The sequence below is a fragment of the Equus caballus genome, chromosome 18, assembly GCF_041296265.1.
Source record: "Equus caballus isolate H_3958 breed thoroughbred chromosome 18, TB-T2T, whole genome shotgun sequence".
In the NCBI taxonomy this organism is placed as follows: Eukaryota; Metazoa; Chordata; class Mammalia; order Perissodactyla; family Equidae; genus Equus; species Equus caballus.
The window spans coordinates 76,337,094-76,393,596 of NC_091701.1; the positions used below are offsets into that span (position 1 = coordinate 76,337,094).

Here is a 56,503-nt window from a genome sequence, read left to right on the forward strand (position 1 = left end):
CAGAACTGCCTACGCTTTTGGGGTTGATTCCGCGGTGACGGCGTCTCTAGTGCTGCTGGGAGGGGCCAGACATGGCCCTCCAGGCCACACCAGCCCGAGAAGGAGTTCCTGGGGTGGAGGAGAGCTGCTTTCCGGCCCTGGCCATCCGAGAGGGACTGACCTGGGCAGGTGACCGGCGTCACTTGCGTGCCCAGGGCAGTCAGTGGGGGTCAGCCTGAGGGGCAGCAGCATCCCGGGAGACTTGGCGGAAATACAGGGGCGTCGGTGTTGTTGGAGAACAAGAAATGGCGAGTTGGATTCGGAGATGGGAAGAGGACTGGGTCACACAGGGGAGGGAAACGAATAAGGACGACACTGCTCTTTAAGCAGTGCTCCTACATCCTGTGTCCCACTGTTCTTTCGATGCCTGCCTGTTTTGAAGAGGTCAGTTAAGTATTCGGGCTTCTTTTAGTACAGACATGAAAACACAAATTTTGAGAAGTGTAGAATCAATTCCTTTCTCTCTAGGAGGCAACATACTGTCCTGAAGTCGAATGGCCTGGATTCGAATCTTGACGGTGGGCAAGTTACCATACCTCAGTTTCCTCAAAAGTAAAATGAAGAAATAACAGTAGCTCCCCGATGGAGCCGCAGTGCTGACTTGCGAGGTACCCTGTGTAGAACACTGAGCGCGGTGCTCCGTCCCTGCGAACGGCCGCCTCTGTTTCGATTAGGACGCTAGGAGGCAGGCGCCCAGGGTGGACTCAAGGACCTCAGCCACACTGGGCGCAGCACTCGGCAGGCTGGGCAGGCCGTGTGCACGTGGGGCTGCACGGCCCCGGCCCCTCCTGCCTGGCTGGGAGGCGTCGTCATGAACCGGAATCAAGTGGAAAAGCGGGAGCTGCTGATGAGGTCACGTGGTTGCTAAAGGGAGGCAGGTGTGTGCGCTCTGTTTGTTCACGGACCCGGAAAGGGACGGTATGGGATGCAGCCACGCGACACACAGGTCACTTTGGTTTTGTTTTTGGGGAGGGGTAGGATAGGTTAGGTAGGAAAGAGGGAGGAAATACAGGAGTTTGGTGAATCAGTCAGTTGTTCACATTTAGCTATTTGCTTTGGAAGCATGATAAATTCTCCTACTTCAGGGCTGCTGAGAGGTCAAATTAAATGACAGATGGGGAAATGCTTTTTAAAAAGTTAACGGTACGTATACAAAAGGTATTTGTGTGATTTATTTCTATCATATAATTTGATTAGTTGTATCTTATAATTTGATCTGGCACAGATTAGGTTATAAATTTACCTAAGAGGCCTAACAAGCAGGAAATGGAAAAGTCACCGGTTAGGAAAACAGACGAGAATCCCGTACCATCTCTGTGAAGCGGTCGGCGCAGGCCATTCGAACCCGTTCTGGCGTTGCTGGGCTCCGCACCGTGAAGTCCCCGGCGATGTCTCTTTCTCTGCGTGCTGTGGCCACAGCATCAGCGATGGCGAAGAACACAGATGACCCCAGAAACATCCCAGACTCACCCAGGCCCTGCAAGAAAGTACATTTATTTCAGAAGCTTCTACACTAGACTACAAGCCACTAGAGGTCAGGAGCCAGGTCTAGATTTGGCCCAATGTGCAACCCCTGAGCTAAAGAGCCACGTCAGAATCCTGGCCCTTCCTCTCCGCTTCTCTGGGTGAGATGGTCTCTCGGAGCCCCTGTCCTTTGTCAGTGAAATTCAGGCAACGACAGCTCCCTCACAGGGTGCTGTGAAGTTCAGGAAGCGTGAAAGGACCCAGCACAGCACCTGGTCCCTGGCAGGTCCCTGTTACTATCACGCAGCACACTCCACAGGGTGCCTGCACACCCAGGATTTCCCTGAGGGTCTGCCTGTGAGCGGCTGGTCACAAGGACTCAGGGTCCTGCCGGCCCCATTACACTTGGGGGGCCTGAAAGCTGCCCTCTGCCCTTCCTTTTGCCTTTTCCTCTTTGAGTGGCTTCTGGCCCAGGGAGAATCCAAAGGTCTTGCTGACCCGTGCCCGCCCCCACCCCCCCGGCCCCCATCACCATGCGCCCAGAGGAGGTTCCTGAGCTGAAAGTGGGATCCAGTTTGGAAATGATAAAACTCTGGCAGATATATGAGGACTCATGTTTTAAATCTCAATTTGCCACCCCTAGTAAGAAGTCTCCCAAATATTTTAAAGGAAATGTTAATGATACATCTCAGACCTAACGGACGCTTCTGCTGTGAGGGTGGTTTTCATGTGGCCCGATCCGGCACTGCAGATCAAGGCTGACCTTTAACCTGCAAGGCCACTACTTCAGCAATTACTGGCGGTTGGCGTCTCTGCCTCCTGACACCATCGACATGTTTGTTGGGCCACATAATTCTTCCTCGTGGGGCTGTCTTGTGCATTGGAGGCTGCTTAGCAGCGTCCCTGGCCTCTGCCCATAGTAATAACATCTCCCCCGAGTTGTGACAACCAGATACGTCTCCGGATGTTGCCACATGTCCCCTGGGGGGCAAAACTGCTGCCCCCTCCAGTTGAGAACCACTGCTCTAGGTCGATTTCTGGGTGTGGCTGAGGACCCTGAGCCCCTGAGAGGTGAGTGATTTGCTAAGAGGACAGGGAGTTGGTGGCCTAGGGCAGGACCCCAGGTCGAGAGAGGCCTCGGCCCAGGACCGTTCCCACACTGCCACTGCTTCTCAGATTCCAGTGGCATCACGCCTTCAACCCCATTTAATAGTCTATTCTGGGGGCTGGCCCTGGGGCCGAGGGGTTAAGTTCACGTACTCCGCTTCAGTGGCCCGGGGTTTCGCTGGTTCAGGTCCTGGGCGCGGACACGGCACCGCTCATCAGGCCATGCTGAGGTGGCGTCCCACATACCACAACCAGAAGGACCCGCAGCTAAAATATACAACTATGTACTGGGGGGATTTGCAGAGAAGAAGAAGAAGAAAAAAAAGAATATTGGAAGATTGGCAACAGATGTTAGCTCAGGGGCAAATCTTTAAAAAACAGTTTAGTCTTAAGGTTCTTAAGTGAAAATGTTATTCTACCAAATCAAAGCTTTTTCCTGAATTTTAGAGTTTTCAGTGAAAGAGGATATTAATAAATAGAATTATTGGCCCAGGATTACCACTGGGCAGATCACTGATCTTCTCAGAACCTCTCTCTTCTCCAGGTGACTCGTCTCCAGATTCTAAGCATTTCTAGTGATTTGGGCCTCATGACGGCCGACATCTATCTTCTCCTTCGTTCTCTGCTTTTGTTTCCCAGGCTGCCTCATCCGTCACATTGCCCAGGGGTAGGTTTGGGGCTTACCTTGGATGAATAGACGGTTAGTGGGGTTTGTGATGACGGCAACAAGGAGACATTGAACTCCTCCGGGATGTCAGTGATGGTGGGAATTTTGTAATCGTCTGGGCCTCGGGAATACAGGACTCCTTCTGGGAAATATTTCAGCTCTTCGGTGGTATAAAGGCCCATTCCCTGGGTAAATGAGCCTTCAATCTGAAGGGGGAAAATGTCAAGCTGTGACGTTGTACACGTTTTAGAGGCCTTTACCTCGCCTGCAGTGACTTTCAAGAAGTGGCCTTCATCTGAGTGGGCTGGCACCTACCTGCCCAATATCAATGGCTGGAGTTAGGCTGCAGCATGCATCCATGACGATGTCTGTTCTGATTTTCTGCCAAAATTAAAATTATCTCAGTATAAAAATTTGAATTAAAAACATTATTTTAAGGTTTACTCAAATGATCTCTAGTTCTTGCAGAACTTCTGCTGGCTTTAACACTGAACTGAACCTCATCAACATCAGATGTGCTAAGACACCTGTGAAGCTCTTTAAATGTAGTGCCAGGACTGTCGATGACCCCAGGAGATCTTTGCATTCATGGTCTTGACTCCTTTTAAGTGACTCCGAAGTCCACGGCATGTTGGTGTTTGAGTGTCACTCAGTAAAGAATTGAGCAGGTTGTTCATCTGACTCTCAGCTGGATTTGTCGCTCTACCGTAGCCCAGGAGCTCACGGAGGCTCACGAGGATTTGATGGAGACGGTCTCACTCAGCATCACGTCTCACTGAGGAAATCAGGCAGCCATCGCGGCTCGCGTGAATCTGGGGACTTGCAAGATCTTGGATTGTATCAAGGGCAGACGCTGAGACCACCTTTGACTTTGCTAATCTGCTTCCTTCCCTGAGAATCATCACACTGATCTGGCCCTCCCGTTTCAGCGCTGGGCATGTGCACGCAGGTTGTCAAGGAGCCACAGAAAGCCCTAAGTGCCTGTGGTCTATCTCAGGAATGTCTCTGGGCTTTCCTGCTGCCCCCATGCCGGTGTTCGTTCTGACAACATCATCATTCTCTGCTTAGGCTCCATCCCTGGGTTCCTACTTTCTCTCTAGCCCTTTGCACGGGGAGTTGTCTTTTGACTCAAAGGCTGGCCTCTCAGGCAACCTCCTCTGGGCACTGGCACCAGCCGGCATCGATTCTCAACCTGGGCGGGGCAGGAGATGGGACACACCTCAGAGCGGGCCCTCAATTTCCTGGAAACCCGGGATGTTTTGCATATGACGGGGGCTGGACAACGGGAGGAGAAGGCCGGGCACTAACTGAACTGTTAGATGTTTCAGCTCAGTGATCACAAACAGCCAGCAAGAAGGCCTGCCATTTAGAGTCTCTGATTTCTCTTTAGTTAAAAGAAGTTTTGCCTCTTTAAGGAATGAACTATTTCAAGAGACCAAAGTGACACTGAAAGGACTGAACCTTAACCTGTAATGAGGAAGGCACAGGGAAGACCGCATTGTAACGTCTCTGGCAACACAAATTCTGGAAAATCCCCAAGAGGGTCATTTCTTCAGGGATTTATGCCAAGACCCCAGGTGGAATTGCCAGAAAAAATAAGTATGTCCCAAATACTGCATGAAGCATATTTGTACCAGAAAAAATTTGTTATCTATCTGGTATTCAAATTTAACTAGGAGTCAAGTGTTTTTATTTGCTAAATCTGACAATACGGCCTTTAGGATGGGGGATCAGAAAACTAGCTGATTTCTAAAAACAGCTTCCCCCCTATTGTGGGGCCTCGAAGGGGTTACAGGTGCCAAGACACTGACACCTGGGCTTTTCGGGGGGCCTGAGGCAGGCTGGTCACCTGCCACCATGTCTCCCTTGTTTGCCACAGTGTGTTGTGCAAGAATTACCGTTATCTCTGTGTACCATGATGTGAAAAACATTCCGAAACAGTTTTAAGATAATCATATGATCCTAATTTCATGAGTTTACTTCTTCACAATGATCTAGATGAAAATGGAGACATGATATTTCTGTGTCCTAAGGATGAACTTGAGTGGAACTCGAGGGCAACCGCTGTCCAGTCATCCCTTCATTTACCGCAACTTTTATCTTAGTCACATAATATTTAAGCAGTGGACAAATTAACCAACAATGGGGCAGTGAAAGACATTTTGATAAAATTTACAAGTCAGTGTTTGCAAAGTTCTTTCTATTTCACATGACTCGACCATGTCTATTTTGGGTTCAAGATGATGTTGGAGTAATTTGTGTGTTCAATTAGAGATGTCATCAGTCCATTCTACAAATTTCCTAACAATTCACCGTACTTTGGATTATATTATATTCTACTTAAGGTTTCTGTAATCTCTGTTTCCAGACGGGACCTGGGGATATTCATGAGCTTATCCTTTATGGTGGAAATTAACTTTTAGTTAAATGTGGCCTGCTGCCTCCAATAAGTGGTCTCTTGGAAGCTCAATTAAATAGCAAACACAAGAATTATTTTCACACCTGCCTCTCAACTCCCAGTCTATTTTCTTAAGACCAGTAGTACCCCTGGGACAGCTGACTTTGGAGAAACATTATCACATTGCCATGTGCTTTCAACATGTTTACTCAAGACAATTTACTAAAGTACCTATTCCTTCAAATTAGATAACTTGACCTTCCTTTAGGAATAGAACCCTTTTATTGGGAAAACCTTTGGAAAGTGGTTTTGTTTTCTGAAATGTAATAAAAACAATGCATTTTAGGCTGTCACGAGCAATTCCTTCTTGACTACTTCTTTGTAAGTGGAAATTCAGGATAAAGCTGGATCTCTGAACGTTCTGTGGAATTGAAAGAATCTTTTCTTACTAGACAAGCGCTACATAATGAAGTTGGGCTACTAACGTACAATGCAAGTCTGCTGTTGATGCTTGAACTCGCCAAGAGGAAGTTAGATCCCACTCACCTTGTGAGCTCCCGTCAGGCAGTCCACTTCCACCTCAGAGCTGGCTGCTCCGTAGACGTAGTAGGGAAACGGGTCTCCCTCCCCCTTCTCCCAGTCCATGAAGGCCTCGTAGCCCCTGGGGGCAGAAAGAAAGCCCTTTATGGGAGGGGCGTGCAAACAATGCTGATTCTCTTCAAAAGTTACCAAAGGTTTATGACAGCATTTCATTTGCTGGATGATCATTCCAACCGCCTTTTAAGCTCCTTTAAACGGCTGGCTGTATTCACAATCCAGCTATTACGGCTGCACTGTCATTTCCCTCCGTTTTAAAGAGGATGCTCTTTGTGCTGTAGTTACCACGCCGAAAAGAGAGAAGCCAACGACTGTCTCGGTCCAGACCTCACAGGGTATCTGTATCTTGATGGTTCAGGGTTTGAGTGTTCGTTCTGCACGCTGAAAAGCTCAACTGATTTTTAGCAGGGCTCCCAGAGGGACCCCTAGATTACGCTAACCAAACTCACAGGGGACCGGTGGTCATTCACAGCTGGTAAAAAAGGGCCAGAAATTCAATGCGTTGACTTATAAGGGAAGACGGAGCCAGCTAGAGGGCTGATTTGCTCTTCTCCTGTGAAACTAAACTCAGGAATTTACGACTTACCATGTACGGGGCACTGGGCTGGGCCCTTACGTCCCTCTTTCTTCACGAGGATTTGCTTTACCCTTGTGTGTGTGTGTGCGCGCGCGTGTGCACATGTGTGTGGCTCGGCGGTTTGTTTCATTAAATTGTAAAACTAATGTCATACACTTCCTGAATTTGACAACCAGCGCTCCTCTCTGTGCCTCATTCAATTAATGAGCATTGACCGAGGGCCTCCCACCGATAGACCCTGCACAAATGAAGAGCGGTGACCACCATCCCGGCCATCTCCTCCTGCCCAGCAAGCAGCTTCAAAAGGGAGAGGTTTTACGGCAAAGGGAGGGAGGTTGGCAAAATGGAATTGCAAACTATTTCTAATGGTATCTTTTTACTACTTACAACAAAGAATATTATTATTCCACAATAAAGAATAGTAAATAATGATTAGATATTGTAAGTCATGTTTTATAATTTTTTTTTACCCGATGGGGTATTTTTACTATTTAATATTTCTTTGGACGTAGCTCATAGAGCTATATGAAGTCATAGAATTTGGGGCCTGGAAGAGAACTCAGCGATCACATAATAACAACTTATTCTATAAATGAGGGAACTGAGGCCTGGAGTAACTGGGTCACCTCGTGCTTTCTCAGCTAAGTTATGACATTATTGCAATTTTTACCTGAAGTATCCAGTGGCTGAAAGATTGATTCTTTGTTCAAAAGCAGCTTCTATCTGCAGAATGGGCATATTTAGTTAAAATAAAATAAATGTACCATCTGATAGGTGAAAATGAAAATATTCTATGTATCAAAGTTGACATCTGGGGACTGGGCCTGTGTCTGAGTGGTTAAAGTTCCACGCACTCCACTTTGGTGGCCCAGGATTGTGGGTTTGGGTCCTGGGTGCAGACCTATCCACTCATCAGCCATGCTATGGAGGCATCTCACATACAAAGTAGAGGAAGATTAGCACAGATGTTAGCTCAGAGCCAATCTTCCTCACCAAAAAAAAAAAAAAAAAGATATCTGATCATTGTTGTTGGTGCTTTGTTACCAATAATAGAACTCATCATAATGTTTTTTCCTCAGCTAGTGCACTCTAACAGTTTCCTTCTGATTGAGCTCAGAAGTCTGAATTCAAGAAATAAAATAGAATCCTGCTGCTCATCCATGATGTAGTGGCTTCATTCACAAGGGATTTGGGGCTTCATTTCTCCATGTTAGAACGCTAGTCAGCGCGTGTGTAAGTGTGAGAGAGTTGTTCTAATGAATAAGACACAGGATATCGTAAAGGTGGAGAGATGGGTCATGTCCCTTGAGACATCTTCAATAGCAGTCAGGCCTGTTTTAGTTTCCCCCTTCCTACTCAAGACATCACCATCTTTTTGTGGCCTAGGAAGGCTCGACTTTTCCCCTCCTTCCTTATTTAAGCGGGGCGGGTCAGGGTGTTCTTCATCACTTCCTTGCTCCCCTCAGTGACGGGTTCCCTGTGTGCCCTCTCCGTACACACCTGGTGGCCATCGTCCAGCAGCATCTCAACCTCTGGCGACCCCGCCCTTTGAAGGAAGTCTGCTCTTAGAACCGTCTACACAGTGGGCTGTGTGCGGCCATGGAGCTCTCAGCAGTGGTCTGGGTGGTTCTCTCATTTCTAGTAAGAATGGAGGGGAGCACTTACCCAGTCTTCCCAAGTACCTTCCGGATTTTTCTTAATGATGGGCTCAAGGCGTTTCAGCAGGATCTGACAAGCATTCTTGAAGGAGTGAAGAAGTGAACCCCATTAGAGAAGAGCCCGGTGGTTAGGATTTGTGTGGACGAATATTAACTGATAATCGGTTAGGTCAATGAATGCTTACAGAGTGCCTGAACCTGACACTCTGGGGACACAGAGACGATGACAACACAGCCCCTGACCCTGAGGAGAGCGTCAGTTACCGGAGGGTTTTCCTTCCTGGTTCACTTCCTGTGAAGAGGTAGGCTGGCCTGAATTTCTTCTCTCAGGTCCCCTTTCTAAGACTATTCATGCTCGTAATTGTTTTTTCTCTTTTTCTACATTTTTGACTTAAGCCTTCTTTTGTATTTCCCATAAATTAAAATAAATGGAACAAAACATCTTATTTTCATTCAAATTTGTGCTTTCCAATCTGCAACAATGACATGTCAGTATCCCTCCGGGTCTGAAACATTGTTCAGCTCTCTGTCCATCTTCCACCTGTTCATCCAGCTACCGTCCCACCACCGCAATGAAGGCCTTGGCTTTGGGTGTGAAGTGAGAAAATAATTAAATTTGTTTTTATAATAATCTAGATGTAGAAAGCTTCCGACACTCAAAACAGAAACCTAAAACTCAATATCCTAGAAGATGGATTGACACTTAGTTTGGGCCAACAACTCCCATACACACAGAGTTATTCCTATCTTGTGTTTGATTCCACCCCAAATGGGATCTCATGAAACTTGAGGTTCCCCACACATTTGTTCTGAGTGAAAGAGTGTCTGGTTTTTGAGCCCCTAGGAGGTGTCCCCACAAAGATAAGATGGATTGGAAAGTGGTTTCTCTTGGTAGCACAAATGCAGTGTCCTGGGAGTGAGGGACGGCGCCTCTCCACAGGGTCCCCAGGGAAAAGGAGGCAGTTTCTAACAGGAGCAGGACACAGAGATAGTACTTCAAAAGTACGTACAGTCAGATACTGAATTAAAGAATATGAAGTCACGGTTCCATTCTGAAAAAGCCAAAATTTAGCAGGTGTTTTTTAAACATCAGTTAGAAAATAAGTACCAGGCGAGCGGCCGGGCCCCGCAGCTCTCCACCGACGCGGACGCTCTGCCTGCGCTGGGCCGCCCACCTGCCGGCGGGAACTGTGTGTCCGGCGCTGCGTTGTTGGTGCCCACCCTTCTTCTTTCTACGTCTCCCGGGGACAGAGACTGCCCTCTCCCCACACCCACCGTCCCGCCCTGCGTGGTGTCTGGGCGCAGCGCCCGCCCCCTCTCGACGTTTTCCCGGCCCGCCCTGAGCTGCACGTGCCCGACACGGTTCTGCGTGGGGAGCCGAGGGGCTGGCAGCAGCTGCGGGTCGGGCCTCCACGCTCCGTCCCTTCTCTGGCTCCCTGGAAAGATGGGGCTCAGGGCAGCCTTGAAAGCCACGCGCTGAGGAAGGAGGGATCACCACCGAGCTGGGTGCTCGAAGTACGAACCCGCCCTCTGACTGCTATGTGTGCGAGAAAAAGACTTGTGTTGTGTTGCAGCCACTATGTTCTGGGCCTGTTCGTCACCTCACTTTAGACCCTCTGACTGACACAGTCTCCCGACATTTTGGTGATCCCAAGCCTATGTTTAGTGACACAGATGACTTCTCTGAAGCCAAACACTTGTGCCTGTATCCAGCTAAGAAAACCAGAGATGTGGGAAAAGCAGCCAGGACAGACAGACAGGAGGAAGCACCTGCACAGCTCGGCCGTTGACGTCGGAGCCGATGGACGCCGCTGTCGCGATGGTGTTAGGCACCGTGGCTGTGCTTGTTTCACAGATGTGCATGTGAGACATGGGGACCTTCAACTCACGGCTGGCCACCTAGGAGAGCAACAAACGTTGTCAAGTCCAGTAAGGCCTTCTGTGAAGATTTGAGTCATTATTTTTCTTAATTAAAAGAATTACTGTTTTTATTATAGCCAAGATATCCTTTAAAGCCTACAATAATGTATCTTCTAAAAACTAAAACCACTTTTTAGTAGGTGTTTTAAAGTGTTTTTATGGTAACATTCCACAGCAATCCTTCCATTCAAATTTGGTGCATTTAGGATGCTAAGGGTTCCCTTTTCTCCAAGGTTTATATGTGTAAGGGAACAGGCCAAGCTGAGATTATTAGACTAATTCGGTGACAGTGCAGGAAGAGGGACAGAGAGTGAGAGAGAAATAGAGAGAGAGATAGAGATAGATTGACTGACTCAGTTTGGTCTTAAATCTGTCGGTTTCAGTACCAGAGGAATGTGGTTGGCCCCAAGGGCCTGTCGTCTCTCGCGCCCTCATCCCCGCCTAAACTTTGGCTTCCTCCCCTGTTCTTCTGCTTGTTCCACTTGCTTATATTCCTCTACGATTTGCTGTTCACTTTTTTCTTTTCTGCTCTTTTCCTTCCAGTTTCCCCAGCAGACACATGTGGAAATTAAGATATTTAATCAAGAAGAAATGAAAAATAAAAAAAGAGAGTTGGGGCCAGCCCGTTGCCAAGTAGTTATGTTTGCAGGCTCTGCTTTGGTGGCCCCTGGTTTCGCTGGTTCAGATCCTGGGTGGGGACTTGACACCGCTCACAAGGCCATGTTGAGGTGGTGTCCTGCATGCCGCAACTGGAGGGACCCACAACTAAAATGTGCAATTATGTACTGGGGGGACCGGGGGAGAGGAAACAGGAAAAAAAACCCCTATGTACTTGAGGGCTTTGGGGAAAAAGAAGAGAAAAAAAACGAAAGAAGATTGGCAACAGATGTTAGCTCAGGTGCCAATCTTTAAAAAAAAAAAAGAGGGAGAGAAAGAAGGAAAAGAAAAGAGCATTATTTTGGCTGCTGTTGTCTTTTAGTTTTGGCAAAAACACTTTCTCCACATGTCTGTGGGTGTGTACCTGTCCCCAATGCCAGTCTTCAGACTGATGCTGTTCAGTGATGACATTTCCCCAGAAAGATGCAAAAATGGAAGAAATAAGGACAATTTCATTGGTTCTTGGTGATGAAAATCCAAAGGGAATTTAATGGTTCGCATCACTGGGAGAAACAGAGGGAGCTAGGGTCACATATATCTTCATCTAGGGGCTTTATGCTCTCCCCAGGGGCCCCTCGCAGCCTCTCACACTTGCTTTTCTTTCTACGATGGCCGTGTTATTTCCAACAGCAGACAGGCTTCCTCCGTGGCACAGGAGAGCTGCCTCTGACAAGCCCTGGCCTATAGCAGAGCAGCTAAACCACCACAAGGAGACCATAGGTCCTGTCTCCTGGCATCCACACATCAGTCCCAGGAAAGGAGTCCGATTGGCCTTGCTTGGTCATGTGCCTCCTTTCTGGACCAATCCCTGTAGCCAGTGGGATTCAGGAGCCACGACTGGCCAGACCTGAGTCCTGTGCCTGTGTCTGTGGCAGGTGTTGGGGAAAGGATGGGAAGGGGGCTAAAAGGCGCCAGCATTGAGGAGTCCTTCAGAAAGTATGGAACATGGGAGATGTGGTCCAAAGGAGCTGAGGGGATAGTCAAAAGCTGCAGGTGTGCAAGATAACAAGCTAATAAATTCATTAGAGTGAAATTTATTCACTTTAAAGCATTATTCTTTTTCCTCCTGAAATATCTTCCTACTTTGTGCGTGTGTGTTAAAATAGCCTTTAAAAATTACAGGATGATAGCAGTTGATGAGACACTTGTCCTTACTTGTCAAACTAATACATTAGCAACTTGATATTGTCCAAAATGTAAAAATTATACATACTGGTCTCAGAATAGAAAAGCTGAGAAAGTTCTACAGCAGGTAAGGCTGCATGGCGCCGCCCCAGCGCTCCAGGGCTGCCTCACCGGTGTCTCCACAGCCACCGCCGTCCAGAAGCCCTGGCCTTGCCCCAGGAGGACCTGCACGTGTGGGGATTTCTCCACCGCAGCCTTCTATTGGAGATGCAAGAAGCTCTTGAAGTAAATAGTCCAGATCTTAGGGTTTGAATACAGGGAGTGTCACTTACCCCACAACAGTGCCATATGGCAGTCATGGCAACAGCGTATAGAGAGGTTAACGACAGTCTTATTTCTTACCTGTAGCATTTTGGTGTGAATGCCTTGGCCCAGTTCGTTGCCTCCATGTGTGACCAGTACGGACCCATCTGTGTAGATGTGAACCAGTGCGGCTGCCTAGTGAAACGAGCCAGAAGGCACAGCTCAGTGCAGGGGAAGAGCAACGTAAGGAAAGAGGCAGCGAAACACCCGTCTCACGGAGCGCGCGGGTCACGACTCAATGGAATCACAAAGGGAAGAAGGGTTCACGTCGGGCAAGGTGGGCAAAAACTCCCCATTGTCTGCAAGGGAAGCCCTGCTGCTCATTAGGACACGAGGCCTTTGGGGTTTTTCCATTTCCATCCCTGTCTCTTCCCACCCGCTCCTCGGTCTCCTGTGCCGTTGCTCCTTCCTGACCCGCCTCTTGCTGATGCTGCTCCCTCTTCCTGGCCTGAACCCTGGGCCTCTATTCTGTTAAAACTTCCACAATGCTTCTCATTCCCCCCCGGGAGGATTAGAGGATTAATTAATTACTCTCCTCTCTGCACTTCCTCTTACGGGGTGCAGTGGGCTGAATAATGTCCCACCCACCCCCAAATTCATGTCCACCTGGCACCTCAAAATGTAACCTTATCTGGAAATAGTCTCTGCAGATGTGATTAGTTAGCGTGAGGTCATACTGGATTAGGGCGGGCCCCACATCCGGTGAGCAGTGTCCTTCTGAGAAGGCCACGTGAAGACGGAGGCAGAGACTGGGGGTCTGCAGCCACAAGTCAAGGAACACCAGGAGCCACCAGAAGCTGGAAGGGACGAGGAAGGATTCTTTCCTGGACCCTTCAGAAGGAGCACAGCCCTGCTGACACCTCGATTTTAAATCTCTAGGCTGCAGAACTGTGAGAGAATAAATGTGTTGCTTTAAGCTGCCCCGTTTGTGGTCCTTTGTTCCGGCAGCCCCAGGAAATGAACACAGGCTTTTCTGCGGGAGTCTCGTGGAGGAAGGGCACCTGGTCCTGTTCAGCTTTGTGTCCTGTAGAGAATTGGGGGCAACTCTGAATCACAGAGACACTAAAGAAATGTTTGTTAAATCGGATGAATGGAAATGTGGTATTTTTCCTTCCAGGAGGAGGAAGAGAAATGAGGACTCCAGTCTATTCCCGTCTGAGGCTTGGAGGAGCTCTGGGGCACCCCGCTTGTAGGCGCTAATAATAGTAGTCATCCACCGTGGGCCTTTTGACTCCCTCTGAGAACAGCGCTCCCCATGCCTGGTTTAAAGGGGAGGCGTTCCAGTTCTGTGAGTCATCAGCTGACCCGGGATAACACGCTTCACTCAGCTCCCAGCTGGTGATTCTCGGGCGCGTCAATTTAGAGCTCTGTGCGGAAGGTGGAGGCCTTTCAAATAGAGGCTTAAATCTTTGATTCAAAGATGTTTGTGTGGCAAGATGAGAAGTTGGCTCCGTGGGAGAGGGCAGGGAGCAGGCTGTGGTTTGGGTGAGAAGCAGCTGTGCAGTGAGGGGAGGTGCGATGGGATGAAAACTACAGAGGTGGCCTTTGTCCCTGGTTCTTGGCACAGAGCTCCTAGAACCCCTGGAATTTACTGTCTTTTGTTTGGTAATAAGATGACTCTTGGGGAGCCTAGATAGTTTCAGGACGGGGGAATGTTTGCCAGAAACACCAACCATGTGGCTAGAGAGTTCCATCTCTCAGCGCCCCCCAGGGGAGTAGAGACGGACTGGAGATTGAGGTCAGTCACCAACGGCCAAAGATTTAATCAGTTGTGCCTAAGTAGTGGCACCTCCATAAACCCCCAAACGACAGGGGGTTCGAGGAGCTTCCGGGCTGAGGAACATCCACTAGGGGGAGGGTCGCCCGCTGGAGGGAGAGGGCACGAGCCTGCGCGCTCCCTGCCCCCTCGCCCTGTGCGTCTCTCCCATTTGGCTGCTCTTGGGTCGCATCCTCTATGACGAAGTGGCAACGACCATGAGTAAAGTGCTTGCTTGAGTTCTGTAGCTCTGCAAATTATCAGACCTGAGGGGTGGGCAGGGGAAGGCCCAGAATTTGCAGTCGGCGGGGCAGAAGGGTGGGTGGCGTGGGCACTCCATTTGGGCTGGCGTCTGATGGGACTCAGCCTTTGACTGGGGTTCTGCGGTAACTCTGGGTAGCTAGTGTCAGAATCGAATTGCTAGACGCCCAGTTGGCGTTGGAGAATGGAGAACTGGTAGAGAAGACACAACATTTCGTGTCAGAGAAAAAACCACACGGGTGACCATCCAGGATCTCTTATGCTGTTGATTCAGTCCAGGCCTGTAGACGTGACCGTTAACCTTCCCGTGTCTCTTTATAGAACGAGCACGCTGGACCTAACAGGAGTGTGAGGCAGGAGTCCAGGGGTCCCACTGCCAGAGGAGCCCCAGCTCTGAGAGGTGAGTCTGAGCGCTCTGGCGGGGGCGGGGGGGGGGGGGGTGGGGCGGGGCATGTGGGCTCTCCTGGAAAACTACCAAGTGCTCAGGCACCCTGCCAGGTGCTTTACTGTGACCGTCTCATCAAATCCTCGTCAATCCTGAAACAGGATGATTATTCTCATTTTATAATTGGAGAAGCTGAGGCTCAGAGAGGTTAAATAACTTGCTAATGTCACACAGCTAGTAAGCGGCAGGGCCAAGGATTTCTCCAGTCTTCCTGACTCCCAGTCCTGATTAGGGATTTGGGGCAAGTGCTTTATTCCCTAAGAAGGATTTCCTCTGGCAGGGCAGCTTGCGTGTGTGTGTGTGTGTGTGTGTGTGTGTGTGTGTCTCTTGGCTGCCAGCAGTTGGACATCAGTGGAAGAATGCTTTCAGTGGTATACACGTAAGGGAGATCTAATGCATTTTCAGATTTAGAGTTTAGGTTTAGATTTAGATCTAATGCATTTAGGATTTTTCCAGTTGCTGAGTTTTCTGCTTTTGGCGGACAATAACGGGGAGGCAACAAGCTCTCCCAGTTTCCTAAACAGCTTTCCTGTGTACGACCTGTTGGGATTTCTGGGAAGGCTCGTCAGCACCAGTCCTTGTGCTATCGGGTGCACTCATCCATGTGCTGCCCTTCTGCCTCCCTTCTGGAAGGGCCTCTGGATGGCTTGCTTCTTCCTTTCACACGTTTACTTGGGAGGATTTCTGGAGCCCACTCTCACTTCCCCCCCCAGAATTGACACAGGTTCCTGAGGGTGTGCCTCGAAACAGCCAGCTGCTCAGAGCAAAACGGAAGACGTAGCACGTGCACCAGATGTGCTGCGGTGTTTGGGACACGGACCAGCAGACGTGCCATTCCCACCCATGCCAGGAGACACCCAGCTCCAAAAGCACAGCACCACACCTGTGTGGTCGCCTGTTCCCTTGGCGAAGAGTGGGGGTTCCTGGGGGGGGGGGTCAATGCTCCATCTTGGCAGTTATGCACCGCAGGCCTCCTACTCGCTCGTGCTGTTTTCTGCCATTGAGGCTTTTGTACTGCACTGTGTTAAAAGTGCTTGCAGTTGCGGGCTGCTCAGGAGAGTTTCGTACATTTCTCCCAGGTTCCAGGGTCGGGGGCTCGGTGCCCTGGGGCATGTGACACTCTCCCAAAGTCAGCACTAGCTGACTGGGCCAGGAGGGTGTCTGACATGAGGGTTCCACCCCACATAGATGAGTCTTACCTGATGAAAGCTTGTGGCAGCAAAGCCAACGGAAAACTTCATGGGGACCACAGCCAGGCCTCTCTTCCTCCAGTAATTCTTCTTGTTGAACTCTGCCACTTGCATCCTTCGGCTGTGAAAGGAAGACTTGTCCAGACATTCGTTCCAGCATCTTATCAGGGGCTCAGGGTTGAACGCTTGTTTGTAGATGGTTTTATCAACTGTTTTGTACATGTTTTTCTCCCTCACCTGAAACGGGTGGGAAATGGAGGCGACAGTTATGGTAAGACAGGAACGGGCTGCAGAACAGAGACTCGAAAAGCCCCCTGGTAGAGCACAGACTTTGATGGGGGAGACAGGCTCTTTCTCCTTTTTCTTGCAAGCATATGTCTTGCAAAAGCAATAGAGGTGATTTCTCACCTCTTCTTCCATGCACAGCCGGGGTCTCTCCCTCCTGGAAGTGGAGGGTGGCGGTAGTGACTGCTTTGTGTAGGGCGGTGGGGTAAGGGGCCTAGGGAGGCCGATTTTTCTTCTTTCTCCTACAAGGTTCAGAGGATGGGGCAGAGTCGGTCGGTAGTACATAAAAGCAAGGGTCTGCTGTCATAACTGAAGACTCGTTCTGCTAGAGAGGAGGAGCGTTGAGCCAATGACGGAGAGCAGAGCCTCTCTAAGGCTTCCAGCTGCCTTGGGAACGGGTTGTAGGCAAATCTTTTTCAAAGTGTCTCTGAATATGGGTGTCTTATGTCCCGGAAGCTTGCAGCCTTGACAAGGAAGGAGGGCCCACGGGGACATGCTCTGGAGTTTTTCATCATCCCCACCACACTCTAATAGCAATAGTAGAATTATGATTATCAGCAGCCACACCGGACTAATACTATCCAGTTTATGAAAACGAGTTTCAACAAATGCTAACTCACTTGAGTCTTGCGGAAACTCTGTGAGGTGTGTCACACCGCCCTCATTTTACAGATGAGGAAACTGAGTCACAAAGAGGTTGCCTCTCCTTGTTCAAGTTCTTCCACTGGCCTATCCTACCTTTCCATTATCTGTGCCTATCATTCTTCAAGGCCTATCTCAGTGCCATTGTCTCCAGAAAGTTCTTCCTACTCCCCGCCCCCCAAGCCAATGTGAAGTCTTCCTCCTCTGTACCCACAGAACACTCTGTGTGACTTCTCTTGGGGTAACTGCTGTCTTCTTTGTCCAATCTTTAGGTGTTCTCTTGTGTGTAGGCAGTACCCTGACAATCACAAATCACAAACCTGGTGGTCCTCCCTGTTGAATTAGGGACAAAGGGGCTCAAAAGACAGTACATGGAAAGTCTTGTGGGAGCAGAGGGTCTACACTGGGGAAACAAGTGACAGAAGTGTGAACAGTAGGCTGGAGTTGGACTGGACGTGTGAGGAGTGGGAGAGTTATCAGCAGGTGTCTCGGTGGCCTGTGGCGGCCTCTCTCCCCTGGTCTAGCACACTGTGCATACTGTGCACCTTCTAGGACCTCACACCAAATTGCGTTTTTGGAGGGCATTCTTTTGACACTCTCTCTCAAAAGTTTTCAAGCGCACCAGCAGTTCCTCTTGTGTAAATTTATCCTAAAGATGTCGACAGTAGGGCAAAGATGCGCCCTTGGTACATCTGTACCAAGATGTTTATTGCGGCATCATTTTAATAGCCCCAAATGAGTAACAACCTGAATGTGTATCAATAAAGGAGTGGCTAGATAAGTTACACGCATCCATATTACATAGTGCCATTCAGTCATCAAAAAGAATGCAGCAGATCATTCTACTGACATGGGAAGACAGCATATTGTCAAGTAGAAAAAGCAAGGTGCAGAATACTATGTGTACTATGGTCCCGTTTCGGTAAATAACTACGTATGTGCACATCCACATTATAAGTCAATGTCTACCTGTGTGTGTGAATACAGATGGGTGGAGGAACACAGAGAAAGGGCCAGAACAATAAACACGGAACTGTTAACAGTGGTTACTCTCAACCAGCAGGGAGGGGGATGGGAAAGGGGCTGTTCACTTTCTACTTTAATTATTTCAGTGTGGTTTGAATGTTAAAAATAGTAATTATTTTGTATAGATTAAGAAAGAAAGAAAGAAAAAGAAATCAAAGATGCAAACATAAGGAGGGATGACGACACGGGGAGGTGAGTTGTTTAGGTAGCTCTGGATGCATCTTGAGTTCTGAGCCAGGGCTCACTCCTGCGGCTCTTCCAGGGTGATTCTGTGGGAGCTGTTCCCTGCCTTGTCTGATTCTTGAGCAGCTTTGGTTACGACCTTGATTACAGCCTTACCTTTTCTGGCAGAAGGCCACATTTGGCTGCCACGGCTGTGATGCAAGACTCTGTGACCAGGGTTCCTTGGGGGAAGCCGAATCCACGAAAGGCCGTGTTGGATGGTAAATTTGTCATGCACGCACGTCCCCGGAACCTGAGGTTGTGGATTTTATATGCATTTTCCATCTTTAGTATAAGAAATTCAGTTACCTAAAGTAAAAGGAGATATTCACATACATCGGACAACACTTTTTTTTTCTCTAATAGTTGAGTACAGAGTGGCCGGCCTGGTGGCATCGTGGTTGAGTTCACGCGCTCCACTGCGCTGGCCTGGGGTTCACTGGTTTAGATCAAGCCGTGCTGTGGTGGCATCCCACATACAAAATAGAGGAAGACTGGCACAGATGTTAGCTCAGCAACAGTGTCCCTTGAGCAAAAAGAGGAGCATTGGCAACAGATATTAGCTCAGGGTTCCTTACCATAAAAAAAGTCAAGTACAGAGTCAAACTGCTTGTGAAACTTGGTAAGTACTGGAGGAAACATGCTCCATAAAGACTTATCTAGAAATGCTGCATTCTACTCACAATCAAGGACGCGGCTGGTTTCCGAGGCACATACCAGCTCTGAGTCATCCAGCGTGCAGCCTCCGTTAATGAAGCACTCGATGTCGAGAGCTCTGATGCGCCCGCTGTTCATGAATCCCACCTGTCACCAAATGATGGACAGTTGATGATATGTTCCAAATTTGCTTGCCAAGCTGGAGCCACAGCCCAGCTCCATGACTGGCGGGACTGAAGACAGACTCTTCTCCCGTGTGCTCTGGGGTATCCCACACCTGGCGATCCCCTTCTTTTTCAGTGCGTGGCCGACAAAGACCTCCTCTGACCTGAGTTTGGCTGAGCCCTTTTCTTCCCACGTGTAATTTTCTGGCTTCACAGTCTGTATGGAACTGCTTTTCTCCTGGCGTATAATTGCTACCCTCTTCTTCCTTATTCTTGGAAGATTCTCCTTCATTTTTTACTGGTTTTCCTTCTAACTTAGTCTGTGATTTTCCTCCTTGTGGAAAAGTCTCTGGGATTCCAGAGCTCATTGGAATGAATCACAGTGCATCTTTTTTTTTTTTTAAATCATTGCAGCTTTTAAAAATTAAGTTAAATTGATTGTTTTTATTTTATTGAGGTCACGTTGACATGTAAATTTCAGGTGTACAGCATTATATTTCAGCTTCTGAATAGACTGCATTGTATTCACCACCAAAAGTCTAGTTTCCATCTGTCACCATACATATGTGCCCCTTTACCCCTTTCTCCCTCCCCTCACCCCCTTCTGCTCTGGTAACCACTAATCTGTTCCCCGTATCTATGTGTCTGTTTATCTTCCACATATGAGTGAAATCATGCTATTCTTGACGAAAGCCTCGGAGGTTGGGATGCCTGAGGGAGCTTGACTGCTCTCATGTCACTGAGCTGGTGAAGCACTTCGTGATCACTTAAGGACAGAGCAAACGTGAGCTGGCACTGCTCTTACTGCTGGGGCTCCGGGAAGGCAGCTTGCATTTTCCTGAAGTTGCCATCCCCTCCCAGCCACCTAGACCAGTCCGTCTGCACAGCCAGATTGAAAAGAAAATTCCCACTATCTATTGTCGTTCAACCAAAAAGGATTGGCCAGGTCCCTTTGCCTTTCTGAAAACAAGGAAAATCCATCTGAAGGAACCGTACAACTGTATGGTTATCACTGACTCCAAGGGAAATGCTGGAGGACGAACCAGAGCAGTGAAGAAATGTAGGAAAAGCCAACAATTCAGAATTTACGGTAATTTTGACAAATGCTAGGCTGAAGTCTACCTTTGACTTTTCATGAAGAACGAATCGCTAAGCAGTCACATAAATAAATTAGCAGAGAGAATTCTTATAATATATGTTATATATATAATATAAACTTTTCAAGAATTTTGGAAAAATGTATTCACACATAAACATCTATTATGCTAATTTACAAATAGTTCTGAATAAGCAAAACTTTGTTAGCTAGGTCTGAATGAGGATATGTATACATACATACACACTCATACATTATTACATTCAAGGTAAAATTATATTTCTTTAAAAAAATAAAATTTGGAGTTTTCAAAAAGTCTATTTCCTTCTTTTAATTATATTTTATATTTATTTATATTTTATATTTTATTTTGTTTATTTATTTATTTATTTATTTATTTTAAAGATTGGCACCTGGGCTAACAACTGTTGACAATCTTTTTTTTTTTTTTTTCTGCTTCGTCTCCCCAAACTCCCCCTGTACACAGTTGCACGTCCTTCTAGTTGTGGGATGTGGGACGCCGCCTCAACGTGGCCTGACGAGTGGTGCCATGTCCGAGCCCAGGATCCGAACCCTGGGCCACTGCAGCGGAGCTCGAGAACTTAAGCACTCGGCCACGGAGCCAGCCCCTATATTGTATTTTATAATCACGAAAATATTTACAGTCTAGAACTTTCTTACTAAGTACTAGTACTAAAACAGTGCCCTGTGATGTAAATAAAGCCTGATTTATAATTTAGGCCAAAACCAAAGACCTCAACAACCACATAGCACCAACTGCCAGCCTCCCAGAGTGTACCTCCACATTGCTCTCCATGCTAGAAGATGATAACAGCTGTGAGTACTAATTTCTGTGCAGTTGAAGGCAAATAACAAGTTTAATGGCCAACTATGGTCCTTTCCTCTTTAATTATAAAAATTACCAGTGCCAATGGAAGAAATAAAACTGAGCTGTGGTGTGGAAAGCTGGGGCTTTAGTACCACAGGGAATATAACAGTTTAGTAATCTAGCAACGACAAAATCAGATAGAAAATCTAGCTACGTATATGCTATAAGCAATTCCCAAATAAAGCATATTTGATATAGAAACATTACATTAGAACTATCTTAACAACTCAATCACAAATTTGAAAAGTAGCATTGTTGTCAATAAATTTCCAAGTATTTTTACTAGCGCTTATGCTATAGTTGCATAAAAGTGCAATGAATGTGGTTTGGAAACAATTTTAAATTATTTCTCTAGTTAGTGGATTCTTTTCCCTATTTGCGAAGTGCTTTTGTATCACTTTCATAACCACTTGGTGGAAACATTCGTAAAAAATTATTTTGTGGTTAAAATGGTCAAGCTGTTTCCAAACATTTCTACTGCAAAATATTATTTTTATAGTGAAGAAATTTTGGTATAACAATGTTTATAGCTTCTTTCAGTTTTTTTTGTCTTTGAGGACCACTAATGTAAATTCTCATTCCTTCAATAGCATTTTTATCATTATTTCAAATAGTATTTTTATCATTCAGCTTCTTCATAGTTCTACACTAGATTTATTTAAAGTTCCTCATAAAATCTTCTGAGTATTCAAAGACACAGCATCCTCATTTAATATTTTAGATTATTGTTTGTTTTTAGAATTTAGCAAAATCAAAATAATAGAAAAATATAAAACCATTAAAATAAAATGAGGTATTTTAATAATTTCATCTTTAGTACTCACGTTATATTTTCCAAATAATGGGTGTCTTCCCCCAGTTATTAACATATCATCTTCACGATCAAGAACAAGACGAATGGGGTAACCAGTTCTAAAGAAGAGAAATCTTAGTCAGGTTCTCCATCCATCCCACCCACCCATCTGCCATCCACCCGCCTGTTTATCCATTCTCTCATTTAACTATCTTCTCACCCATCCATCTGTCCACCTTTCTACCAACCTAGTCACCATCCATTCTCCTCCTCATTTATTCAACCATTCATTTAAGCATCCGTCCATCCCACATATATTTATTGAGTGCATATGGTGTGCTAGGCACTGATCTGAACTAGTGTATGACTAAGTTACTATTGTCCCTGTGGTCTATAACTTAATGGTTGGAGAACTAGTAAAGGGATTAATGTCATATGTCAGTTAACTTGTGTTCTTATGACACTCACCCAGATCCAGCCATTTTGCGTATCCCCACCACTAGTTACAAGGAGGAAGGATGTGAACAGAAAAATGCAAACTTAACAACAGAATTGGAAAAAAATGGCCAACCAGTTGTCCTAGGATGTCTGGGTTAGTATCTTCGTTTTCACCCTTGAGTGCTACTCTGTTGGTCAAGTTGGGCCCTTGGGTAGCTAGGGTTTCACCCTTTCTTATCTTTAGGGCACAGGTTCCCAGACTTTGGAGTGCAAAAGAATCATCTGGAGTGCTGGTGAAAATGCAGATTCCTAGGCCTTAGTACTAGGATTCTGATTCAACAGGTTGAGGAGAGGCCCTAGAATCTACATTTTTCTCAGTGATTCTGACACAGGTATCTTCAGGTACCTGTTGAAAACCATGATTCTAGGGCAAGGTTTCCTGGTCTTTAACAGTTAGGATCAACTGGAGCATCAGTTAAATGTAAGTTTCCGGGTCCATCCCCTGGTGATTCTGATTCAGTGAGTCCGGGATGGGGAGGCAGGAATTTCTGTGAGCTCAGGAGACTCTTAATATCAGCAGTTTGGGAAGACTGCTCTGGGGACCACAATGCGTGGCAGGTGTGTGCTAAGGCAGCGTTGTCGCTTAAGACGCTAGTTGGAACACTCAGCTGCATGGTGGAACCCCTGGGGCAGTTTTAAAATACACCGACAGCCGGGCCAGGACGAGGCAGCCTAGGTGATGGGATTTAAACGCTCCCCAGCTGATTCCAATGTACGGTCACGTTTTAGAAGTCATAAAGGCACAAAGCCTGGTGGGAATACGATGAACTGATTATCTCTTGCTGGGTCCCCAGTGGGTACGAATAGAGAGGGCTCATTATGGAAAGAACTGGGGGTGGGATTCAGATCTTGCCTCTTCCCATCTCTCCTTGCAGGATGAGACATATATCTCAGTGCCTTGGGACCTGGCTCTGAAGGACACAGAGGTGGTCAAGGGAAGCAAGACCTTTGAACTGTGCAGGCTGAGTGGGGCTCTGACAAAGTAACAAAGAACCAGCCATAGGAAATGAACAAAGAACAGGAAAGCCAGCACCATGAACAGCACGAGCAGCAGGGAGCGAGCCTGCTGGTTGACGCTAGCCCGGAGCTCTCTTTGAGGATGTCATTGTCCACTGAGCACACACTGAAGAGCCAGCCTTCCCAGGTGCAGAGAGGCGGAGGGTGGGAGCCTTCGTTCCTCACTCCTCTGTCTGCAGCTGCGAGCAGGAAGGAAGAGTGGGGGAGCAGCCTCCCCTTTGGCACTCCACGTGGGCAGGTGACTTGCCCCGAGCCTAAAAGGGTCACCTTGTCTGAAGCTCAGGGACAGGCAGCCTCAGGCCTAGAGGTGTTCAACTGATTGTACCCCTTTTCCTTTTTACAGCACATTAGCCTATTCTGAGACCTCTGTACATTTGACCTTTCCAAGAATTCTAGGAGGGCGGGTATTATTATCTCTAATTATAAAGAGAAAGAGACAGGAGACCGAGTTGCCCAAGGACACTCAGGTGGTTATGACAGTAGCCCAGGTGACTCTCAGGCCTCTGATCTGCCCTCAGCTGTGTGCATTTTACACGCTCTTGCACCCCAAGTGCACTTACTTGTTTGCGCCCACAGCTGCAATAGCCCCGAGTACAGCTGGTCTTCCCACCTTCCCGCCAAAACCTCCACCCACTCGCTTTACATGACAGGTGATCCTGTTGATGGGGATGTTTAACGTAGAGGACACTGTTTTCTGTAAAAGTGAGATAATGGGAGAGTTTTACAAGAGTGAAATGGCAAAGACGCTCTTTGTTTCCTGAAGCAGCATCACAGGAAAATCACGGACATCTACTGTCTGCAAAAACCCCTGAGATGGTCTGCGTCTGTCTTGCTGTGCTCTTCTCAGTTCATAAGTATCGTTAATCTTCACAGAACAGTGCTTCAGCAGAAGAATGGCATCTTCCAGAAGGGAAACTGTCAGAGTCCCGGGTTTCTGTTGGAAGCTGTAATCCTAGTGAAAAGCCTAGACCTAACGTCACAGCCAGGTGAAAACCAGCAAGCTCCTGGCAGGCCACTAAAGAAGAGGATGTGTTCACAGCTGGGACCTAGAGCACTTTGTGACTGGGGAAATGAAAATGTGCTACAAAGGGATGTGTTTACTCCATAGTTTATCCATAATGATGATTTTTTTTTTTTGGTGAGGGAGATTGGCCCTGAGCTAACATCCATTGCCAATCTTCCTCTTTTTCCTTGAAGAAGAGGGTCCCTGAGCTAACATCTGTGTCTATCTTCTTCTATTTTGTATGTGGGATGCCACCAGAGCATAGCTTGATGTCTGTGGGTCTGCGCCCAGGATCTGAACTGGCAAACCTTGGGCCGCTGAAGCAGAGTGCAGGAACTTAACCACTACGCCACTGGGCCAGCCCCTATAATGATTATTTTAGAGAAAAATCAAGTACAGATAGAATTTCGTGTTGTCATCCAATCACGGAGGTCATTTAAGTGCGTGCGGTGCAAATGAATGTCCTCTGTAAATCTAAAGCGACTGTGGCTGCTCTTTATTTGCTTGACAAGACCAGAGAAAATAAAAGGGGTCTCGGGTCTTAGCTGCTCCACTGATGTCCCATCCTTGGATTCTACGTTTTGGAGGAAACTGGCTGCCACCTGTGAGGCTGTGGGGACTGAAGGCCACGACGGAAGGAGCAGGTTGGGGAGGTGGGGGCGAGCTTGGACCTCACCTGCATGTGGGCTGGATCCTGTGTCGACACATAAATGTCCAGTTCTTTGTCCTCTGTCTTTGGAATAACGAGCACTCTGTGTAAAATTGTTCCTGTCCTCCAACGTGGACCTCTCCTGGAAGAGCACAGGGGAATTCCTGAGGGCGTGTGCTGGTCGGAAATCCCGTGCTGGGGCATCAGAAGCAAGTGAGAGGAGGATGGGCCAGCCTGGCTTTGTCCTGACCAGGGAACCGTCCTGTGTCAGCCGAGGGCGATGTGTTTCGGAGACTACGGTTCTGGGTGAGAAGTTGACAGTGTCTGGTTCCGCTCCTCACTCTGCCCTTGGCTCGTCAAAATCTTAGGAGCGTTCCTTCTGTTCATTCTGCGGCTCCCTACCCTCCACCCCCGAGAGCAACACACACACACACAACCTGAGAGGAAGAGATACGAGAGACTTGGCAGAGGGCCACGACTCTAGAGGCTGGTCTTTCTGGGATGAAACCACGTGCTCTCAGCGTCTGCTTCAGAACAAGACTCTCCCAAAGGTTCTATTACATATCCTGAGTCGCTTACCTTCCACAATTTGATCGACTTCTTCGAATGCCTTCTCGACGTTTCCTTGTTCAAGCTTTTTTTCAGGGCACAGGAACGAGCTGTGTTTTATGGCATCCTGAGTGACAGGGGAAAAAAACACAAAAACCAATTCTTTTCATATTTTTCTTCCACTGGCAGTTTTTTCTTAATCAAAGGCCAGTAAAATCACCCAAATTGCCATTGACCAGGACACATGAAAGGAGTTGTGCTAGCCAGAGAGCACTAGAGTGTTGGGCTCGCCACAGAGACGAGAGGCCAGAGGGCATGTCTTCTAGAACGGAGAAAACCAACAAGAAGGACTGGAAAAACGTTAAAAATTGGATCTGGGGACGCTATGGTGGTGCAGGATGACAACTACCCATTTCTCATTTTCAGTGTGGACCTCCAGGGAACAGCTGATAGGTCCAAATGGGTGAGGCTCTGGGCCCTCCCTTTTGACTCTCCCTGAAGAGAAGTCCTTGCCTCAGACCTAGGTAGCTCACGAACGAGAACCTCTGACTCAGGGATCTGAAGAACCGAGGCCGTGCTGAGGAAGGGGATTCAAGTCCTAGTGCATCTCTAGGCAAGAAAGCCCAAGAGACGCTGGAGGAAGCTGCCCATTTCTTTGAGTATTTGGCATATCTCCTAAGGGCCTTTCTAGCCTTTTGTTCTGTTTTCTTTCTGACAATAACATGAACTGACTCACACTGAAGATGGGAAGCCCTCCCATTCTGAGGTTCTGTGGACTGACCCACTGATCCTTGCTTAACCTTTGGACTCAAGGTGATTTTCTGTCCTTCCGAATGGTGCCTGTCTCCTGCATTCTTACTCTCCAACAGCTGCAAATCCATCGCCTTCCTTGCTGCTGATGATAATGATAATACTGAAGCAGGTAATATTTACTGAGAGCTTGTTTTCTGCCAAGCACTGTAATATATAGTGTATGTACACGTATTCTCACATTGATTCTATTATTCTCTCCACTTTCCAGATGAAGCAACTGGGCTCACAGAGCTTAAAATAACTTTCTCAAAGTCATGCTTCACATAAGCGATGGAGGCAGCTTTCAAGCCGAGGCTAGGTTTTCAGAAATGTCTGGCCTGACAATGAATACTTGATTTCTCAAAGCAGCAGGAAATGAACAGTATAGTGGAATTTTTCATTTTCTGCTACACCAAGATCTCAATAAGTCACCCTAGTACATGTGGAAGTATGTTTCTTGCCATATGGTAAACGTGTCATAAGGTAGTACCATCTTATTGTAATACATGCCATATCTAGTGAGCGCTGACTGTGTGCCAGGCTGTGGGCTAAGTGCTTTACACATACTAACTCGTGCCGTCTTACAACAACCGGATGAGGTAGGTATTATTACTACCTCCACCTTACAGTTGAGGAAACCATGGCACAGACAGGTTAAGTAACTTGCCTAAGGTCACGGAGCTAGTAAGTGGTGCAGCCAGCATTCATACCTGGCAGTTTGGTTCTAGAATCTATGCTTCAACCACTAGCATACACTGACTCTCATATATACAGTCATATAAATGAATGAGTGGATGGATGGATGAATAAGTATTGATATATATGACTATTTTGTCACCTATTTTTATTCCCAAAAGAATTTGGTGCTGACTCTGGACAGTCCTATTCTGCGGGGGCTCCAGATCGCTCACCATCCTGAGCCCCAGGATACTTCACGGCTGTGTCCTCTGGACGTCACTTCTCCCTTGAGGACATGGGATGAGAATTGAAGTTTCAAAAACCCATGTTAGGATCCCAGCCCAACCCTAGGAAGGGGAGTGAGCCGAGAAAAATGGCCTGGACTCCCTGTAATCTCGACAAAAGAGGAATTTGGATCAGAGTTGACTGGGTTTAGAAAGATCAAGAAACATGACTTTTTAAATAAATACTTTGAATATTGAGCAAGTTGTACCTTTTAGGAACATTCAAAAATGTTCAAATGGTTCACTGGGCCTTTGAAGATTTTTTATTTTCTGTCACAAGAAATCAAATAAGTGAGCTTTTCTCAACTCAATTACTCTGCACTCGCTCTTCATTCAGTTAGAACTGCCATCCTCAGTCCACGTCTGACTTTTCTGTTCTAAGTTCACTATTTGTGCATTTGCCAATATATGCTATGGGGTAGCATTTGCATTCCATCATCTCACCCAGAAACCTGAGTGGAAATTTCTCTGGAATTCCATCATGAAAGTCCCATTGCTCTTGGGCTCCACCTTGAAAACATTACTGTTCCCAATATCCATTCTCATCATCTTCCCAAGTTTCTAGTGGATACCTGGCCGCCTGGAATAAAATCGGCATCCCCCAGCTCCCCTTGCAGTCAGCTGTGGCACGTGACTAGGTTCTAACCAATGAGATGTAGGAAGGTATGTGTGACTTCTAGAAAGTGCCCTTCAAGGGAGGGGACACGCCCTTCATCACCTCATTCTCTCTGCTGTCTGCAATGCGACGTAATGGCAAGAGCTTCCGTAGCCATCGTGGACCAAAGTGTGACCTGGAGAATGGAAACCGTGCATGACAGGGCAACTAGAGAGAAGGAGCCCGGATCCCTGACACGTAGACCCCCATATAAGCCCTGGACTGACCACCTCTGCACTCTCTGAACGTGAGAGAGTAAGAAACTTCTGTCATTCTTTTCCTGTTTCTTGGAGCCTAAGCTAATTTCAATTCATACAAGTACTGTCTTCCCGAGAAAGCTGATTTTTCCAGAGCCAGCCAGTGACGAGATAAAAGTAGGGCCCTGACTTGGGCTCGCATTAACAAATTCACAAAGGCACTTGTGATTCTACAGCCTCGCAGGAGAGACCGGCCAGCCCCGCTCACCTCGATGGTGAAGATTACGGGCTCCAGGTCCTCATAGGCGATCTTCGTCTCTTCAACTGCACGCTTCGCCTGTGCCTCCGTCTCTGCAACCACAGCACAGACGGTCTGGCCCACGCACAGCACCTGGGGAAGGTACATGCGTGACGCAGGCAGAAGACTCTGGGTGGAAGGAGGCTCAGCTCATCCTCACCGGTGGCTGGTGCCTTAGTGATCGTTCTTGAGCAACGAGAACCACACTGGAGGCACATTCGATTCCGTGTGCTTGGCGGAAAATTTTTAATTAAAAACCAATTTAAATAATACAGACGGTTCCATTGGCCATGTTACTCAATGCATGTAAGCCCCTAACCTCACATCCCAGAGTGGATGTGAGATTGGCTGTGACCTGAATCTGCTGGGTCCTCTGTCAAGCTTGGTTCACATGTGTCACTATCATGATGTCATTTCAGAGTCTAAGATAAGGGAAGTATTTTTTGTACAACGCGGCTCCCATTGTGAACTAAGCTGTGTCCTCCCCCAAATTCATCTGTGGAGGCGCTCACCTCCCACGTGGCTGCATTTGGAAAGAGAGACCATACAGGGGACCTTAAGGTTAAACGAGGTCATAAGGGTGGACCAGAGCCCAACATGACTGATGTCCTGATAAGCAGAGCAAGAGATCCAGGGAGGCTTGTGCGCGGAGAAAAGGCCACGTGAGGACACGAGGAGAAGGCAGCCCTCTGCAAGCCAGGAAGGGCGGCCTCGGGAGGAACCGGACCTGCCAGCACCTTGATCTTGGACTTTCCAGCCTCCAGAACTGTGAGAAAATACGTTTCTGTTTTTTAAGTCACCCAGTCTGTGGTATTTTGTTGTGGCTGCCTGAGCAGAAAATGCAGCTCCTAAATGAAAGCCAGCCCTTCATCTGGAGGTCACACAAATGAAAGTGGTTTGTTCTGTGGCTAGAGGAGAAATAGTCTGTGCAGGACTCACTGAGATGTGACAATAGTAGCTGACACTTCCTGGGAGCCTTCACATGCCTTACATGCAAGAACTCATCCAAATCTCACAATACGGTGAGGTGCCTGCTACGATTGCTCCCCCCACAGAGGATGATACCAAGGGCGCCCCGCTAGTGCGTGGTGGAGCTGGAGCACGAACCAGGGTGGTCTGGCTCCGACAGCAGGTGCTCAATAGATTGTCGGAGAATTGAATTAAAAGGTCAGATGTGGCAAGGGCAACTTCATTACAAGTGGAAGGTGTGATGGTAGGTGGGAGCTGGGTCTAGGAAGGGAGGGAGATCAGTATAAATAACAGGGAGTGGCTGTATGATCTGTACTCTCCTTTCTAGATCTTTCTAGGGTAGTCTAACCTGATCCAGGTCAGTGCCTACATTTATTCTTCAGGTGAGGCTAAATGGACTCGAGAGCACACAGTCGGAAAACTAGGACTTATTGTTTTTCTGTAATAAGTTTCCTTTTTTTGGTGGGGGGTGGGGGGGAGGAAGATTAGCCCTGAGCTAACTACTGCCAGTCCTCCTCTTTTTGCTGAGGAAGGCTGGTCCTGAGTTAACATCATGCCCATCTTCCTCTACTTTATATGTGGGACGCCTGCCACAGCATGGAGTGCCAAGCGGTGCCATGTCCACACCCAGGATCCGAACCGTCAAACCTCTGGCCGCTGAGAAGCAGAACATGCAAACTTAACCGCTGCGCCACTGGGCCAGCCCCAATAAGTTTCCTTTTATGTTATTTCCTGCCTCCAGAAGAGCAGCTCTGTCTGAATAAAGACATCGGGGTTAGAGAGAAGCTGGAAGAATTGGCCCTTCTCCCCCCCGACAGCAGACATTGCTGGGAGGCAATGGAGAGCCGGCTGGAGGTGGTGCCTCGGTGAATATTTGCACAACGTCATCTGGGAAGGCATGTTCTGTACCTTATCTACAGCCAACAATTTGTCATCTTCGGCACCATTGGTGCCTGGAATGTCCTCAGCTGTTATCACATCAACCACCCCGGGGAGTTCAAGGGCCTTGGACAAATCAACTGATCTGAAAAGAGAGAAATATTTAAGAGGTAGAAATCAGCAAGCTTGGAGGCCCCAAACCTTTAAGGGAGGGAGAGAGCATGGTTGAAAATCAAAATATATAACAACTGGTCCAACTAGGCCCTGACCAATTGAAGCTGACCCACCACAGGAGGGTCCAGGAGGCCCCCTGCTGGGCCAGGGGTAACACTTTTGCTGCTGGGAGGGGAGCTTGAGGAGGGGCCGGTGTGGTTACGGCAAGGGGTCCTTAGGGAGCTTAGGACAGTGGCCATTTAACATGCAGTAATGAAGGACCTCAGTGTTTTATCAGTCACTGAATGTCGGCCCTGCTCAGAGGTACTCCTTTGAGCCCTGCCCGAGGCTGCAGGGGGTAGAATGAGGTGTTGGGAGGCTGAGCCGGAAGCAAGGGGCCCATACCTAGGATTTTTGTTCTTTCCTGCTGGTCATTTCTGGATTCTCTCCCTGCCTCCTCCTGGGGCTGCTGACCTTTTCTTTACTCTTTCCATTTTAGATCCTTTGGGTTTGGGACATCACAGGAGAATGGGCACATTCCTCCGGGGTAATCCCCAGGTGTGCTTTTAAAAAGCTTTTGAAAGCTTTTCATGTACTTACATGATTTTTGCATGGGCTCTGGTACTGGTCACCAAAGCCATTAAAAGTTCTTTATCCACCATGGGGATGTCATCGCAAAATATGGCTTCACCTGTGGCATGTTTGAGACCTGACAGGTGCATGATGGGCCGTCCGACTGGATCCTGGAGGGCTTGGTGAGAGTCCACACTCTGCAGAGGAAGACGTGAGATGCCCTGGGAGCCTTTAATCTCAGGAGTGGCCTGGCCAATCACTGACCCTCCTGACTCGGGATGGAGAGATCAACGGTCACCCTTGGGCAACAAACAGTGCAGTGGGCCAGATGATGAGCGTGACAGTTTTATGATGTAACTAAACCAGGGACTTGTCGTTTTAGTTATGTGGCAATGCCTTCGACAGGGCCAACCTTTTGGCAAAATTGGGAAGTAGGTGAAGGGGCACCCAGCTTCTCCTTTTGGCATCTTTCCAAGTGGGGACCCTGGACCCCTTTCTGCTGGCACTCAGAGGGTCTCCCTGTCCTGCTTTCTTGCCTTTCCAATGATCAACCTATTCAACTATAAAGCGATCATGATGATGAGGCCTAAAGTGATGTAATTCCTGAGGGTGGGGGACCAAAATCTTAGCCCAAATCCTGCTTATTGACTTGAGCAGGGCCTCTGGGGAGGGAGGGGAGAAACAGCAGTGGAGTCCACCCAGACCAGGACTAAGGTGCCTTGGCTGCCCCTGTTGATGGCACAAAAACATCCCTGGGAGGAGGAGGACACGGAGAAGGCGTTTATCCTGGAACTGTCCTCAGGGAAGAGCTGGTGTGGAGATGGGGTGAGAGGAGGGGTTGTGCTCTGAAGACAACAGTAGAGACTTTCTCAATCGTCCTTCAGGAAGGGTGGGGCCAGTTACTCGCAGAGCTCTTGTTTTCCTGACTGGAGGTTGCACATTTGCCATCAGGGCTGAGGCTGAACCCGGCCGCTCCCCTGCTCTGTGCTCCCCCACACCTGCTTTAGCTGCTCTTGGAACAGCTGCTCGGGAGCAGCAGTGCAGAGACTCAGTGATGAGGCAGAGGGCCAGCTGCTCCAGGTCGGCTCAGCCTCGAGTGCATCTAGCGGCAGCCCAAGCCTGATCTGACACCCAGCATCTTCCTGATGTGGCCTGAACAAACGGCCGATATTCTAGCAAAACTGGAATTCCGAACTAGAAACCACAACTCTGAAGAGCTTGCCTGTTCACACAGCTATCACTTTTCTCTTAGTTTCTAGGTTTCTGTTAAGTTAAACTCACTGACCTGGTACCTTTGGACGCCCTGGGGTACTGTGGCCGGGAAATCTTCTAGAGCGCTTAGGAATCGGTCTGAAATTTCAGGAAAATGACGGCCATCCTGAGAGACATAATTCAAATCCAAAATGAGACAGAGAAGCCGATTAGTCGATGATTGAGCTTGGCTGTGATTTATGTGAAAATGAGTCGGGCAAAGTGTCCAAGACACGGCAGGGCCAGGCTGGCCTGGGTAACCCAAATCCACATCACCCCCCAGGATTTCACTTTTTATCTGAACATTTCTTGCCCTCCCTCCCTTTGCACATGATGTGGAACTGGACTGACTGGTTTGAACCTGATCTCAAGCCACCCGGAGGAGGGAGAGGCCTGTCAGCCAGCTGGCCCGCAGAGGCAGGGGGAGAAGCCAGGACGTTTGGGGCTGGACAAGCCCTCCCAGAATGGGCTGGAGTTCACTGGACACAAAGATCCCCCGTCCTGATTGCTCTTCTCAGAACTCAGCTGTTCTGGAAGAGCAGTAAAATCAGGACGCCTCTCTGGGTGTCACTGAAACACATCAAGTGTCTTGATTCAGGAATTAAACGGCAGCAAGGACGATTCTGGTGAATGCGGCTGGTGAGGGGCTTCACGGAGTGAATGAAAACCAGACGCTTTAGGAACCCTGCACGGCGGGGTGGGGTGTGGTGGGGAGATGGGGTGTGCAAGGCAGGGCGAGAGCTACAATCACGGTCGGAGGAGGAAAGAGAGAGAGAGAGTGTTTTGCTTTGCTTGACTTATTCCAGAAGTTTACAATCAGAAAATCTGGAGAGAAGCTACTTAAATATTAGCATAAGAGTAAGTTTTGGTATTTTTTTTTAAATTTTTATTGAGTTAATCATAAGTTACAATCTTGTGAAATTTCCGTTGTACATTATTGTTTGTCAGTCATGTTGTAAGTGCACCCCTTCACCCTTTGTGCCCACCCCCGACCCCACCATTCCCCTGGTAGCCACTAATCTGTTCTCTTTGTCTACATTTTTAAATTCCTCATATGAGTGGGGTCATACAGAGATTGTCCTTCTCTATCTGGCTTATTTCACTTAACATAATTCCCTCAAGGTCCATCCATCTTGTTGCAAATGGGACGATTTTGTTCTTTTTTATGGCTGAGTAGTATTCCATTGTGTATATATACCATGTTTTCTTTATCCAATCATCTGTTGATGGGCACTTAGGTTGCTTGCACATCTTGACTATTGTAAATAATGCTGCAATGAACATTGGGGTGCATAGGACTTTTGGAATTGCTGACTTCAAGCTCTTTGGATAGATACCCAGTAGTGGGATAGCTGGGTCATAAGGTAGTTCTATTTTTAATTTTTTGAGGAATCTCCATACTATTTTCCATAGTGGCTGCACCAGTTTGCATTCCCATCAGCAGTGTATGAGGGTTCCTTTTTCTCCACAACCTTTCCAACATTTGTTACTATTAGTTTTAGATATTTTTGTCATTCTAATGTGTATAAGGTGATATCTTAGGGTAGTTTTGATTTGCATTTCCCTGATGATCAGCGATGATGAACATATTTTCATGTGCCTATTGGCCATCTGTATATCTTCTTTGGAGAAATGTCTGTTCATGTCTCCTGCCCATTTTCTGATCGGGTTGTTTGATTTTTTTGTTGTTGAGTTGTGTGAGTTCTTTATATATTACAGATATTAAGCCTTTGTCAGATGTATGACTTGTAAATATTTTTTCCCAGGTAGTGGGTTGTTTTTTTGTTTCAATCCTGTTTTCATTTGCCTTGAAGAAGCTTTTTAGTCTGATGAAGTCCCATTTGTTTATTCTTTCTATTGTTTCCCTTCTCTGAGAAGACATGGTGTCCGAAAAGATCCTTTTAATACTGATGTCAAAGAGTGTACTGCCTACATTTTCTTCTAGACGCCTTATGGTTTCAGGTCTCACCTTTAGGTCTTTGATCCATTTTGAGTTTATTTTGGTGAATGGTGAGAAAGAATGGTCAATTTTCATTCTTTTACATGTGGCTTTCCAGTTTTCCCAGCACCATTTGTTGAAAAGACTTTCTTTTCTCCATTGTAGGCCCTCAGCTCCTTTGTCAAAGATTAGCTGTCCATAGATGTATGGTTTTATTTCTGGGCTTTCAATTCTGTTCCATTGATCTGTGCACCTGTTTTTGTACCAGTACCATGCTGTTTTGATTACTGTAGATTTGTAGTATGTTTTGAAGTCAGGGATTGTGATGCCTCCACTTTTGTTCTTTTTTCTCAGGATTGCTTTAGCAATTCAGGGTCTTTTGTTGCCCCATATGAATTTTAGGATTCTTTGTTCTAATTCTGCAAAGAATGTCCTTGGGATTCTGATTGGGATTGCATTGAATCTGTAGATTGCTTTAGGTAGAATGGACATTTTAACTATGTTTATTCTTCCAATCCATGTACATGTAATGTCTTTCCATCTCTTTATGTCATCATCCATTTCTTTCAGAAAAGCCTTGTAATTTTCATTGTGTAACTCTTTCACTTCCTTAGTTAAATTCACCCTGAGGTATTTTATTCTTTTTGTAGTGATTGTGAATGGTATTGTGTTCTTGAGTTCTTTTTCTGTTAGTTCGTTATTAGAGTATAGAAATGCTACTGATTTATGCAAACTGATTTTATACCCTGCAACTTTGCTGTAGTTGTTGATTACTTCTAAAAGTTTTCCAATGGATTCTTTGGGGTTTTCTATATATAAGATCATGTCATCTGCAAACAGCGAGAGTTTCACTTCTTCCCTCCCTATTTGGATTCCTTTTATTCCTTTTTCTTGCCTAATTGCTCTGGCCAGGACCTCTAGTACTATGTTAAATAAGAGTGGTGAGCGTGGGCATCCTTGTCTCATCCTGTTTTCAGCGGGATGGCGCTCAGTTTTTGCCCATTGAGTATGATGTTGGCTGTGGGTTTGTCATCTATGGCCTTTATTATGTTGAGGTAGTTCCCTTCTATCCCTGTTTTATTCAGAGTTTTTATCATAAATGGCTGTTGGATCTTGTCAAATGTTTTCTCAGCATCTATTGAGATGATCATGTGGTTTTTACTCCTCAATTTGTTGATGTGGTGTATCACATTGATTGATTTGCGGATATTGAACCATCCCTGTGTCCCTGGTATGAATCCCACTTGATCATGATGTATGATCCTTTTGATGAATTGCTGAATTCTGGTTGCCAAAATTTTGTTGAGAATTTTTGCATCTATGTTCATCAGCAATATTGGCCTGTAGTTCTCTTTTTTCGTGCTGTCCTTGTCAGGCTTTGGTATCAGCGTCATGTTGGCCAGGTAGAATGTGTTAGGAAGTGTTCCATCCTCCCTAATTTTTTGGAATAGCCTGAAAAAGATAGGTATTAAATCCTCTATGAAAGTTTGGTAGAATTCCCCAGGAAAGCCATCTGGTCCTGGGGTTTTATTCTTTGGGATGCTTTTGATTGCTGTTTCAATCTCTTTCCTTGTGATTGGTCTGTTCAAATCGTCTGCTTCTTCTTGAGTGAGCTTTGGGAGATTGTAGGAGTCCAAGAATTTATCCTTTTCCTCTAGGTTATCCATTCTGTTGGCATATAGTTTTTCGTAGTATTCTCTTATAATCCATTCTATTTCTGCAGAGTCTGTTGTTATTTCTCCTCTTTCATTTCTGATTTTGTTTATTTGAGCTTTCTCCCTTTTTTTCTTTGTAAGTCTAGCTAGGGGTTTGTCAATTTTATTTATCTTCTCAAAGAACCAGCTCTATGTTTCATTGATCCTTTCTACTGCCTTTTTTGTTTCAATAGCATTTATTTCTGCTCTGATTTTTATTATTTCTCTCCTTCTGCTGACTTTGGGCTTTGTTTGTTCTTCTTTCTCTAATTCAGTTAGGTGTAGTTTAAGATTGCTGATTTGGGATTTTTCTTGTTTGTTAAGATGTGCCTGTATTGTGATGAATTTACCTCTAAATACAGCTTTTGCTGTTTCCCATATGAGTTGATATGGCATGTTATCATTTTCATTTGTCTTGAGGTATTTTTTGATTTCTTCTTTAATTTCTTTGATGATCCATTGCTTGTTCAATAGCGTATTGTTTAGTCTCCACATCTTTGTGCCTTTCTCAGCTTTTTTCTTGTAATCAATTTCTAGCTTTATAGCATTATGATCAGAGAAGATGCTTGTTATTATTTCAACTTTTTTAAATTTGTAGAGGCTTACCCTGTTTCCCAACATATGGTCTATCCTTGAGAATGTTCCATGCGCATTTGAGAAGAATGTGTAATCTGCTGTTTTTGGATGAAGTGTTCTATATACGTCTATTAAGTCCAATTGTTTTAGCTTTTCATTTACCTCTACTGTTTCCTTGTTGATTTTCTGTCTGGATGATCTGTCCAATGATGTGAGTGGGGTGTTGAGGTCCCCTACTATTATTGTGTTATTTTTAATATCTTCTTTTAGGTTTGTTAATAGTTGCTTTATGAACTTTGGTGCTCCTGTGTTGGGTGCATAGAAATTTATAAGCGTTATTTCTTCTTCTTCTTCTGTTTTTTTTAAAGATTGGCACCTGAGCTAACAATTGTTGCCAATCTTCTTTTTTTTTCTGCTTTTTTTTTCTTTCTCCCCAAGTCCCCCCAGTACATAACTGTATATTTTAGTTGTAGGTCCTTCTAGCTGTGGCATGTGGGATGCCACCTCAACATGGCCTAATGAGCAGTGCCATGTCTGTGCCCAGGATCTGAACCCTGGGCCGCCAAAGCAGAGCGCATGATCTTAACCACTCAGCCACGGGGCTGGCCCTGCATTACTTCTTCTTGATGAAGTGTCCCCTTGATCATTATATATTGTCCCTCTGTGTCTCTCTTTACCTGCCTTATTTTGAAATCTGTTTTGTCTGATATAAGTATTGTGACACCTGTTTTCTTTTGTTTGCTATTAGCTTGAAGTATTGTCTTCCACCCCTTCACTCTGAGCCTGTGTTGGTCCTTGGGGCTGAGGTGTGTTTCCTGGAGGCAACAAACTGTTGGATCTTGTTCTTTAATTCATTTTGCCACTCTGTGTCTTTTTATTGGAGAGTTCAATCCGTTTACATTGAGGGTGAGTATTGATGCATGAGGGCTTAATGCTGTCATTCTGTCGCTCGTTATCTGGTTTTCCTGCGTTACCTTTGTTTCTCGTACTTTGTGTTTTAGCCTACCCATTGACTTCTGCAATTTCTTATGCTGGGTTTCTTAGATTTTTCCTTATTTATGTTTTGTGTCTCTGTTCTGTTTCTTAGTTTAGTGGCTACCCTGAAGTTTGTATTCAGAATCTCATGTATAACATAGTCCATTTTCTGGTGCTCTCTTACTTACTTGGCCTTTCCTCTTCCCCTCCTAAATTATTATTTTCATCTCTTATTCCAACTTGTGTTGTGAGTTTGTGGTTAGAGTGATAAGATTGTCTTTGCTTTGCTGGTTTCCTTCCCTTTATCCTAATGCTATAGTTGAATATTTGCTATCCTATTCTGATTCTGTCTCCCTACTCTGTGATTTGTGACCCCTTTCTCCCTTTTTTCTTTTTTTCAGGTATGAGAGCCTTCTTGAGGATTTCTTGTAGTGGAGGTTTTTTTTTTTTTTTTTTTTTTTTTTTACAAAGTCTCTTAGCTTTTGTTTGTCTGGAAAAGATTTAATTTCTCCCTCATATCTGAAGGATATTTTTGCTGGATAGAGTATTCTTAGCTGAAGATTTTTATCTTTTAAAGTTTTGAATATGTCATTCCATTCTCTCCTAGCTTGTAAGGTTTCTGTAGAGAAATCCGCTGAAAGTCTGATGGGGGTTCCTTTGTAGGTTATTTTCTTCTGCCTTGCTGCCATGTGTATTCTTTCTTTGTCATTCATTTTTGCCATTTTTACTACTATATGCCTTGCAGTAGGTCTTTTTACATTGACAAATGTAGGAGATCTGAAAGCTTCCTCCACACACATTTCTCCCTCAATCCCTAGACTTGGGAAATTTTCTTCTATTATTTCTTTCAGCATTCTTTCTGTTCCATTTCGCTTTTCCATGCCCTCAGGGATTCCAATAATTCTTAAATTGGATTTCCTCATTGAATCTGCTATTTCTCAGAGATTTTCTTCATTTTTTAAAATTCTTAGTTCTCTTTCTTCCTCTTTCTGGAGCCATTCAGCCTGTCTATCTTCGATTATGCTAATTTTCTCCTCTATGTTGTCTACCCGTGCATTCATGGAATCTGTATTCTGTTTCATCTGATCCATTGTATTTTACATCTCTAGTATTTCTGGTTGATTCTTCTTTATAGTTTAAAACTCTTGTGAAGTAACTCCAGAACTCGTTGACTTGTTTCTCTATATTTCCCTTTACCTCATTGAATTTTTTGATGATAGCTACTCTGAACTCATTTTCACTTAATTTACCTATTTCCAAGTCCTCAGGACATACTTCTGTATTTTTATTGTTTTCCTTTTGGAGTGGAGCTTTTATAAATTGCTGGATGGTAGAGGAGCAGTTTTTTCACATGATGCTATTGTTCAGTTGCAGTTACAGCCTGCCACAACTAGATGGGGGTCAAGAGCCGTGCGTTCCCAGCCCCCCGCCTTCAGCCGCGATGGCGGTACACAGCGCAGGTTGCGGGAGGAGGAGCACTTTTTCTCGCATGCTGACCTGGAGTCCGTTCAGCACTTGCTCTCTGGTTTCCTGGGGCCCTGGCTTGATGGGGTCCCTGCACGCGAAAGCTTCCCCCTGTTAGTGGGTTTCGGCTGCGCGGGCAGTGGTAGTCCTGGACAATCCCGCGGATGTGCAGCCACTCCCCCACTCCATCCCTCTCCCATGGCAGCAATCCCAGTCTCTAGGGGAGGGAGCAAAGTTCTCTCTTACCCCGTTCCAGCACCTCCGATGGGGGCTCCAGCCTCTCTGACCTCTGTCATTTGGCTGCTGTGGGTCTCTGACAATCTCTGTATTATTAGAATTATTGGTTGAAGTTCAGTTGTTCATTTTCTGGTTGTAGTTTGGAGGGGAGAGAGTCCCGGGTGAGCTCACTCCACCATGTCACTGATGTCACCTCAATTCCTGTTGTTTTAACCCACCCAGTTTGTGGTGCTTTGTTACAACAGCTCTAACGAAGGCAGCCAAATAAATCACTGTGCAGAGACGTGGGGTGTCAAGACAGGGGTATGGTCCACGTGCAGTGTGTTCTGTGCAGGCCGCTCCAGCAAGTGCTCTGATAAGCAGGGCACAGCCTGACATTCTTCCCTGCTCCTGGGTGAACTGTGGCTACTTCAGAAACAACTGAGGGAGGCCCTGAGCTGGGCTGGGATGATGTGGGCTGGGGGAGCCTGAGGCACACTTCCCACCTGGCCTCAGGTGGGTGGAGGGGTTTCCCCATGTCAGACCTACCTCCCAGGACCCCCATGAGCTGCTCCTCTGAGGGCTGTGGGTGGTTCCTGAGCAGCGTGTACATGGACATCACCATCCCGGGGGTGCAGAACCCGCACTGGGTGCCGTGGCTCTTGGCAATCCTCTCCTGGAAGGACATGTGGTCACAGGCCCTGCCTGCCTGCTGCCTCCGCCTCTCAGGGGGGAGGGTCTGTGTGCTGCGTCTCCCTTGTCATGGGGGAGCCCAGGCCCTGAGAAGCCCTCCTCCCATTGCTCAGAGATGGCCAGTGCCCCCTTTCCCACGCTGCTCCTGGAGCAGGTGACTCAGAAGCCCTGTTCTAGCGTTACAATCGCTTCTCAAGCTCAAATGCATAGTTCCTTCTAACTGGGAATTAGCAGCGTGCAGCCTTGATTCCCAGAGTGGGAAGAAGTCTCCAAAAATCATCAGTAAAAGGAAATTATGTGTAGGTTTCAGAAACAGCTTTCTGGAACACCTCCATGTCTTAGTTCTGCCCGTGGGGCCGCCTCTTTTTGATGAGCTTGGAGACTATCTCCTGTTGACCTCACTTCACTTTCTTCTTTAAATTCTTTTGTGTTAGCTCAGAAGGAGCTCTCCTTTCAAAGGTCCAAGATTGTGGTCTGTGTCCTAGATCCTTGCTATTTAAAGTGCAGCCCCGGGACCAGCGGTGTTGGTTCCACCGGGAGCTCATAGGAAGGCAGAACCTCAGGCCTCTGCTCCAGACCTCCTGACTCAGAATCTGTGTTTGCAACAAGCTCCCTGCTGGGTCTCAGCGCTCTGAAGTTTGGGAGCCCTGCTCTAGATTCCGAATGTCATCCTAGGATTCGGGTTCATCAGCCTTGCTGTGAACGTCCTTTCTGATCTCCTCAGGGACTCTAGGAAAATTTCCTGCGTCCTTTGCCTTTGCTGACCTTCCTGGAATCGATTTTCACGTGGTTAAACCCAGAGACCCTTTGGGCTCCTCCTGCCTGGAAGGCCTTGCAGTGTTGGTGGATCTGGACCTATGACACTCCAAACCCTGTGACAGTGACAGAGAAATTCATGTGTTTTCTGCCAATGCAGGTCACAGTACTCTTAAAACCAGCCTCTCTTTTCCATCTTCAAGTTAAGATTTGGAGAAACAACTGTCCTTGTGCTCTGGCACAGTCACCCTCAATTCTGATTTTACTCCCAAGAACCCCATACCATAGGAGGTAACCCTGAATTTGATCCTGTTAGCCGCAGAGACATTTCATTCTATGCATAACATCCGTTGTACAATATTTGTCCCACAGCATAGTCCAATAGGTGTTAATTGATGTTTTTAAAGTCCTGCTTATCATTCAAGTAGAAAAAATAAGAAAAACGATGATCATCTAATAAAATGTGGAAGGATTTCCAGGCTTCTTTTAAACCACTTCACAGATATTATTATCATCTTGGTCAATATGCATCCAAAGCTTGTACTCACCTGACCCCACCCTGGCAGCCCCAGGCAGCACTGTGAGTGCAGCATTGGTCAAAAAGGTAAAGTCAAGAAGTGAGACGATGAGGACGTGCTCTCACCTGCACCGGGTGAAGCCTGGTTTTGATGCTTCCAACACCTTCCACGGTGGTGACAGCAGCTCCATACAGAGAGCAGATGGGCACCAGGCACGCAGTGACGGAGAAGTGTCTTTGTATGAGAAGTACAAGGAAAACCAAGAGAAGTGACACAGTTATGCCTCATGGGCAGCGGGAAACCCCCAGGCCTCTCATTCAGCCTAGGGAATGGGGAACTGGAGGGGCGTCAGAGAGGAAGAATTTAGAGTCCTCTCTGCTGACTGTATTATCTGCACGAATTGGGGATCCTTAGGGTGAGTAGGGGCATTCTGAACTTCAGAAAAATTTTCCAAGCCCAGAACAGACCCACCTGGGTCTGGACTCAATGAGAGTGGGCTCGGGTCATCAGGAGCATGGTTAGACCTCAACCAGTGTTCATTAGGACACTGATCCCACAACAGGCCAAAGGCACACCTCTGTCTTCTACTCATATTGGAGAATTTTTTTGCTTGTTAATTTTAAACTCTCCATGTAAGGTCCCTCAACAGTGTTGGGTGGTCTGTGTTCTGAAGTCATTTCTTGGGCCAGTGGATTTGGGAACAGCCCAAGTCCTGGAATCTGGCCCTTAATTAAAGGATGGAGTCATGGCCCAGGTCCCTGCAGAGTCCAACAGTAGAAAAGGCATTCGCTTCAGAGCCAGAAAACGTGGGGTCAAGTCCTTATTCTACAGCTTGCTAGTCGTATGACCTTGAACAAGTCATTTCGTCTCTGATCCTCAGTCTCCTCATCGGTAAAATGAATGCTTTGCGTACATTGGGGTTTGTTAACCTGGGCCTTGGGAGGTCCATGATCGCCCTGAAACTGTGTGTTTTCTGAGTAGAGGGCTCCCAGCTTTTCTCAGGTTTTCAGAGGGGTCTAAGATCTATAGAGAGCGAAAATTGCAAGACTGGAAGATCCTTAGAGATCTTTGGCTGTGAGGTGAGAATACAAGGCTGGCAAAGAAGCAAAGCCTCCTCCGGCCTCTGGGCAGGATACCTTATCTTCCTGGACACGGGGTCGTGCTTCGACACCATCACGGTGCAGGCCCCACAGCCTCCTCTTCCGCAGACATACTTGGTTCCCGTGAGGCGTACTGGAAAGGGGTGGTCAAGGAAAAGATTCCAGGGCGGACATGTTGCCTCCATGATAGCGGCCTCCCCAGGGTGTCTCTAGCCAGGAAGGTCTTCTTTGTGGGGTGAGGTGCAGGTCTGAGGAATCAGTCGCCTGCCTGCCTCCAGGTGTCAGTAAAGGCCACTCCATATCTTATTAGCTGTGTGACACTCGACATATTAACCTCTCCCTGCCTGCTTTCTCGCTTGCAAAGAGGGGAAAGTAATACCTACTTGATCTTCACAGGTTTATCATAAGCATCTTGGAGGGTAATGGATGAAAAAGCCCTTTGGAAAAATCCTATTTCCATCGCAGGTGTTCTTCCGGGTTCCAATCATATGATCGGAAGACAACTGCTTTCTAGCGGTGTTACTAGTTTTGCCCAGCAGCTGGTATTGCATTTGAGAGCAAGCGAGTGAGCCTTTGGAGAAAGTGCATGCTTATCACGGCCCACCCTGAGCGCCCCTCGGCTCCACCTCCTAAGGGCAATCGTCCAGGTCCAACCCCAAATCTAGTTTCAGCCTCCACCCCTTTTCTTTAGTCATCCTTCTCCCAGACTGTGGTCGATTTCCACACAGTTTATGGACTGGATGTAGTTCACTAGAATTGCTAAGAAGACTTCGGAATCACTGACTTTTTTTTTTCTTTTTTGAAAGCCATGGGGCTTGTTCATCTAAATTAAGCCATAACTCAAATGCTTCTCAGAGAGGGTATGTCAGTGAGTGGAGTGGGCTGGGTGTAACTGGGAGCTCACGCCCCACTTTAGACAGAGGACTAGGGACAGTCCCTGCTCAGCCCTAGGCAGGTCCACTGTAACGCAGGAATGACTATCTTCTCATTTTTCATGAGAAGCTGAAAAATCTTGATTTTTACAAATATGAGATTTCCTTATTTTCAAATATCGACTACTAATTAAAAACCATGTGGGCTTTTAAACAAAACTTGCAGAGGGGCTGATTCCATCAATTTGTAATTTTTCTCATTAATTTGGTTCTTGTTGGCTTCTCTGGGAGAGCCATTAGATTCACCAATTACACTATGTTTGCTGTTACGATCTACCTTTCAGAGCGTAAAACGGTGGCAGACGACAGATGTAGGAAAGGCGATCTTCCCCTACGATCAGGCTCTCCCAGAGTCTGGAGAAGCTGGTTTCCCTGCAGGGCAGGCACAGGTGACACAAACCTTTGTTACCTAACCGCCTGCTGGGCATCCAGAAAGCCCTTACGGGAACAATTAGTGCTGACGTGAGGAGCTTAGCTTATATTTCACTGGTATTAAAGCAGGATATAAGGACCTCTGGGGAAATTTTATCCTCAACAAGTAGCCCAGTTAACTTAATACCCTTAAACCATTGCCAAAAGCAAACAGAGAGTGGCGGAGGGGCTGACCGTCTGGGGATGGGGAAGTCTGATCAGTTCTCATGGTCACAGCTGGCCTAAGTTTCAAGGAAAACATAGACACAGCCAAAACATGGTCAAAAGGGTCCAGTTCTTTCGTAGGAAGGTCAGCAGTGTGACTTCCGGGTCTGCGTTCCTCTCCAGCACCTGTGTTGGGAACAGAACAGAGGTGATTATGGGGATTAAATCAGTGACCGGTAGAATGTCTGCTGCGGCTTGATTTAGGGATTGGGGTGTAATATGAGGCCCGGTTTCACCTGCCCTGTTTTTTTGTGCTCTGAGGGCACACAACTTTCACACGCATTTTCAGAGCAGGAACTCACCCAGCAAGTGTGGCAACAACGGCCTTACGTGTTGTTAGAGCTGAGAACTGCAGCTGCGTAAAGACGCCCTGGGAGCCAAGTTGTTCATGTTTGCTCTTCTCTCTATTTTTGTGGAATCTTTCAACCCAGTCTTTTGTACTCTTAAAATATTCAAGCTGGGGAGGGACTGGGATGCTGTGTGTGTGCGTGCGCGTACGTGTGTGTGCATGTGCATGCACGAAATGAAGGGTCCTGGAGGGAAGAAAGATGGGTAAAAGGGCCACCCGGTGACGCAGAGGTTAAGTGTGCACGTCCTGCTTTGGCGGCCCGGGGTTCGCCGGTTCAGATCCCGGGTGTGGACATGGCACTGCTTGGCCAGCCATGCTGTGGTAGGCGTCCCACGGATAAAGTAGAGGAAGATGGGCATGGATGTGGGCTCAGGGCCAGTCTTCCTCAACAAAAAGAGGAGCATTGGCAGCAGATGTTAGCTCAGGGCTAATCTTCCTCAAAAAAAAGAAAAAGAAAGATGGATAGGAAGTGTTTCTATGCTGGCCCCTCTGATTCACCTCTGGTGGAGAGTACATTTGATGACATCAGGGATCTGAAGAGGTGGTGGCAGAGAGGGGGGTGGGGAGAATTGCCGTCACCCTGGAGAGGCCCCAGAGTGTTCCAATCCCCTCCCTGGCAGAGTGGCTGATGGTGAGCCTTGTTGCCCCAGCTCAGGACCCAGGATGCTCTGGCAGAGCACTAACGTTCCTCCCTCCCTTATCTTGAAAAGTTGGGGATTTAGCGTTCAAAAGCCGTGGAGGGACCTTCCTTGATGCTTCTTTCTCATCTGCTTATTTTGGGATATTTCCTTTGGCTTTGTTCTGGGATGTCCTGCAAACACCTCCCTCCATTCTGTTGCATCAGAGGAAAGGAAGATACAGTGGCCTATTCACGTTAATTCTTCCTTTCTCCCCAGAAGAAAAATGTGAACTTGTGTAGACCTCAAAGAATGAAAAAGTACGGAGGGAGATGCTTCCAAGTTGAGATGTTAAAATTCAACTGCTTTCTGAATCTCCAGGGGGCTCCGATCAGCGAAAGAAGCCCTCCTCCGCCTGCCCTTCCCCCCACCACAGATCTTCAAAAGCTGTTTATTGAGAACGTGGTTGGATATTTTTATTATCTACCTGACACCACCCCGACCGCACACATCTGTGTTTCCTCTAACCCTTGATTTATGCCCTGTTCTGGCTGCAGCCACCTCACTCTGGGCTCATGACTCAGGAGGGATGTGGAACAGAAAATAGAGGAAGGGACCCCCAAAGCTGAGGCCAGTGGGACAAACAAGGGCCCCAGCTCATGAGCGACAGTTTTGGAAGAATGTGTGCTGGTTGTTGGCCGTGGACACTGGCTGCAAGAGAGAGATTAGAAGGGGGTGGATGACAGCTTAGAGGCTCTACATTCTGTCTCCTTTCTTGGGCCGAGCCCTGGGGCGGGGGTGGGGCCCGGGGGGGACATGACAAGATCTCAGTTAGGTTTGCAGGATTGGAGGGCTGAGGGCCCTGGAGGAGAGGCCACCTGCTTTGGGAGCTGCAGAATGGTTCCTTTGAGAGACAGACAGACTCACAAGAGCGGTGGGCCTGGCAGAGGGCACTGAGGGCTCACTAGTGGCCTGCGTGCACTGATGGTGAGGACCGGAGGGAGAGTGCTGGGACCAGGGGCAATAGAAGAACATCTTGTTATCCATGTTCCCCCTGGAACTTAGCTGCAACCCAGGCAAGAGGGGGACAGAAAGTGGGCTGCAATTACCTTTCAACCAATTCTGTGTAATGGAGGCTCAGAAAATAAAGTTGATGAATAGAAAAAGAAAGCAAGCTGCATTTCTTCTCCTCCTGGGTTTGAGGATCAAGGTGTTACTAGACGAAGTGCTTCCCATGCGTGAGAGCCAGGGCTCAATACCTTACAAGCCCTTAGGGGTTCCTAACCAACGAGGGAAGCGTCTCTCTTTTAATCTTTACAAAAGCTGCAGGAGGTGGGCTCTAAAGAGGGAGCTCTGAGACTCCGGGGGTTGAAGTAACTTGCATAAGGTTATACACGAATGCACAGTCTGCCCGCAGGCTCGTGCGGGTAACCCTGGAGCTTTACCGCCTCCCGCCCGCACCCCCAAGGCTGAGCTCCGACCGAGGGGGAACAGGCCAAATGTGTAGGGTTCCAGTCCCTGGCTCCTTGTCCTGACTGGAGGGGGCTCCACCCAAATGGGCCACAAGGGCTCCCCTGGAGCTAGTGGGCTCCTGCTGTCTCTGCCAGCCAGGGTGTCACCCAGCACTTACCTTCCTCCCGTTCACGAAGAAAACCAACTCGTCGGATCTCGACAGGTGGGGCATTGCACCTGTAAGAAGCTTCGCCTCACGCTCCAGGGCGGAAGGCTCCTGGGCACCAGCCCCAGAAACGAGCGGGCAGGATTTGGGGCCAGGCAACTGAGAGCCCTCCCTGAGTGAAGCCGGCTGCCTGGAGCCCCTGAGAGCAGGGCAGCGGGTGGAGACTTCCTTGCCTCCCGGCCTTTTAAGTCCAGGCGCCCGCGTGGCCCAGCCTCTCACCCCGGGCCTCACTCCGCCTCCCACCAATCCCGCTCCAGAGCTTGCTGCACACAGCCCACACCTCTTCTGGCTTTTCCTGAGGTTGGCGGGCTTCAGTGTGAAGACCACAAACAACGTAAGCCCACTCTGCACAATGACTCAGCCCCGGGAATACATCCCGCATGGATTTCATTCGTTTCCAAAAGAGCTACAAGTGGGCTTTCTGAGGCCTCCCACTTCTCCAACATTTCTTACTTCAGCTGCAGAAATGTCTCCTCGCTGGAAATCATATGGACAAGACCAGCTTGTGTCCCAGTTAAAGTGGAGGCGGGGCGTCACATCCACCCAGCCGCTCTGTATCCTTCCTACTTCCTCCCACTGACAGGATGCTTCCACTGGAAAATAGTGATCTAGTCAAGGCAACCACTTTACAGATAAGTAAAGTGAGGCCCGTGATCTCAGTGGCTCAGGTCGTGCAGGAAGTAAATGGCAAAGCAGGAACTAAAACCAAGATCTCCTGGCTTACGACATCAGTAAGTGCACAGACAGAGACTTGCTAAAAGGAAAATACCCTTGTGGGTCTCTCTGAACATGTCCTGTTAGACATCGGTGGATAAGCCAAGCAGTTCTTACTCCTTCTGCTAAAGGCATGAAGACTTTTAGAGCCCGGGACTGGCCTCTCTGCGGTGAAGCAGGTAGCTGCTCGGGTCTGGTTTCAGGGGAGGAAGCCAGACTTCCTGTTCCGGACACTTCCTTCCCGCGGGTGTGGGGCCGGCACACGGCCGAGAGTCAGCCTTTGTGTTAAGGTGAATCACCGTGTGACAGTGCCTCAGGCGGAGACAGCAGAGACCTGGCATCCTCTCGGCATGGCCAACGGAGGAACGTCCTCTTTCCCACTCGGTCCAGATGCGGCTGCAGAATCCCGCCCCACGAGCTGTTCCAGAAAACCCTCCTCATGCCACGCTGTCGGCAGCCTCCAACTCTCTTTACAGTTCTGATGCCTGGGTCCCAAGCACACTCGTCCTCACACACCTGGGGAGCTAGCGTTCACACACCTGTCTAGTGTTGGGGGTGTGTGGGTGCTTCCCGTGTATTAAAAGGTGCTGAATAAACCTGCCGCAGGGCCACGAGAGGAGAGCGGGAGATGGTGCTGAGAATTGGGTGGGACCTTCGTGCCAGCCTTTTGGATCCTGCCACTCCTGCTAAGAATACCCCCAACAGCTCTCTGAGGTGGGAACACAAGGTTCCTTAGCTCCGTGTGCAAAGCCCTCCGCAGCCTGGGTTTCTGGCCTCAGACTCTCTTGCTCTCCAAAAAAACCTCCTGTTCTGGTCAAACTACTCTTCTCGTCCTCGCTCTTGTGTGTAAACCGGCCCTTCCCTACTTGAAGCCTTCCATCGGCCTCCCACCCACTGACCAAAGCCCCGTAGGCTTTCCTCCGAGGCCTCGGGGGCTCGACCCGCCCGCCCCTCTGGGCACATGTCAGCCACTTTCTCCCTGGGTCACAGCCCCTGACATGCTGGCCTCTCCCCTGCTTTGCGCGCGTGCTGAACTCTCTCCTGTCCGCGGCCCTGGGCCATGTTATCCCCTCTGCTTGACTTCTCTTCTCTGACTTGGGCGTGGCTGGGGCCTTCTTGTTCTTTGGGGCTGACGCTTCCCTGATCACAGGCTGAACGGCACGTCCCTCTCTGCTGCCACCTCCTTCCCTGTCCCCAAAGCTCTCGCTACTGCCCGACGAGGACACTGGCTCACCTCTTGGTTAGCTTTCTCCACTAGAATACAAGCTCCACGAGGGTGGGCATGTTACTTTCAACTTGCTGCTGTGTCCCCAGCCCTGGACCGATGCTTACCACCCAGTCAGTGCCCAGGAGTATTTGCTGAATGACTGAAGGAGGCTCTTCCATGTCTGCATTGATAACAACCCCATTTCTGTCCCACTGTGACTGCCCTCCCTCCCTCTTTATCTGCCATCGAAAAGCAGCATCAAACCTCTCTTCTTTTTTTTTTTAAAGATGTGAACCTTTTTTAAAAGTATGCTTTTTTCTTTTTTGGTGAGGAAGATTGGCCCTGAGCTAAGATCTGTTGCCAATCTTCCTCTTTTTTTTTCCCCCAAAGCCTCAGTACATAGTTGTATATCCCACTTGTAGGTCATTCTAGTTCTTCTATGTGGGATGCTGCCACAGCGTGGCTTGATGATCAGTGCCATGTCTGCACCCAGGATCTGAACTGGTGAACCCCGGGCAGCCGAAGTGGAACGTGCAAACTTAACCACTCGGCCACGGGGCCAGCCCCCCAAACCTCCTTTCCTTCCTTTCTCTCAATTCCAAAAACACTTGCCGATCCAACCAACTGCTCCTTTACTTTTCATTTAATAAACCAGGAAACAGGTAGCTAGTCTCTCATGTGCCACGAATAGTTGGTTGTCTTGTCAGCATCTGTGTCCCATTTTCCCAATTAGGTCTTAAGCCTCTGGAGGTTAGAATAGCTACTTGTGTCCCCCGCAAGGCTCCGCGTGAATGACAGTTTGTTCACTGAGGGTTACTAAATGCTTGCCTGATTACCTAAAATACTTTACACGAGGAGGCATTAGGGATTCATTCATCCAACCAGTAGTTATTGAGGCCCAGCCTGCACCGGGCACCGTGTAAAACCAGATCTGCAAGGTTTCTTTCTCCAAGGAGTCTGTGGTTAGTACAAGAGACAGTTACTGTGCGCTTACATCTTTGCCTTGGTGAGAAGCACGGAATGGTGAGAAGCTTTGCTTCGGGGAGAGGCATCAGGGAGGGCCTGCGGAGGGACATCAGGCTGCAAGGGGGGCCGTGGGAACGGGGGGAGGCAGGCAGGGAGGGTAAGCGGCAGGTGGAGAAGAGGCCCTGCTGACGGCTGTGGCCGCGTGGGGGAGACGCGCCTGGGGCAGTGGTGAAGGGGCACAGTCTGTTCACCCTCTTGCTCTGCCCTTTAAAAGAGGGCCATCAGCGCAGACGAGGGCACACGATTCCACCTACGGCAGCCCGGACGCTGCCAACAAACAGCAGGAATCCTGGTGTTCCAAAATATTCATAGGCATAGACCCTTCGGCGTCAACAGAGAATACGAACATCGAACACAGAAGAACAAGTCCAGGGTGCCAACACCAGATTACAGTGTTAGAGTTGGAAGATAGAGGACTTCAGTTTAGGAAACCAAATACATTTACTGCTGGGAAACTGAAACCTGACCTTGAACGGCCTTAGAGGAGTGTGTCACAAACTTGTTTGGCTGGGCAGCTTTGTTTGTGTGAAATCGTGTGAAGTGTAAACACGGGGAACAAAAAGCTTCCTGCCTGGCCCCGAGGAGGGCTGAGGGTGAGGCCTGAGCTTGGTTTTCTCTTCTTCACAAACCGCCAGGGCTCTGGGACTTCAGCGAAACATCGCCAGCTCGGGCTGAACAGAGGTGGCCCAGTGCGAGGGTAGGACGCTTCCCGCCGAGCTTTCCCGACTCTCGGGTCTTATTCCAGAAAATGAGAAAAGCAACCACTTCTTTTTCCTGCCCTCTTTTTTCTTTACTTGAAAGGGAAGACTAACTTTCTTCACATTTAAATGGATTGTCCTTGTGGGTGAAAGAAACTCTACATGCATTGACCCAGGCGCTTGTGTGTTTGTTATAAAAAAGGTCTTATAAGTCACGTCGAAGAATCCTTGTTACCAAAGAAAAACTCACATTGGAAATGACACTGGCCTCCCCCACAATGCAAACACCCTTGTTTCTGGAAAAAGTCGTACTGAGCCCTGCTCACGGCTGTCAGTGGAAAAGTCCTGGACTCTGCTTCTGCGGCCCTGGGTGCTGCCGTCCATTTTGAGCTCTTCGCAGCCCAAAGGTGGGACACAGGCAAGCAGATGGTGAGCCCTTTTTAGGCCCCTTGCGCTGGTCATTCAATGCCCAGGTTCCAGCCTCCATTCTCTCCCTTTCTGACTAGGAGGTCCCTTCCCTTCCCCTCCCAGTTCTGCTCTTTGCTGAGCCAGGCATCTGCTGGGCTTAAGGGAAGCCAGGAGCCAGTGAGGCCTCGGACTATGTGGGAGAAAGTCTCTCCCGCCACAGACTGGCGGAGTGCCTAGAAATCCGCACCCTGAAAAATGTGACTCTGGAGGACAGGTTGGTCCTTTGGGGTGGGGGGGCGTGGAGCGTGGAGAGAAAGTTTGACATCCGTGTGAACAGGAGGTCAGGAGTGCCAAGCGGGTGGGCTGAGTCCTTCCTGCTCTGGGTCTGGGAGGGTCTGAGCAGTCAGGAGCCCCACGGCTGCCAGGCTCCCTCCAGGTTCTTCACCAAGCACTGTCAGCCTTCCTTCCGCTACCTGCCGGCCCGTGGGGGTGGGGCAGCGTCGCTGTGCCTTCGGGAGCCTGTGGCTGCCTCCTTGAGCTGCTGTGGCTTGCACTGTGTTCCCTGATGTGACCTTATCTGGAAATCAGATCTTTGCAGATGTAATCAAATTAAGACAGGTCACACTGGATTAGGGTGGGCCCTACAGCCAGTGACGGGTGTCCTTTTAAGGACAGGGAGATTTGGGGACTGAAAGGAACACATGGAGGGAAGACAGCCGTGTGAAGACGGAGGCCGAGATTGGAGTGATCTGTCTACACTGAGGAATGCCCAGGATTGCTGGCCACTACCACAAGCTAGAGAGAGGCAAGGGAGACTTCTTGCCTAGAGCCGTCAGAGGAAGCATGGCCCGTCCACACTTCGATGCCAGCCCCCTAGCCTTCAGAACCGTGAGGGAATAAGAGTCTGTTGTTTTAGGGCAGCAGGGCCCGGTACTCGGTGAGGGCAGCCCGGTGAACGCTCGAACAACCCAAGCGTTAGAGAGACGGCCATTCCAAATAGACAGAGCACACACTCAGCGAGAGAGAGCTGTTGGAGGGGACGACCGTCAATTCGAACTGAAAGAGGACAGTAAAGGGCAGCCCTCAGCGAGGCTGCGCCTTCCATCACAGGCCCAGAGCGCAGGGACCTGGGGGCAGAGCAATTCCAACGCAGGCGCCACTGCCACCCTGCCCCGCCGCCCACCGCGGCTCAGCCCCACGGACAGAACAGCTGGACAGAATATCTCATAGGTACAAGGCTGAAAGATCAAGTTTTCTATGAAGGAAACAGAACCAGCCTGGCGTCTGAGCGCCTGGCTGCCGCAGCGGACGCTAGAGGGCAGGAGACCAGCAGCTGCAGGTTTCTGAGAGGCGGGACGGGCCGCGGGGAGCTGTCAGTGGAGCAAAACCCCCTCTTCCTGCCAGGGCAAGGACCAGACAGCAGAGGGGGAGAATCCAACAAGAACAACGTCCACAAGAAGGGCGAGGAGGAGGGGAGGCCTCAGTGGACAGGGGCGGGCTATTTGGAAAGTGTAACATAAATGCTAAAAAGAGCCATTCTGTAAGGGAAATTCAACTCATATTCTAGACCTGAAATAGACAGCAGCCTCAGCAACTGACGGGCTGAAGGCTGCTGGGGAGAAGGGGAAAGCAGAAGAGTCCCTAAAGTATTGTTTCATCGGGGCAAAGGGCGGAAATATGGGCAGAGAGAGAGCAGGAGGCCAGGAGAGGGCCCCTTTTCATGGGGAGACATTTGGTATCTTGTTTTCAAATAGTGGTACAGAAATATGTGTCTGTTTATTAAAGCAGGTAAATGGAAATGTGCAACTACTGGTACAGTAGAACTTCCAAAGTAGCAAGAGAAGGAAGGGACTTTCTCATCACTTGCACAAATCAGCAAAAATAATGAAAAGGAAAAATGGAAAGCACAGGTTAAAATATATCACATTTTGTATTACATATTATACATGGTATAATTTATATTTTCTGTTATATATTATATGTATAAATAACTAGAAAATATTAAACATTTTAAATAATCGTAAGAAATATAAATGAAATGAATTCTATGACTTAGAAATAATGACTAGCATGGGCCGGCCAGGTGGCACAGTGGTTAAGTGCGCACGTTCCACTTCAGTGGCCTGGGGTTTGCAAGTTTGGATCCCGGGTGCAGACGCAGCACCGCTTGGCAAACCATGCTGTGCAGCCATCCCACATATAAAGTAGAGGAAGATGGGCACGGATGTGGTAGTTGCCTGCTCAGGGTCAGTCTTCCTCAGCAAAAAGAGGAGGATTGGCAGCAGTTAGCTCAGGGCTAATTTTCCTAAAAAGAAAAAAATTGAAAAAAAAAGAAAAGACTAGCAGATTGGATTAGGAAAAAACCCTAGAATCTAGATATACACCATTTATAAGAAACGTATTTAAAGTGATAAAGAGGGGATGAAAATAAAGAGGGGTCAACAAGATAACAGGCAAATGTAAACAATAAGACAACTTACTATGGAAAGAATAGAAAATATTAAAATTATCATAGAACAAATGAATTTACAGATGAATTTCCTGTGCTCACCGAGATAATGCCAATGTTAGTTCAACTCTCCTAGGCGTAAACAAGTGGAAATTCTCTCCAATTACTCTTATAAACTTAGTGAAATCTTAAGGCCAAAACCCAATACGGACAGTACAAAAATACTGTAGAACCACTCTGCTTCTGAATACAGACATAGCGACTCCTCCTTATCCACGGGGATACTTCCCAAGACCCCCAGTGGATGCCTGAAACCATGGGTAGTACTGAACCCTGTAGATGCTGTGTTTTTTCCTATACATACATATTTGAGGTTCCACAGCAAAACTAGCATGAATTTCTTTTTCCTTCTTCACAGTTTCACGGATAGAAGGTTCATTCTTGCCCTGGATCTTAGTAACCTCACCATACATTTGTTTCCTTTTTTTAATAAGTTGAGAACTTTCACCTTTTCTCTTAAAGGAAGCACTTTATGGCTTCTCTTTGGCATATCCGAATTGCCGGCATCACGGCTCTTGTGCTTTGGGGTCCTTATTAACTAAAATATGTTCCTTGAACACAGGCACTGAGCTACCATGACAGTCGATCTGATAACCAAGATGGCTGCTAAGTGACTAACGGGCAGGTGGTGTACACAGTGGATCCGTTGAACAAAGGGATGATTCACGTCCCAGGAGGGACAGAGCAGGATGGTGGGAGATTTCATCATGCTACTCAGAGCAGCGTGCAATTTAAAACTTATGAATTGTTTATTTCTGGAATTTTCCATTTAATATTTTCAGATCATGATTGACAGCAGGTAATTGAAACCGTGCACAAAGGGGAGATTACTGTACAAAAATTCTAAATAAAATACCAGTGAATAGAATCTGGCAATGTATCAAGGGATAATATACCAAGTAAGCTTTATTTCTGGGACACAAGTGGGTTCAACATCAGAAATCTAGCACATTATTAATACTAACAGCCCATTACATCAAAATAAAGGAGGAAAACTAATCAAATCAAAGATGCTATTAAGTCACTTGATAAAATTCAGCAGCCACTCCTAGCAAAACTTTAAAGCAAAGAGAACAGGAGGAAACTGATGAAATAAGAATATTTACAAAAACCAATAACTACTATTATTGTTACAGGAAAAATAAAAAACAATTTCAATTAAAATCAGAGATTAGATATGGCCGCCCTTTCTTACCATTACTGGGTCACTTTACCTCAGAGGTTATGACGCATGTAGTAAAATAATGGGAGAGTGAAATAACTGGGGTAAATTGATGTCAACGTTGGAAGAGAAGAAAACAATCTAGTAATTGGATGTAGTCAACGGTTTTTGTTACTATGCAAATACACACTTAAAAATGGAAGTGGAAAAATATTCCATTCACAGTAGCTCCAAGAATACTCAAGAATAAATTTAACCCCCCAAATTTAAGAAGTATAGGATCTAGGCAAGAAACGAAATTTACACACAGAGGAAGACATATAACGTTCTTAGATGAAAAGTCAATTCTCTTAAAATTAACATATAAATTTAATACAATTCTACTTAGAATCATACCTAGGTTTTTAGAGGAAATTGGATAAAGCGATTTTTGTTTTGAATGAGACCAAATAGCTAAGAGGAATGTGAAAAAGAGCAGTGAGGGAGCACTTGCCATGGCGCCTATGTTAACATGATATTGGTGCAAAGATAAAACAACTAGGTCAGGGGAACTGATGAAAGAATCTAGAAATAGATCCCAGTATCTATGTGAATTAATGAAGGACAAAGTGAGACTCTCATAATCTATTCCCTACCAAGTGAATTAAATGATTGACATGAGGACTAAAGTCCTTTGACTATAACTTTTGGAAAATGTTAGATATTAAGTATCTATTAACATTATAATTAACACGGGCATTTCCATCACTTTTGGGGCTAAATTTATGTTTTCTTTAATGCTTATTACAGACATGCCTTCTGTCAACCGAGGGCTCAGAATTGTAAAGCTCTGCAGAGCCATATTTTCTGGAACACTTCTACAGGGTCACTTATTTACACAGAGCAAATCAATTTTGTGGATCTATCAAGTATCCATTCCAGATAATGAAACTGAGTTAAGAGGCTTTTCTCTGAGGTTTTTGTCATTAATAACAGCATCTGGCACACAGTGTGCTGATCATGAATTTAATCGAGTGCACTGGAATAAGTATGGAAAGCACTTGGCAAACAGATAATGTTGAATTTCTGGAGCAAGTACAGACTTGTTACATACATATGTAAGTTGTGTATTTCTTTGAATGTAAAATTATTCTTCCCTATAAAGGTGATTCATCCAGTGTATAACTAAATGTGATTTACTGCTTATAGTTATGTAAGATTTGCATATTAATAAACTCACAAGTCAGGAAGAATCACCTTGGTAGATCTGTGTGGCAGACATGGAGGTGAGGTGCCCAGATCCCCTTTCAAGAAAGGGCGTGCCGCCCAGCTTCAGGAGTGTGGTCAGCACGTGGTCCCCAGCTGCCAGCTCCTTTGGGGTCTGCCTTGGGGCAGAAAGCCTCCTTTCCCTCAAGGTCACGCCCTTCCTGGAGCAGCCCCATTGGTGACAGTGATATGGGGAACACACACCCTACATTCCAGCCTGGGTGGGACAACTCGGTGGGGCGATGCTCGCTCCAGGGCCCCCGCTGGCTTCCTGATGCTTCAAGGGCCTGTGTCGCAGTTGGACTTCTCCCTCTGCCCAATCCTGCTTCCTCACCCTTCCCTTCTCAGGTCTCGATCCCCAAGAAACATCCTGCTCCCCAAACTCTGTCTCAGCATCTGCTCCCGGAAAACTCAACCTGTGATACTACGTGCGCTGGTAGTGTGAAGAATACGGCCAATTTATATCATTGAAAATATCAAGTGCAGAGGATTTGAAGATTTTTCCTTAAAAGAAACGACGCTGATTTCCCAGCCCTCCTGTCCCAACCCTCTTTTTACCTCTCCCATTTCTAAAGCCTGAGAGCGTGCCACTGTCTGCAGGTTCAAGATACTGAAGGGAAATCAAGTCCCTCCCTGCCACCACACACTCAGCTCAGGCCCTGCGCTCCTGCAGGGTGGCACAAACTGCTCCATCCTAAACTTTGGGTCCAGGAGAAGCAGGACATCCTCGGCCCCATGGGCACTTTGAGTTGAAAGGAGAAGAGCAGCCAAGTGTCGCTCCTGCCACCTGTTATTTCTCTTCTGACAAACTTGTACTGAGCCCATGATCGAGCAGCAGTAATGGTCAGTTTCTACGAGCGACAAGCATTAGCGGTTCTGCCCAGAGTTGATAAGGATCACAGGCTTTTGTCATTGAAAGGGCGCGTGACCATTTACTGAGTCCATCGG

The 56,503-nt window shown here is 47.4% G+C and overlaps 2 long non-coding RNA genes and 1 pseudogene across 2 annotated transcripts; 2 read left to right on the top strand and 1 right to left on the bottom strand.

Moving 5' to 3' along the window:
- Nucleotides 1-1,187: 1,187 nt before the first annotated feature.
- On the bottom strand, nucleotides 1,188-47,496 carry LOC100067956 (aldehyde oxidase 2-like; annotated as a pseudogene).
- LOC138918686 (uncharacterized) lies at nucleotides 32,388-46,078 on the top strand. Its single transcript, XR_011428334.1, has 2 exons — nucleotides 32,388-33,301; nucleotides 37,401-46,078. It is a non-coding gene; the product is annotated as an uncharacterized lncRNA (long non-coding RNA).
- Nucleotides 47,497-47,889: 393 nt separating the features above from the next.
- LOC138918687 (uncharacterized) lies at nucleotides 47,890-52,537 on the top strand. Its single transcript, XR_011428335.1, has 2 exons — nucleotides 47,890-49,530; nucleotides 50,169-52,537. It is a non-coding gene; the product is annotated as an uncharacterized lncRNA (long non-coding RNA).
- The last annotated feature ends 3,966 nt before the right edge of the window (nucleotides 52,538-56,503 follow it).